The sequence below is a fragment of the Lonchura striata genome, chromosome 12 (genome assembly GCF_046129695.1).
Source record: "Lonchura striata isolate bLonStr1 chromosome 12, bLonStr1.mat, whole genome shotgun sequence".
NCBI lineage: Eukaryota > Metazoa > Chordata > Aves > Passeriformes > Estrildidae > Lonchura > Lonchura striata.
In genome coordinates, this window is record NC_134614.1 from 4297225 (window position 1) to 4368278 (window position 71054).

The 71054-nt window shown below is 51.3% G+C and overlaps 1 protein-coding gene across 1 annotated transcript; it reads right to left on the reverse strand.

The window, feature by feature from the left end:
* Positions 1-17509: 17509 nt before the first annotated feature.
* Positions 17510-28942, reverse strand: LOC144246994 (EF-hand and coiled-coil domain-containing protein 1-like). Its single transcript, XM_077786045.1, is given in 5 exon segments — positions 17510-17581; positions 26681-27087; positions 28357-28427; positions 28430-28873; positions 28876-28942. Coding segments are annotated over 5 exon segments (1002 nt in total). The 3' UTR covers positions 17510-17568.
* Between the last annotated feature and the right edge of the window lie 42112 nt (positions 28943-71054).

The following is a 71054-nucleotide window of genomic DNA, read 5'->3' on the forward strand; positions in this document are numbered from 1 at the left end:
AGCTGCAAAGAAAGGCAGGACAGAACAGCTCCTGTGACACTGTAGGAGATCCTCAGGCTGCACCCAAGGCTCTTCCCCGTGTCAGCACATAGCACACGGAATGACACTCTGGCATTGCACATGCCAGATGGGCAGCCAAATGCTCCTTCCTCTTACTGACAGTGATCCTGTGAGATAACTCAGGGCTTGAGAAAGGAGCAGAGCAAATTTTCCTGAACCCATCAACTTTTAGGGGAACGTATTGGTAGAAGGGAGCTGTTGCCACATTGACACTGATTATTCTGTCAGGCAAGGTACATTGAGAACTTGCCTTCAGCATCTGCCAAGGTCATCAAATCATCATTCACCAGCATTTCCAAATCATCCAAGTCACGATCCCAATCTAGAAAGGAACCCAGATCAGAGCCATTTCAATGTTGTGCTGGGATCCCCTTCTGCCTCAGGGAACTGGGCACTGCAAGGGGATCAGTAAAGCTGTGGGATCCAGGTGGCAATGGACAAGGCCAAAGCCGGACAGGGGCTTGTGAGGCTCTGGGCTGGCACCTGGTCACTGCCCACCCTCTTTGCAGTCCCTGTGCAACATCCCTGGGTGGGCAGATGGAGCTGCCTGGGGCCCATGGTGGCTCTCTCCCTCCCACAGAGGAAACCCTCCCTAAAGCCCATGGGAAATCCATGCCCAGCTCTTCCCGGGGAGCAGGGAGCGCTGTCCCGGGAAAGGGCAGCCAGGCTGCCGGCTCACCTGCTCCCTGCGCTTGCAGTGGAGCAGCCTGGGCATCTCTGGCAGGCAGGGCCACGGCCAGGAGCAGAAGGAGGAGGGGGTGCAGAGCAAGGGCCATGGTGCCTCGCCCTGTGCCAGTCTTGCCACTCTCGCTGCCACCGCTGTTCCAATGTCGGCACTACTGCTGCCACCGCTGCTGCTGCCACAGCAGTTGTGCTCAAGCACTGCCTGCTCGGGCGTGGTGGTGCTCTGGAACCACGGGGCTCTGGGACATCTGTGACCTCAGAGCCTGCTCAGACCTCAGCCTGCTGTGACCCCAGAGCCTGCTGTGAGCTCATGGCCTTAGCTGTAGCCCCAGATTGTACCCCCTTCTATAAAAATGGAGTGATCTGATTGTAAATGTTTTGCTTTATCCGAGGACCACTATTCAGCAAAACCTTTGTTTTGCCTGCTGATATTCCTGGTCAGGCTGTGTCCCTGCAGATGCTCTTAAACGCTTCCCTCTTTTCCCGGGCATGCCACTGGAAGAGGTCCAGGCCCAGATGATCCCACTGAAGGATATGTGCCCTCAGCCCAGGGATGCTCAGCATGGGCTCCCCCAGCCCCTTGGGGCCCCGCCGCCGGTCACAGCATCCCCTCGAGGCCCCGGCGAGCAGGGGACGGCTCTGGGCAGCTCCCTGGCCAGGAGCGGGCCCCCGAGCGCCTCTGCCTTTCAGGGGCAATCTCGTCCCCGCTCTTTCTCCTGCCCACCTTGCTGTGCCTCTGCCCTGTGCCCCTGGGGCTGCTCCTGGCCAGGCAGCCTCAGGGGGAGCCAGCACTGGCTGCAGCCCCAGCGGCCCCCCAGGACAAGGCCCAGCAATGGAGAGGCCAAGGAAAGCACTGGGCAGCAGCAGAACCCTCAGCAGAGTGTTTTGGACAGCCATGGACTGGCCACAGCTCTACTGGATACTCACTGGAAATGTTTCCCATCTACATTAGACTTTTTAAAGAAGCTGTTTGAGAGAAAGATGATCAAAACACTCACCATTTTATCTTCCAGTAACACCAGATTACAACGCAGCATAAAATAAAGAGAAGCACAAGAAGAAGCATGCCTGCCATTAACCCTAGCCACCAGCCTGTTCCCTGACAGAATCCAATTCCGATGTCCTTCGGGGAATTGGGAACAGGTGCTGTGGGGCCGGCTGCATCTGTGGGAGCAATGGGGAGCGTGAGCCCGCGCTGTGCTGCACTGCTGAGCTGGCAGCACGGCGCATACGCCCAGGACGTTCTCTGTTTGCCCAGAGCTGGGGGCTGCAGGCACCTTGCCGCCCCTTGGCACAGTCTGTGCCCCCCAACAAAGCCCAGCAGGCCGGCAGGAGAGCCTGGGGCCAGTGCAGCTGCTTGGGCCGTCGTTCCTTGGAGTTACAGGGGCCAAACCCATCCCTGAGCAGCCCCTGCCAGCCCTGGCCCTCCCTGCCCCGTGACAGCTCCCCCAGCCCCAGGGGATATAGTCAGGCCCTCAGAAATTGATAGATTTAAAAGATTTGATCAGAGTACATGTCTGTCTGGTTCCTTGGCAGTGTTTTCAGATCTTCAGACCATCCAAGTGAGTTTGTAAAATCTTTCAGTAATTCTCTCCCCTTTAGTTTCATATTCTAGTTGAAACATGATCAGCACCTGGTGTTTTGTTATTTATTGCATGTATTTTGATTGCCTCTAAAATCTCTTGAAATTCTTCCACAAAAGGCTCAGCTTCTTAGGGAACAACCATTTATTGTTTGACGATTTCCATTTGTGTTCTTTCTCAGACTTACTCAGGTGTACTCGATATGTCTGTAAAATCACCTCCGATTCCTGGCGTGTGTATCCTGCTCCCATTCTCCAGCACACCGGGTAACCCTGAGAGGAGGTGTTTGCACTGTCTGTCCTGGCAGGAGGGCTGTGCTGACTCCTATGGATCTCACAGCAGCGCAGAAAGGAAAAGGGGAGCAGTGCAGCAACGCTGCTGAGTCAGCCCCTGATGTTTTAGTGACTCCTTCCTACCCCTGAGGCGGGGACTCCTCAGAGCACACACTGACTGCACTGGCTGCCTCCCAGCTCAGCCTCCTCTGGCCAAAAGAAATGCTAACCCATTGCTGCAATGCATGACTTACAATTCAAGGGAGCACACAATTCACTTGGTAATTTTACCATATAATGGAAGCTGTAGATTTGCTCATCAATGTCCCCTGCCTTACTCTGTTCTTAAAACCGCCAGGTATGCACTGAAAGATGTGTTGGATGTTTACTTGCAATACTTCACTGTCATGTTTCATCAATAAGCTTTAAGGTCCCAACTGCACCTTGCTGACCTTATGAAAATAACTCAAGTCTAAGAAGTATTTGTTACTGGAAAATTATTGTTCTCACATTGAATACTCATCACCACCGCTGCTGATGAGAGAAAGGAAATAAATTCTGAGATTGCACACTCTGCTTTTAAAGCTAGGAAGTATTAGGATACAGACCTCATTCACAACACAGGATGCAAAATACTCATTATCTACCTCTTATTTACTCAGTTTGAATTGTACTAACTGTAAACACATTGTACTCTTTAGTCATGGGCAATTTTATACATTCCTCCCTAATATCTCAGCCTTTACTGAACTTATCTTCTTAACATGTCTACAAAGAAAGCTTCCAACTTCACTGAGAGAAATAGTAAAGAAGATAAGCAACCCTCAGTATTTTGGGGAGCGATTTAAAGCGCAAGAGCTTGATTTGCCAACACCTTTAATATCACACATCTTTCTAGGCCCAGCTCCTATTAACTTAAATTGCAGCTGCATAGTTCAGCTCTTCTCTAAATCAGACCATACAATTTCATGATAGTTAATCAGAAAATGAGTAATACACGCACAGAAGCTGCAGGGAGAACTGAACTGTCCAGCAGCACACATTCCTCTGGGATAGAAAGTGGAACAGCATTGCTGAGGTACTGATAAATAAAACACGAGCTGAATAAATAGTGCAAAAAGTGCTCCTATGGTAAAGAGAACGTCCTGTAAAAGTTTACTCGCTTAGAATAAATGAGAACTGGCTAACTTTGGAAATACCACCTAAATTAAAGCTGGGTAAACTTTTAGCCCATGTCCCTGGCTGGACAGCAAACTGATCTTCTGATAAGGATTTAAGGATCTTTTAAGGATCTCCAACATGCATGTGACCTTCCTGAAACCCATTCTCCTCATGCATACGTGTACCACGCTTCTGTCATAGGTAAGGACAAGCAGATCCTTCACACATGGAGCATCACTCATACAAGGAAAGGCTGGGACAATTGAGTTTGTTCAGCCTGGAGAAGCTTTAGGGTGACTTAATTGTGGCCTTCCAGTACCTTAAGGAATTGACAAAAACCATGGGGAGAGGCTATTTGCAAGGGCCTGGGGTTACAAGAAAAGGGAGGGTGGCTTCAAACTGAAAGAGAGGGGTTTGAGATTAGATGTTAAGAAGAAATTCCTCCCTGTGAGGGTGGAGAGGCCCTGGCACAGGTGCCCAGAGCAGCTGTGGCTGCCCCTGGATCCCTGGCAGTGCCCAAGGCCAGCGTGGACACTGGGGCTGGGAGCAGCCTGGGACTCTGGAAGGTGCCCAGGGCGGGGACGGGAGTCGGTGATTTAAGGCCCCTTCTGACGGAAACCATTCTGAGATGCTGTGGTAATGAATGAACAGTTTCTCAGCGTAGCTGCTAGCACCAGTGTGTCCGGGGAACAGGAAGGGGGCCAGGAAGGCCAATGGCACCTGGCTTGTTCCAGCACTGCTGCGGCAGCAGGACCAGGGCAGTGACCGTCCCTCCGTGCTGGGCTCAGCTGAAGCCACGCTTCGAGCCCTGTGTTCAGCTTTGAAACCACGACATAACAGACATTGAGGTGCTGGAGCCTGGCCGGGGAAGGGGAAGGCTCTGGAGCACGACTCCTACGAGACACTTGGGGTCAGGCCCGGAGAAAAGGACATTTTTCAAACAGCCGGCGCCCAGCCATGGGCGCCACGTGAGTTCCCCCGAGGGAGGGCGGCGTGGCCCCGGGGGTGGAGGGCAGGGGAGACCGTGCCCAGCCCCCGAGCCATCCTGCCCGGCCCCCGAGCCATCCTGCCCTGCCCGGCCCAGCCCAGCCCTGCCCTGCCCTGCCCGGCCCCACCGGTGGCAGCATGGCTCCCCCCGCGCCCGGGGCGCTGCCTCTCCTCCTCCTGAAGCGATGCGTGGAATAAATAAATAGACTCCACAACTCAATGTAGTTATGAAGTGGGTATGTATGACAACGCCCGGCACAAGTGAGATAGCTCTCCAAAATCTTGTGCCCCGAGCTGGAGTTTGTCTCACAATTTTATTCACAAAGGTGTTCCATACGCAATACATTACACAACTTTTCTATGCATATTCAACCCCTGGCCCCGCCTGTCTTCGCCTCTCATGCTAAATAGGTCCACGCCCTTCTGGGCATGCGTGGTTTTCTCTGGTGGACTTTATGGGGATTTCTGGTGGTCTTCTGAGGCTGAAACCATAGTCTTCCTCTGCATTGAACTTTTGAACTCTTCTCCTCTGCGCATGAGCTTTTGGTCTTCTGCTCTGTTATCTGGATAAGTCCATCATCCTTGACAGAGGGCCTCCTTATCTGAGTTCTTTGCATTCCTGGTCTTCTCTGGTATTTGTCTTTTTGCAAGAAGCTTTAAAGAATTTTTTCCTATGTCTTTTGCGCCATGGCAGAGGTTTTTTAAAATTCGACACATGATTCTACAAACATGATACATTCACTTTTGATACATTCATTTTGTTAGCTCAAGTGATCTCTGGAAGATCTCTTATTTCACTCCTCCTCCTGCACCTCGCCGCCTCCTCCAAGCTCAACACCCCAAGGTGCTGCTCCCTTTCACCTGCGGCGCCCGCGTCAACTTCACGCTAGAGGCCAGCGAGGGTTGCTACCCTTGGTGAGTGCGGGTGCCGCCGCCCTTGTCCGTTCTCCCCCGCCGGCACCTGCGGCGGCTCCCGGCCCGCGGCGGGGCCTGACGGCTCCCAGGCAGCCGGGCCCTCTCCCAGCGCTCCCACCTCGCTGCCGGCGGGTTTGGGCGGCCCGGCAGTGCGGGAGCAGGCATGGAGATCACCCCGAAGGGGAAAGGTTGTTTGTTGTCTGCAGCAGGGGTTCAACCCGCTGGAGTGGGGCAGTGTCTGCAGGCCGGGCCCTGAGCAGGAGGTCCCTGCTTGTAAAGGAAGCTTCCCGCCATGGCTCCGTGCCCGACATGTGCCTCTCACTGCTGTGCACCCACCCACACACCCACACATATTCACCTGCCTCTCTCTGTACCTCACACACCCATCTCCTGCTCTCTGTACCCCACACACACACTGCCCCTGCTGCTCCAGGTACCGTGCCCACTGTGCCTCCACACCCGCACTGCTCACCCTGCCGCCCCGCACTCCCGCAGTGCCACCACACACATGGCCACAGTCCCAGCTGTGCGGGGACAGCGCCCAAAGTGCTGCTGCTCTGGAAATACCCCTTCCCTTGCTGTGCTCAGTCATGAAATACCCCTTCTCTTGCTGTGCTCAGTCATGAAATACACCTTTTCTTGCTGTGCTCAGTCATGAAATACCCCTTCTCTCACTGTGCTTAATCATGAAATACCTTCTCTCACTGTGCTCAGTCGTGAAATACCCCTTCTCTTGCTGTGCTCAGTCATGAAATACACCTTTTCTTGCTCTGCTCAGTCATGAAATACCCCTTCTCTTGCTGTGCTTGGTAATGAAATACCCCTTCTCTTGCTGTGCTCAGTAATGAAGGTCCTGCCAGCTTTGAGCTCAGGCTGTGGACATAAAGGAGTCATAGCTCAGTCGGGAGCCTCTCACCACTGCTGCAGGTGTAGGTAACAGCACCCTTAAGACTCCACCTGGGAACAGTGAAGTGGAGTTTCAAAAGTGAAAGCTGTCCCAGTTTTCTCAGTGTTGAGCACGTGGGATGTATTCCAGGAACTTCTGCCTGGGAACCCCCTTCCTGGCTGGCACAGGGGGGAGGACTGGGTAGTGTTGAGTCTGAGGCTGAAGCCAAATCCCACAGCATGGGCAAATTTAGAAAGCTCATGGTAGTCTTCATGTTAAGTGTTGCCAACTTGTTGTCCTTTCTTTCTGGGACTTGTTGTCCCAGAGCCCCGTGGTTCCAGAGCACCACCATGCCCGGGCAGGCAGTCCTGGAGCACAACTGCTGCGGCAGCAGTGGCAGTGGCAGCAGTGCTGCTCACAGTGGGACAGTGGTGGCAGCGAGAGCGGCGGGACTGGCACAGGGCGAGGCACCATGGCCCTTGCTCTGCACCTCCTCCTCCTGCTGCTCCTGGCCGCGGCCCTGCCTGCCAGGGATGCCAGGGCTGCTCCACTGCAAGCGCGGGGAGCAGGTGAGCCGGCAGCCTGGCTGCCCTTTCCCGGGACAGCGCTCCCTGCTCCCTGGGAAGCGCTGGGGATGGTTTTCCCATGGGCTTTAGGGAGGGTTTCCTCTGTGGGAGGGAGAGAGCCACCACGGGCTCTGGCTGCCCTAGTTTCCGCTCCAGGGATGTTGCACAGGGCAAGGAAATTGTGTGGAGAGTGGCCAGGAGCCAGCCCAGAGCTCCCCAGGCTCCTGTGCAGCTTTGGCCTTGTCCATTGCCACCTGGCTCCCACAGCCTTGCAGTGCCCACCTCCCTGAGGCAGAAGAGGATCCCAGCAAAACATTGAAATTGGTCTGATCTGGGTTCCTTTCTAGATTGGGATCATTACTTGGATGATTGGGAAATGTTTGTGAATGATGGTTTGGTGACCTTGCCAGATGCTGAACACAAATTCTCAAAGTACCTTGTGTGACAGTGTAATCACTGTCAATCTGGCAAGAGCTCTCTTCTACCATTTCCCATAAGTTCTTCTAAAGGTTGATGGATTCAGGAAAATATGCTATGCTCCTTTCTCAAGTCCTGAATGATCCCACAGGATCACTGTCAGTGGGAGGAAGGAGAATTTAGCTGTCCATCTTCCTCCCATGTGCAATGCCAGAGTGTCCTTCCATGTGCTCTGTGCAGCCCCAGAGAAGAGCAGAGAGGGAAGGGGCTTGGGCCCAGGGCTGTGCCCCGGGGCTGAGCCTTGGATGCAGCCTGAGGATCTCCTACAGTGTCACAGGAGCTGTTCTGTCCTGCCTTTCTTTGAAGATAACCCTGCTGGTAAAAGTGATCTGGCTTCCCAACCCACGTTCAGGATTGAGCCTTTGGGAGATGCTGAGGGTAGGTCAAGGCCTTTCCCCCTGCGAGAGCTGCCAGCTCAGAGCCCAAAGCTCGGCCAGGGGGGCATCGCTGCAGGTGCCAGGACAGAACCATGCACGTGTGTGCCCTTGCCCTGGGCCATCCCCTCACTGCTCCTGTGGCTCAGTGCTGCCCGTGCAGATCTGCAGAGATGGCAGAAGCTTCTGTGGCTCTTGAGTTACAGGTGTGGCTGCAGAGAGGATATTTCCTGCTCATCTGCTGATTCCTACACTGAAGCGTGGCTCCCATTGCAGGGGTGAGTAGTGTGTTCCTGCTGCCCCTCAGGTTGAACCATGGTTTTGTGGGATTCATTCCTGGGAAATGGAATTACATTTATCTAAGGTCCTCCAATGGGAAAGTACAAAGCTACAAGAAACCCTGTGAGCCATCTGAACACATGAGGCAAATGCTGAAGGAAATGGAAGAGGCCGGACAAGGTGGGTGCATTTCCCTCAGCCTTCCCCTGGGACTCAGCAGCAGGGGCCTTTCCCTGCACATCTGGACAGGCCGTGCCCGGCACAGCGGGAAGGGATCCATGGCAGCCTCGCTGCCCCGCTGCTGGTCTCACGGCTGCAGGGCTGTTTCCCATCCTGGCCTGGCTGCAGCTTCTCCCCAGCCTCTGCAGGAAGGCATTTGGCACAGGCTGACAGGGAGCCCCAACTGCACCACGAGCCATGCACACCCTGATGTCCCCTGCAATTTCCCAGTCTCCAGGAAGATCAGGAGGAGTGGTGGCTTGGAAAAGAGAGAGCCCTGTCACAGCCCCAAGAGCCTGGGCCTTTTCGTGATCCTTATCCATGTCTTTGACAAGTATTGCCTCGTGAAGTTTCCACCTCCCCAGTGTGTAATGCTTTCATCTGATTCAGCTGTGCTTCTTCCTTTCTCAAGGGATGGAAAGAGACGCTCCATGGAGGGCAGCATTTCCTGAAGGAAGGGAGGCAATTCCAGGTATGGGCACAGGAACAGGAGGTAATTGCTGTGCTGGCCTCAGCCCTTGGTGAAGCTGTGTGGCAGAAGCTCATCTCCAAGGGCCTGACCTGTGTGAGAGGTTCTGACTGTTCCTTGGCCTGTCTGAGCTGACCGAGCAGAGATAGGCAAGAAGGAATAGTTGTGGCACTGCCTGCTGCACATTTCCTCAGGAAATTAGTGAGGGTTTCCTCTGTGCGAGTCAGAGAACCACCATGGGCCCCGGGCAGGTTCGGCAACCCCTCCAGGGATGTTGCGCAGGACCTGCAAAGAGGGTGGAGAGTGACCAGGAGCCAGTCCAGGGCTCTCAAGGCCCCTGTGCAGCTTTGGCCGTGGCCTTTCACATCTGGCTCCCACTGCCTTACCTGACCCCCTTGCAGTGCCCAGTTCCCAAAGGCAGAGGGAGACCCCAGAACACCATGGAAATGCTTCTCATCTGTGCTTCTGTCTAGATTGGGATCATGACATGGCTTATCTGGGAGGCCTAGCACAAGACAGTTTGAAATCTTAGGAGAATTTTGGAGGCAAGTCCTCAATGTCCCTTTTCCTGACAGAACAATCAATGTCCATGTTGGAAGACCTCAATCATGTGCCATTTTCTTAAGAGTCTGAAGGTTGTTGAGATTGGGAAACCCTGCCCTGCTCCCTTCACAAACTCTGAGTGATCCCACAGGATCACTGTCAGTGGGAGGAAGGAGCATTTAGCTGTCTGTTTTCTTCCTGTGTGCAATGCCAGTGTGTCCTTCCGTGTGCTCTGTGCAGCCACAGAGAAGAGCAGAGAGGGAAGGGGCTGGGCCCAGGGCTGTGCCCCAGGGCTGAGCCTTGGGTGCAGCCTGAGGATCTCCTACAATGTCACAGGAGTTGTTCTGTCCTGCCTTTCTTTGCAGATAACCCTGCTAGCAAAAGGGATCTGGCTTCACAGCCCACGTTCAGGATTAAGCCTCTGGGAGATGCTGAGGGTAGGTCAAGGCCTTTCCCCCTGCGAGAGCTGCCAGCTCAGAGCCCAAAGCTCGGCCAGGGGGGCATCGCTGCAGGTGCCAGGACAGAACCATGCACGTGTGTGCCCTCGCCCTGGGCCATCCTCTCACAACTTCTGCGGAGGCCTGGCAGGTGTTGGAAGAAGGCAGGGCCCTGGCCCAGTCTCAAAACCCAGCTAATTTTCTGATCCTTAACCATGACTTTGAAAAGCATTGCCTCCTGAAGGTGCCACCTCCCTGAATGGTGGATGGTTCCATCTGATCCAGATGTCTCTCTTCCTTTCCCAAGTAGTGCAACAAACATCTCTGCAGAAGGAGGCACGTCCCGGAGGAAGCAGTGGCTCAGTGCCAACCTCTGCTGCAGGAGGGAAGGCGATGCCAGGCATGGGCACAGGCACAGGAGGTGATTGCTGGGCCCGAGCGGGCAGGGGCTGCTCAAGGATGGGTTTGGCCCCTGTCCCTCCAAGCAGCGACGGCCCAAGCAGCTGCGCTGGCCCCGGGCTCTCCTGCCGGGCTGCTGGGCTTTGTTGGGGGGCACAGCCTGTGCCAAGGGGCGGCAAGGTGCCTGCAGGCCCCAGCTCTGGGCAAACAGAGAACGTCCTGGCCGTATGCACCGTGCTGCCAGCTCAGCAGTGCAGCACAGCGCGGGCTCACGCTCCCCATTGCTCCCACAGACGCAGCCGGGCACACAACACCTGTTCCCGATGCCCAGAACAGCCTCATAAGTGGTTGCCATTGGGAAACACGTTGTTTTGTACAGTTAATGACAGGTCTTCTTTTTTTGGAGCTTTCCTTCATGTTCACCTGTGTTGGAGTCTTGTATTACTGGATGAGAATATGGTGAGTGTTTTGATATTCTCTCCTTCAAACAGCTTCTTTTAAAAGTCTAATGTAGATAGGAAGGATTTCAAGTGAGGCTGCAGTGGAGCTGTGGGCAGTCCATGGCTGTCCAAAGCACTCTGCTGAGGGTTCTGCTGCTGCCCAGTGCTTTCCTTGGCCTCTCCATTGCTGCGCCTTGTCCTGGGGGGCCGCTGGGGCTGCAGCCAGTGCTGGCTCCCCCTGAGGCTGCCTGGCCAGGAGCAGCCCCAGGGGCACAGGGCAGAGGCACAGCAAGTTCTCAACAGTGTTTGGGCAACACAGTTCAGGACAGGACACTGCTTTTTTACTAGTTCATGTAAAGCTTCATGGTAACAGTGACAAGCAAATTTAGTCCACTGCAGTGTTTAAAGAAATCCAACCAATGAAGGTTTGGCTTTGGCCCTGAGGCCTTGCACATTATGTGAGCTCTGCTCTGAATTGATTCCCACTCAGTCTTGGAGCCAGTTTTGGGTGAAGGCTCATCCCAGCATTGACCCTTGGCAATTCTGGGCTCAAAGGGACCACCGAGGCTGCATTGCACATCACAGGGGTTCAGGGCTCTATTATCAAAGGGCTTTGAGACGTTTAAATAACTGCATTCTTTCTACATGATTTTCTTCATGGACTTCCTTCCCTTTTTTAAAACTTAGTTTTAACAATCTTAGTTTTAAAAAAAACTGCTTTTCCAGAGGTTTTTCCTGTTATTTGATATAGTGAATGATGGCCTCATTACCCCATGGCTGAATTAGAAAGCAGTAGGTACAATAATATGAAATAATATTTACACTCTTATGTCTTTCACAGAGTCATGAAACGTATGTTGGTTTCATGTGACCAACAGAAGAGTTTTGCTCTGCTTTTAGTTCAAACAAGAAACAGCCCTAGAACCTGTTGAGAGGAGTCTCTTCACTTCATAGCTAAAGCAACCTGCCAGCATTCTTTTTTTCCAGCCCTGGGCAGGAAGATAAAAACCTATCAGCAGACAATACTCAAGTGAAGTGACTGATAGGAATTCGGGATTTGGTCTGTTTGCTCCCTAACCCCGGAGTTCCTCAGAGCTGCAGCTCCCTGCTCTCTTTGCAGACAGAGGCTGGCTGTGGCTGACGGCCACGTGCCTGGCCTGGTGCACACCAGGTGCACACACGAGCTGAGGGATCCTCCCTGCACACCCCATCCTGGGAGAACCGAGTTCATTGAGGACTCTGGCACGGTGTTATGGCACGGCAGCAAAAGAAGGCAAAAGAAAGGCTAGAACTGGCACCATTCCAAACACTTTACATTTTGCCGTGTGTAATGGAGACAGGAACTACAAGGTTCCTGTTCATGCACAATTTGCTGTCTGAGAGCACTCAGTTCTCCAATCACAGGGGCTTGCAGGTCTGTGTCTGAGATAATTTTTAAAAACATAAACAACCTTTACGTGCAATACCTGTGTATCAAAACTTCACCATACAAACCACAAGGGTCATTTCTACTGTTAAGGTTGATGAAAAAAACCCCAAAAAGCAAAAAACAAAAGCAAAACTGTGACCAAATAAAACAGGCAAACAAAACAAGCGCCAAGAAAAAAACCAAAACCAACAGAAACATCCCTACAACTGCAGAAAAAGATAAAAATAGGTGAAGGAGGCAGAGATACAAGAGCAACCAATGGGCAGAGGAACTACCTGAAGGACAGCTAATGAAAAAGGAGATAATAAGTGGCTACGGCATCAAACTAGCTGGGGACCTGAGATACTGTTCTCACCCTTCTGAAAACAATCTGACATAAAAATGAACAGCAAATAAATGATGATGATTGTGATAACGGGAGTCTGCATGTTTAGCTTTAATATATCCATTGTGTGTGAGTTGTGTTTTCCTTGTTAAGTCACATCATCTGGCAAGGGTTTTTTTCTGTGCAAAGAAAAATACTGCAGTGGAAAAGGAGGCCGGCTTGGAAAACATTGAAAGCAAGAGCTAAAAAGGAAGTACCTGGTTTTAATATGTTGTTTGGTTGGTTTGCTGTTTGTTCATGGGTTTTTGGTCTGCCTTGGAAAGCAGCCCCTCAGATGTTAATGCACACAACATATTGTTTGTAAACGGCTGTCTTTGCAAAAAACCTGGCAGTTTTGTGATGCAAGACAGAAACAGCTTCCCTTGGGCTGCAGATGGAAGGCTTGGAAATGTGTTCCAGAAACTCCTGATAGGACAGAGTCGGATTAACACAATATAATGTGACAAAGTGCAAGATGTAAGTTATCCAATCAAATAATCAGAGTATTTAAATGCCAAGCAGCGGGAAAGGGCCCAGCACTGGAATGATAGGAAACAGACACAGAAGCTTAATGGACAAATTTCTCAGCCAAACCAGACCAGAAGCACTGGGAGCACAAAGGGAGACACCCAGGATGGTATAAATAAATTCACTTTCATAGGAGGAGTTATTGATGGTTAATTATATGCCGTTATGGAATGTTAATTAATATAATGAGTTGACATATAATTAATATGGTACGTTATTGAGTTGAATGTACAGTTGTTTAAGTGTATGCATATGGCTACTAAACAGAGAAAGGGGGGTGTCAAGAAGGGGCAAGTGTAAGAATTTTCTAGAAAAGTCACATCCTAGGGTGATGACAGCAACTGGAACTACGACTGGGAAACGAGCCACCCAGTAAGATTGCTGTGTTCCAAAATGATTGGTCAGGACTGCACCATCTTACAGAGCTGCCAGCGACCCAGAAAAGGGCCAGTGGGCCAGAGGATCCAAAGCTCACCAATCAAGCACCCCCAGGAGACTTTAAAAATCCCTGGGTGCGGAGCACCCGGGCTCTTTCGAGGGCACCTCGTGTCCGCAGGAACACCTTGTTACACAGCACTGTTAGAGCTACCTCTGGCTTGGTGCGCAGGCCCTCGGCTTACCCTGAGACCTCGTCCTCTGTTGTTCTAAGCTTTAATAAACAGGCACATGTTTTTTTAACAGCCATCAGCCTCCTTTTAATTTCATTTTGCCTGTTTACCACAAGGAGGCCGAGCAGTATTTTGATGAAGGCCCATGTCATCCAAGAACTGGCACTCCAAATATTAAATCAATTCAAAATGAAAGGGTAGGGGGAGGCGGCAGTGAGCTGGCCCCAAAGGTTCAACTCGGGTTTTGTCACGGACATTAGCAAAGTTCCTGTGCTTGTTTTCCCGGACAAATTGTAGTCAAAGAGCTTCAGTGCCTTTGATCAAATCAGTCCTAAGAGCAGCTTGGGTCTGGGTCAGCCATTTAGACCTGAGCAGGGACTGGGGTCTAGCCAACAAAAGAATATTAGCTGCAGGCCACCCATAGAGCTTTTCCTATTAATGAGCACAAAGCCTTGATTTTTGTAAACAGAGGGATGTTGGGAGGATTTTTGCACCATCAGGCCGAGGCACAAGGCTCTGTGCTCAGGGACAGTGGGCCCAAAGGTTTATAAGGTATTTTATCTCAGCTTTGAATAAACTTGGCCAAGTGTCCCTTTGCTGTGCTCAGAAGAGGAAAAAACCCCCCCTGCTGCTGCACAGCTCATGAGGGATCGCTGCACACCTTAGGAGAGGCCATAAATACTCCTGTGTGCCTCATGAGGGATCCCTGCACAGCTCAGCAGAGACCCCAGAATATCCCTGTGTTCCTCATGAAGCCCAGGCCCAGATGATCCCACTGAAGGAAATGTGTCCTCAGCCCAGGGACGCCCCATGGGCTCCCCCAGCCCCTCGGGGCCCCGCCGCCGGTCACAGCAGCCCCTGCCTGGCTCCTGCCTGCCCACACCGTGGGCATCCACGGCTGCTCCTGCCCATGGAGCTCAGCCAGTGCTGCTGCTGGGCGGGCTTTGCTGGTGGAACCACCTGGACATATCGCTGACAACTCAATTTCTTTATTTGAACATAAAACGTGGGCCAAGCCCTGCCCTGGCAGATGGGGCCTGCCCACCTTCAGTCATAGCAGGGGAGCAGGGCCAGGGGGCTCAGGGGCAGAGGGTCTCGTTGTGGAGGGGTGGGTTTTGGGAAGGGCTCAGGATGGTCCAGCAGCTCTGGAACACGGGTCAAGTTCTCTCTGCCTGAGTGGTTAGGCTCCTCTTCTGGAGATGCACTGGTGCTCCTCTGGAAAAGAGCAGTGGCTGAGGCCCCAGCTGCCAGTGGCACACAGGGACCCTCCTGCACAGCAGGGCCCAGAGCTGGCAAGGCTCCCCAGTGTGGTGGTGCGTGTTTTGGAAGTTGCTACAACGATTTATTATATCAGTTAGAAGTTCAATGTTAGGAAATATTGGTTGGTATATTCCTGGTACCCCCTATTTTTTGCCATCATAATGGTTTCTTCCAGGTTGTTCACTCCTAAATTTCCCCTACACTTAGCTGTCATTCAGAGTGTCAATCTTCCTGTTCCTCCCCTTTCAGCCTTAAATAGATGTGTCAATCCAAGTTGTGCTACCCACCTCCCCTGTCTGTCATTGTAGACACCCCCATTTGGTTCTTGAAAATTCTCTGTCAATCATCTCTGTTCTTTTAGTTGGTTGGTCTTCTGAGGCTTCTCCCCGCCCCTTTCTCTTCCCCATTGGTTATAACCCATGATGTAATCACCCTGTACTCTGTCTCCATTGGTTATTCCATGTTGCCACCCTTTCACTCCCACACCCTTTATAAGTTGTAGCCAGCTCCCATTTGCCTCGGCACTTGTTCTTGACTTATTTCGGTAATGCAGCCTCCTTGGACTGCATACAAGCGTCCTCTCCTTTATCCTTTTGTCTTGGCTCCTCATAGCACCACAGTGCAAGCGTGACCATAGTGGAAGCGTGACCCCTGCCGCTGCACACACTGCTACCTGGCAATCTCAGTAGAGACCCAGGGGCAGCCACTCTCCTAACACCCACCGGCCGCTCCGGGGGATTGTTAGCCGGCACTCTAATACCCAGGGGCTGCCAGAAGGTGTTACACCCCAGCACGGCTGGAGCGGCTGGCACACCTTGGCCCAGCTGCACAGCTGCCCCTCGAGGCCCCGGCGAGCAGGGGACGGCTCTGGGCAGCTCCCTGGCCAGGAGCGGCCCCCGAGCGTCTCTGCCTTTCAGGGGCAATCTCGTCCCCGCTCTTTCTCCTGCCCACCTTGCTGTGCCTCTGCCCTGTGCCCCTGGGGCTGCTCCTGGCCAGGCAGCCTCAGGGGGAGCCAGCACTGGCTGCAGCCCCAGCGGCCCCCCAGGACAAGGCCCAGCAATGGAGAGGCCAAGGAAAGCACTGGGCAGCAGCAGAACCCTCAGCAGAGTTCTTTGGAGAGCCATGGACTGGCCACAGCTCCACTGCAGCCTCTCTGGGAATCTTCCCTGTCTACCAGCATCCTCCACTGCAGCCTCACTGGGAATCTTCCCTGACTACCAGCAACCTTTAAAGGAAGTTTTTTGAGGTGGAGACCAGCAAAACAGTCTCCATTTTCTCTTCCAGCAATACCAGAATCGGGCAGAGCACATCATCAGGCAGAGTGCTGCTCCAGCCACAATGGCTGTAATCTTAATCAAAAAAGGTGTTCCCCAACAAAAATCTCTTTTCATGCTTTTCCAGATATTCTCAGCATATGTTGAGGTGCCAGCTGCATTTGTGGGAGCAATGGGGAGTGTGAGCCATCACTATTTTCCACTGCTGAGCTGGCAGTAGGGTGGATAGGGCCAGGATGTTCTCACTCTCTGTTTCCCCCAGAGCTGGGGCCTGCAGGCACCTTGCTGTCCCTTGGCACAGGACTGCTCAGTACCCAAAGCCCTGAGCCTGCATGCCGTAATTGTTCTGTGCTGTGCTGCTCTGCTCCCAGCAATGTGTGACAAAGAGGTGGATAATATCCTGTCAGCTGGTGCCAAATGCCTTCCTGCAGAGGCTGGGGAGAAGCTGCAGCCAGGCCAGGCTGGGAAACAGCCCTGCAGCCGTGAGAGCAGCAGCGGGGCAGCCGTGGATCCCTCTCCGCTGTGCCGGGCACGGCCTGTCCAGATGTGCAGGGAAAGGCCCCGGCTGCTGAGTCCCAGGGGAAGGGGGAGGGAAATGCACCCACCACGGTGTCTCTCCAGATCACTCAGCATCTGGTCCAGATGTCTGGCTGCCTCCAGGGATTTCTTGTCTCCTATGTCTTGCTTCATCTCTCTAGGACCTTAACAGAAAGGTGTTGCACATCTCCTTCAGGCCGCAGTGTCAGTGAGTGCCCCTGGGTGATTGGTGCCCTCCATAGCACTCCCTCAGCTCTGCCTTCCACCCTGGAGCAGGGGCAGGGGGACCACGAGCCTGTGGTGGCCCCACACTGGGATGGAAGGAGCCCCTTGCGGGGCAGTCGGGGCAGAAAGAACTCCCTGGAGCTGCCAGCAGCTCTAAACCCAGCCCCAGCCAGGGCTGGGGCTTAGCAGCAGGAGCAGCTCAGGCTCCCTGGGGCTGGCAAAGGAGCTGTGAAAGGCTCAGCCTAGGGGCACAGACAGCCCTGGGCCCGGCCCCTTCCCTTTCTGCTCTTCTCTGGGGCTGCACAGAGCACGGAATGACACTCCAGCATTGCACATGGATGGAAGATGGACAGCTAAATACTCCTTCCTCCCACTGACAGCAATGCTGTGGGATCACTCAGGGCTTGAGAAAAGAGCGGGACAAATTTTCCTGAATCCATCAACCTTCAGAAGAACTTAAGGGAAATTGTAGAAGAGAGCTCTTGCCACATTGACACTGATTATTCTGTCAGGAAAGGTACATTGAGAACTTGCCTTCAGCATCTGGCAAAATCTTCAGGCCATCATTCAGCAGCATTTCCAAACATCCAAGTCAGGATCCCAATCTAGAAGGGAGCAAAAACCAGAACCAGTTATTGGTGTGCTGGTATCCCCTCTTTCTGTGGGAACTGGGTGCTGCAAGGGGGTCGGGTAAGGCCGTGGGATCCAGATGTGGAAGGACAAGGCCAAAGCTGCACAGGGGCCTGGAGAGCAGGGAGTTTTGTGGGGAATGGGATCTGCCCTCTTTGGGAGGGAGCACACCCTGCCCAGCAGTTCTGTCCAAGGGCTGTGACACAGTCCCAGCCCAGCTGATCTCACAACTCGGGGCATGAAGGGATTGGAGAGCAGCCCAGCCAAGAAGGACTTGGGGCTGCTGCCTGATGAGAGGCTGGACATGAGCCAGCCATGTGCATCCAAAGGACAGTGCCCAGCAGGTTGAAGGAGGTGATTGCACCACACTGCTCTGGTGAGACTCCACCTGGAATACTGTGGAAGATGTTTCATATTGCTGGCCGGGGATCTATGTACAAATCAGGAATGGGATAGGACTGCTGAGGAACACAAATCGACCTGTTTCTTTTCTAGCATCAGTCTCATTACATGGTTGTGACAATGGGCAGATGCCAGCAGCTCACATCCCTGGCAGCAGACAAAGAACTTAATGTTACAACGTACTTTGAAAGTTTTTTGACCTGTCATACAAAGCAAAAGTATAGTGACAATAGATTTATCCAACCACTATAAGCAGCACGTACCTTTTCTCTAAAAAATGCTTGCTTCTTTCCAATACAATACCTACTTGCATTTTAAGCCTTAAAACCCAATGTACAGAACTCCATTAGTAAGCTTAGAACTTCCTACTATCTTGCTAGATATACTTTTCTGTAGCTTAGGGAGTTATTCTAGCCAAGTGTTAATACACAGAGCATTGTTCTATTTGTCCTTACTTTTCTATTTCTTATTTAATTTTTCTGCTGTTCTGTGGTTCTGTGACTCAAAACACACTCAAGCTAAGAAAGCCTCTGCAGATTTCATGACATGGGAAGGTTTGAATGATTCCACATGCTCATGGATAGCCAGGTTTGTCTTCCGCAAGTGAATTGTCCATGTGGCAGCTATGTCTTTTCCTTTGGGGGATTTATCAGAAATGCACAGAAAACTAACAAGCTAAGCATAAGCTTGAGGGATGCAATGAGTGCAACATATCACTAAAGGCATTGGTTCTGTTTTTGTAGTGTGTGTTGCAGGTGACCATAGTTTTTGCAGTTGGCAAGTAAAAATTTTCAGCTAAAGAACTAGCTGTGTGTCAGTGCTGTGAGCAAGCAAGGTGGCAGCTTGATCCTGGCCTGGATTCCTTCATGGGACTGTCTTAATGCTTCTTTTCTGTGGTTGTACTAGTCATGGAGTGACATGAGGAGTATACACAGTAACATCTGACTGTAGTTCAATACAAAAATTGAATACAGTTTGTCTTGCTCCAGTCTTTTGAGAAGACTCTTTTCCCTCCAGTCTTGAAAGTAACAGTTCTTGGTGCAGAACTGTTTTTTGATGACTTTTGTAGTCTTTGGCCATGGTCTGAAGAGCCGCTAGCCTTAAGTGACATGCTGGGCATTAAACCTGAGGCTTTGTGCAGGACACAGCATGGGGGCAGTTTCTCTGTGAAGGCTTTGGGGTTTATTTTTAAAGTCTTTAAAGGAGAAGGAAAATCTTTTCAGAGGCTTTGTACCAGGCATTAGATTTGGATTGGCATTATAGGCAGTGTCTTTGAGGTAGAGTAATTGTAAATTGACTTCACTCTTCACTGCTTCACTGTGAGAAGAGTGGTAACAGGAGAAGTTACTCTGGGGGATGTTTGGGATAAAGCATAAGAAGACAGGTGTGGAAGGACAAGAGATTTCCTAATAAGTTGTTGGTGTCTTTGGTACCAGGGCAAAAACACAAAAACAATGTGGAAACCCAATATAGAGAGAAAGGCACCCCCATACAAAATGTTCAGTACCCCATTTTATACACAAGTGGGTATCACAGAACAGAATGACAAAAGCAGTGCTGAAGTTTCATGCTTGTTATCCTCCTAACCTGAAAAGGCCTTGCAAGGATGTCTTTGGATTTTCAGATGCATTTTTTGATGGAGAATAGAGCCTTAGCTCCAGGCTTGAGCATTTGATTTGACTTTTATTTTTGCAATTGTTAGTAGGGGCTGTTTTTGTCTAAAGTAGTATCATTCCTGACACTGGTAACAGGGCATACAGTAGTTCCACTGTTGGGTGGGTATGCTGCCAGGGTTGTGCCCAGCATGGCTGGAGGACCTCCATGGAATCAGTTCTTTGTCACCTGTGGTTCAGTCAAATCAACCTGGCGTCTCTGCTGATGGTGCTCACGCCACTCCAAGGAGGTTGAGATGTCACATTCCCTCCTTAGATTCTCCCGCAGTGTTTAGAACTGTGTGCTGCGGGACCTCCCCCGGGATTGGCTCCTTGTCATCTGTGGTTCGATGAAAGAAGCTTGGCGTCCTTGCTGAAGGTGTTCACTCCTCCTTGGGGAGGCATGGATGCCCTGTTCAGTCTGTCTGTCATAGCATTCCATCCTCCTTGGATTCTCCATCAGGAGCAGCGTGCTGCAGAACCTCCGTGGGGTTCGGCTCCTTGTCATCTGTGGTTCTCTGTAAGAAAGCTGGCGCCTCTGCTGTTGGTGCCTGCTCCTCCCTGAAGAGGCACGGATGTACCAGTAATGCCTTAGAGCTCGTCCCTCATCGCGTTCCATCTCCCTTAGATACTCCGTCAATTTTTGGCTGGAAGATCTGTGTGACCTCTGCCGGGATCGTCTCCTTATTGCCCTCGGTTCTATGAAAGAAACCTGGTATTCTTGCTGACGGCGCTTACGCCGCCTTGAGGGGGCACGGACTTGCCGTTGGGTCCTTTGGCCCTTGTCACGAGCAGTGTTCTGAGCCCTGCTCTGCCGCTGTCTCCTGCTGCTTGAGTGGCTGTAGCCCTGGGCCTGCTGGACCCTGGTGCGGCCATTGTGATGCCTCCTTGGATACCTGCTTTGGCTCTTCTCTTGGGCCCTACCACGGCAGCTGCCACTGCGGCTGCCACCATGGCTACCACTACAGCTTCTGCTGCAAGACTTGTGGTGCTGTCGTCCTGGAGAATGATGCTGACATCCTTCTGTAGAGCGGGACCCAGCTCGCTCTCCTTGAATATGGCTGGCAGAGCTGACGGACTCCTCCGTAGAGTGCACCTCAGAGTTACTGTCTCTCACCTTGTGGAATGTATGTGGGAAAGGTGACTGGCGTATCAGGCCTTCCACTCTTCTGTGGAACCACTCTACCACGCAGTAATAACAGAAAGGGCGCCAATGCCAGCTCACGGAGGCTCAGTCATTAATGCCAGCTCAGCAGATTGAGCACCTTTGGTTCTCAGAAGCACCTGGACGTGCAGCCCGGGACACCTGGATGGTGCTGGCAGCAGGGAAGAGGTGCTGCTTTCTGCCAGGTCTTCCTCTGAGGCTATTTTGCCCTGCAAACCAAAGAGATAAGCTGGTGTGGTTCCTGGTGCTGATGACACAGTCTGCAGCCAGCAGCAAAGCTACTGAAGTTGAGCATTAAAGAACTGCCCACTCTGCCTCAGCACAGCACTTGGGCTGCCACCAATGCCAGGGACCATCCTGGGTCAGATGAGAAACACTTGAGTGTCTTGGCATGTTCTAGCTCTTGAGGCAAGATGGTAACTGACCTCTCTGATATGTGCAGGCAGGAGCTGGGACACTGGGAGAGGAATTCCTGGCCTCTCAGCAGCTGCAGACAGAGCCTGAGTGCATGGCAGATTGGGACCAGCACCCTAGACCCTGTCAGGATCCTTGTCCAGCAAATCTTCTCTGTGCCTTCAGAAAGCAGACAATGGGATGGAGGCCCTTTTTCTTCCCCCACATTCAGATGTCTGTACCCAGTGGAGGAGGCCAGACACTGTGGCCTTTTGGGGCTTCCCCAAGCATCCAGAAGGCTTGTTGTCACAGGTGTCACAATGACTCCCCAGTGACTACGTGGGGCTTTCAGGTTCCACACCCAGAAGACACAAACTCCAGCCCTAAGAAATGAAAACTTCTAAGGCAGCTCATCTCACATGGCTGCTCCACTCAAGCAACATCCTAATGCCATATTTTTAATATAAATTCACAGGTTACACTGATGATACTCAGCCCTATGTTCTGTTTTAGAAATAAACCAACGCAAGGCATTTCTTACTTCTCAGTCTACTTTGCAGGTCAAAAGAGGTGACACTCCACTGGAGCAGTCTGTTCAGTGTGCAGCTCCCCACATAAGTAAAGATGGACATTCTGGAGTGTCCAGTAAGGGTTCAGAAGATGATGAAGGGTCCACGAAGACAGGCTAGGAGTGCTGCCTCCAGGCTGCTCAATCTGGAGAAGACTCTATAGGGGATCTTTTCCAATGTATACCAATAACTGAAGGGAAGGTGCAAAGAAGCCAGACTCTTTTCAGGGGTGTCCAGAACACAGAACGTCTCTCAGAATATTGGGGAACTTTTTTTTACTGTGAGGGTGACCAAGCACTGTCAGGGTGCTTGTGAACTCTCCCTCCTTGGAGATGATACTCAAAAGCTGTCTGGCTATGGTCACGGGCTAGTCAGAAGTGCTTCCTGGCAGAAACCTGATGGCCCCAGTGTCCCTGCTGCCTTCTTCTGTGGTTCTGGGCTCACAGCTGGGCTCTCCTCACGATTCCTTCTCATTTGCTTTTCTCTCTGTGTTTGACCTTAAGTGCTGTGGGACCTCCCCTGAAATGGGCTCTCTGTTGCCTTTCATTCCCTGGAGGAAACTCAGTTCTCCATTACTGTTTCTTGTGCCTCCCATAATAAGCTGGGACTGGCTCTTCTGGGTTTAGAGTTCAGCCCTCATCATGGAGTGAAACCAATTAAAGTGCCACAGCTTGTCTCAGTCTTGGTAGATAAACAAACTGTTGTTCACATAAGTCTGATAAGCCCAGCTGAAGTAGTCTTTCATTAGCTTCAGCAAAGACGCTACTTTCATTCCGCAACTTCCGTGTACTCTCAGTCGAAAACAAAGCACGAGACTGGCACTGGTTGCACAGCATGGTAGACGATTCAAAGCATAGCATTGTTGTAGTAGATAGGGACAGGCGAACGGAAGATTTCGGGATGTGACGGAAAGAAAGACCCCCATCCCCCTCTCACCCTGCAACATGTTATCCATTACCCCAAAGAATGTAACCACACCTAACCCAGTAGTCTTCCACTCCTGACTAACCCTAGAGACCCTGCCAACCCCCCCCTGACATAGCAGAGTCCCCAAGACTATTTAAACCCATGAGATAATAAAGGCTTTCGACCATCCACCACATTGGTGTCCTGCGTGTGTCGTTAGCCCGAGTGGCCCAGGGGAGACTGGGCTGCCGTGCTGTTCCTTGCAACCAGGTCGCTGTTGTCTTCCATGAAGGCAACAGTATTTTATGACCTCCTTCACTGATCTATTTAATTACTGTGCTGCTGATTAATGCAGCAACATAAACCTTCTGTCAACATCTCTATTATGAAGTTTATTTCGATTCTAAATGACCTCACTTTTTATTTCTTACACTGGGATCAGAAATATGGTTGTTAAATTGTTCTATTCCCTCCAAGGCTTTTAAAGAGAAAAAGAATATGGACACTTGATTAAGTAATCCATTTCTAAGCCACCTTCAATGTAGTATAGAATACAGAACGAAGTCATATCTGGCAAGAACAATTCTTGTCAAATCAATCCAATTTCCTTTTCTGACACGGCAAATGGCTCAATGGGTGAAAAAAGCAATAGATGTGACATTTTCACTGTAGTAATATCTCAATGTAAGGTGTTTTTATAAACAATACTTAGAAATCATGGGATTCTATTAGAATACATGGATGGTGTCACCTTGTGCTGCAGCAGAATTAGTGGGGGGGGGGGGGGAAGGGAGACTAGGGAATAGTGGTTAATGATTTGCCCTCTGGGAATAATTCCTGGGCATTGCATAAAAATGGGACTTGCCTGACTTCCTAAACTGTCCTGTCATCAGGCACTGGCAATTACACACTTTTTATACAATACCAATGGTAAATATGCAATTTCTTGTGTCGTCTTTTTCCTCTGAAATGAATTGAGCTCAAGCTTTTCAGGAAGGAATTTACTGAAATTTACCTTTAAAGTTGAGCTGACTCACTAACTTGACCGGGAGTTAAAAAATAAAAGCTGAAAGACAGTCCAGACAGAAACCTGACACATGGATCAGAGCAGGAAGATCAGGATGGGCACCTGAAGAAAAGAACGATGAACTATTTGATCAACCAGGCTGGTTTAGGAACCCAATGATGTGACAGGGCCAGTTCAAACCCTGGCACAGGAACCTGTGCACTCAGAAAAAGTTCATGTTTAAGTCATACACATTTGCAGGAATATGAATCTGGAATATGAAATCAAGAATAGCTGATTTTAATTACACACTCCAATTTAGGACAATGTTTAATCACTTGCAGGTATTTAAACACCTTCTTGCCTGAATGCAAACTGTTGTTTCCTGCATTAGGGATTATAACTTAAGGTCATGGTTGGGATTTCAGATCTAAATGATAGCAAACAGGTCTCAGATGAAGGTCTAGAAGAGAGATTTAGATGCTAAAAGAGCTTTGAACATCTAAGCCTAAAGGAAGAAAGCATTTCCTTTATAAATATGAAACTATAAACAGGAGCAGTGTGTAAAGCTCATAGACTGGACTCATTCTTGAATATGATTCTCTCTGGACGAAACTGGACTTTAGCTGGAGGAAACCTGTGGCTCACCAAGCCAGTAAAGGTGAATTCTCAGGAGAGATACCTGCAATTGTCAATGCTTTCTGCAGGACACCCAAATCCCCCCCGTTCCTCTCCAGCACTACCTTGCAGCATTAGCTCTTGCCAAATCCAGACCCTGCTCACAAACTCTGTGTGGCACCTGGCAAGGGAGAAAACTGCTCACCGGAGTGGTGACTGAAACCCAGCCAGACTTTAACAGTACACATAAGAGCAACTGAAACACAAGCTGACTTAAACCAACAGGATGAGCGACACTCTGGCCAAGGGACAGGCAGAGCCTGTGGGCTCCCAGCTGTCCCTCCCTCTCCACACCTCAGCCAGCCCATCTCTTCCCCTCACCAAGCGCTCCCAGCAGCTCACCCGAGCCACAGCCATGGATGTCAGCTCCTGCACATCAGGAGAAAGGGATTGTCTCTGAGCAGGAGGCCTTTGGGCTGCCTGAGCAGCAGGGTGGGCAAGCAGAGGGAGTGGGACAAGCTGGGACAGCCAGGGCTGTGTGGGGCAGAGCTGCTGCTGAACCCTTTCCCCACCCTAACACACAGCTCTGCACTGCTCATTCACCATTTTCTGCCACTTGGGACACCTCTGTGCCACGCTGGGAACACGTGGAGCGATGGGATTCCATGTGTTATGGAATATGAGCACAGGCATGCAAGACACAATTATCATCATGCATCTCTAAGTTAAATTGTTTACACCAAGAGCTGTTTCACTGGATGGGGAGGTGCAGCTGCTTTGTGCCAACAGAGAATCTCAAAGGCTGGAAGCTGGCCTGGGCCTCTGCTGAATGTGCTACAGGGCTAAAAAAGGGGTGTACTTCCTAAATGGTCAGTCCAGCACCACTCCTGAGCTTGACAATCACTTTAAACGAGCATGCCATTTAAAACTTAAGTATTATAAATGAAGGTTATTGTACAAGGAGCATATCATTTACATTTCTAAACTCACACTCTTTGTTTTGATGTAACCCACAAAGTTCCTGCTCTGCAAGGCCAGTGGACATAGTTTATTGCCTTTAAACCTGATCCAAGGTGATCTTTTTTATCCTTCACTGTACTTTGGAAAAGCAATTCCACGGGACAAGAACTCATCTTAAATCTTTGGTGCTCATGCCAAGGAGAACGTGACAGCCCTGACAAGCTGTGTGACCCCTTGTAGCACCAGGAGTTGTGTCATTCGTCCTTGACAGCCATCTTGAACATCACGTGTCCTCGCAATGGCTTTTAAATCCTACAGATGTTTAAAGAAATACTTATATTTTCTTTGATCTTCTCCAACCATGCAAGTATTAACATACACAATGCTGACAGAAAGACACTGGATAAAATGGTTATTTTTAGAATTTCCTCACTTCATTAAACAATACAATAGCTATGATGCCACAAATAACACACTATGAATTCTTCTTATCAGCAAACAGAGGAAGTGTGTGTTTAGGAAAAGGCAAGGACTTCAGAAGATGCAATTCATTAAACTACTAGATTTAGTACTGTAAGTAAAAATATATCTATAAATATGGTTTTGCTTTGGGTTAGTGAGAAGATAAACTAGATTTTATTCCATAGGTCAGTCTGAAACTTGGGCAGAAATGTCTTAACACTTAATAACCATCAGTGAGTCCGAGTTTTGTCGGAGATAAAAAGCAACAAAAGCACGTGACTATTAAATTAATGACCAACTTTCTGACTTCTGGAAGGATTTGTTGATGCTATTACAAAAGTGGGGTTTAGTTGGCTCTAGTGTTTTTCCTTTGAGATTCCCACTCTGTTAATTTTATGGGTTTAGGAACCTTTCAGCTCCTCTATTGCCTATTCTGTCAGCAAAGAAGCAATGAAGTCACAGCAAGTTTCAAAACACTGGCCAGAAGTTGTCCTTGTGTGCTTTTCCCCAATTCCGAGGACAAGTGGAAGAGCTTTCTATGAAATGGAGGGTCAGCCATCTGATTACAGCTGGCTTGGGATGGGACCTAAGGACCAGGAAATGCAGTGAAAAAAGGAAGTGTGTTGGAAATGGTTTCTGAAGAACTGTCAGCAATTTGCTTTGGGGCTTTCTTGAAGCATTACCATGTTGAGTTCTTGTGCTGTGTGTCTTGAGGAGTAACTTCAGCTCTCTGTAGATCAGTACCCTGACTTTGGCCTGGAAGACTCCCAGGTCTCCTGAAGACTCCTACCAAGAAAATGGATGAGCAGCTTCTAATTTCCCCCAGGCTAGATTTTACAAGGTGATTTGGAGACATCTAATAAGCCCCAACCAGTGATTCTCAAACTCACTTGTGTCCCAGCACAGTGATTTTATAGGCACTTTGTCAGACTCCAACCTACCTGTAGTGCTGCAGTTGTGATTCCAGCTGCTGGATGTATATTTGCAGATGTGGCACCTCGTTAGCTCTCACTTCCAGCTCCTTCACTTTGCCAAGACTGTTCAGGACAGCGTGTCTGGCCTCTTCCACCTTCCTCCTCATCTCTGCCTGCTCCCTCTTCAGGTTACGGTTGCAGTCTTCCAGGCTGACCAGAGCTTCCTGAGAGCTCTTCAGCTCCTTCTCCAGCTCCTGATTGGACCTGATGGCTTCTTCAATCTGCCCATCCCTGGAGCTCTGGATGAGCTCCATCTCTTCCAGGACACTTTGGAGGCACTTGGTCTGGGAGTGCTTCTGTGTTAATGGTCTCTTACCCCCTATGAAGCAGGATCCTTCTTCTGTATGGCTGGCATGGCTCTTCCGCAGCCCCACCTGCAATGACCAGGAGCACAAAGCAGGGAGAAAATGATAGGTTTTAATTAAGACTGAAAGTAGCTAGATTGGGCTTTGTTGGCTTTTTTTTTTTTAATCACATAGAGTTGATCAGCAACTAAAGCTACTTGACCTTTTGCCAAATACAAAAACAAGGAAACAATCTCTGGAAAGTAGTTTTTAATACCTAGCTATACATTCAATTCTCAAATTACTCACTATCATGTTATTGCACAAGTTTCTGTATAGCTTTAATGTCATCACTATGGTCTGTACTCAGGAGTCAAGAAGTCTGCTGAAAAAGATTTCCAATGAAGTTGTGTTCAGAAGAAGAGAGCAGGGAGCAGCTGGGGGTGTTCTGGAGCTCTCCTCTGTTGTTTTCATTTTTCCTGGAACCTCAGACTGGTGACTTCATGGCTGCTGCTGATTTCCTTTCCCTTTTTTAAAAACAAATGGTGGAAGTGTCTTTGACCTGCCTTGCTGGACATTGTGAAGAGAACTGTCATCTACTGCAAGTGGAAGTGTCACAGGTGGGAGCAGGATTCTGTGAGTGCTGTGTGAGTATCAAATCAGAGCTGGTCAGAGCTGCCAGAACAATCGGTCCACGCTGCCCTTCCCTGCTCTGCCTGTTCCACGCTGTTTCATGCCAGAGTAATGGAACTGCTGTTAAGTGTGTCACTCGAGCCAGGACAGCAGAACCAGCAGAAGCCAGCCCCGGAATTAATGGTGCTCTGCAGAGGAGCCCCAGAATATTCATCAGCCTGCCTGCAGAACTGGCTCCAACTCTGAACTCTTGTGACCACACTCTGAAGAAAACATCCTTCTGATATTTCTTGTAGGCACTTCTGACTCAGACACTGCATCTGCTTGTGCACGTAAGAATCCGAAAGTTCTTACTTTAGGAAAAACCCTGCGGTGGTGCACATCCAGCATATGCTATCAGCACATCCTGACGGCACATGCAGTAGAAGAAGCAGCAGCATTGTACACGTGGGTTTGTTTAGCTGAGCTCCCCTACACTTTAAACAGAGTGCTCACCACAACTATAGCTAATGGCACACCGGTGCAATACCTTGCTCCTTAAAGCCTCCCAGTAACTCAACTTTGCAAAGCAAAGTTAATGCCGAGGCTGAACAGGCAACCGCGGTCTCGGTGCGGCAGTGGAGGGGCTATAAGCACCGACTTTCCGAGAGCAGCATCTCTCCCGAAGCACTCGGGCCCGGCCGAGCCGCCCCCGGGAGGCCGGTGCAGAAGCCGGCCCGGACTCACCTGCAGCGCCAGGCACCGCGCCCCGCTGCTCTGCAGGGCGGCGCGCAGGTCCTCCCGCAGCTCCCGCAGGTGCCGCTCTCCTCCCGCAGCCTGGCGATGCGCTCCTCGGCCGCTCCAGCGCCACCATCTCCTCGCAGCGCTCTGGGCAGCGGGGCCCCGGCGGCCGCCGCTCGGCGGGGGCTGCGCAGGCCGATCGGGGTCTCGATGTGCTCGCTCTCCCGGCCCGGCGGCAGCCGCGGCCCCGCGCGGGTGCTGAAGTGGCCGCAGAGCCGCGCGTGGAACTGGCGGAAGGGGAGCTCGGCCGAGAGCCCGTCCCACAGCCCCGCGCACTCCTCGGGCTCCGCCGCCTCCTCCAGCCCCAGCACCCGGCACAGCGTGCGGCAGTCCTCGCCGGGGATGCGGCCCGCCCCGGCGCGGTCCAGGCGGTGGGAGATCTCCTGCGGGTGCTGGTCCAGGCCGGTGGCCAGCACGGCGATCTCGTTCTCCACGCCGCGCTCCAGCCCGTAGTGGTAGGCAGGGCGCTGCCCAGCCACTGCGTGCGCCGGGCCGGCCGCCCGTAGGGGTCCCAGCCCTCCGGCGGCTCCATCGCCCCGCCCGGCCCGCGGCGCTGCCCGAGCATCCCGAGCGCCCGCCCGGCCGAGCGCTCGGCCCCGGCCCGCGGCGGGGCGGGACGGGCGGGGCGGGGCCGCCGCCGCTCCAGCGCCGCTCGCCGAGCGAGCGCCCGGCTCGCCCCGCAGCGGAGCCGCGTCCGCCTTTGTCCGGCACGGAAAGGGATTCCGGCAAAGCGGCCCGGTGCCGCCCCGCTCCGTTTGTCTGCCAGGCCCGCGCCCCAGGTGCCTCTCTCATTTCTTAACTCCTTCCTCCCTTCTGCTTTCTCTTTAACGCAAGCAAGACAGCAGCATCACACAATCCACTTGGACAAGTAAAGCTCGTGAACGAGTCAGTGCTTCCACTAAATTAAAAACCCAATGTGCTTGAAAGCCGACCTTCTGTGCGCTCAGACCTCCTCAGCTCTGTCGATGAGGTGACTTTATGGTGCTGCTGTGTGGCTTTTCTGAGGTCTGGGATAGAGAAGAGTAAGCGTTAAACTCGCTCAAAGGAGCTGCCCAAAGCAGTGACTTTAGTCTCTCTTTGGCTGGGGAGTACGATCGGCCTTGTGGAACGCAGGCAGCAGCACAAGCAGGGATCCTCCACCAGCACGGACATGCCACAAGCCAGGACAGAGGGGGACAGAGGGGACCATGGCCCCAGAGGGGACCGTGGCCCCAGAGGGGACTGTGGCACCAGCCATGCCCCGCTACCATGAACAGGGTGGCAAAGCCAGGTGCTGCTAACAGGCGGCATTAACAATCCAGGAAAGGCATCATGAGGAGCCAAGTTTGGGGACCATCCAAGGAGTCCTATCAAGAGGAAATAGTCTAATATTTTCTGTAGGCCAAAAAAGGAGCAAACCAAACCAGATGATATGTGACAAAAGTGAATTCAAGTTCATTTAAAGTGCTGCTCAATTCAGGGCTGGGTTTCTTTTGAGTGAACTGATGCTAAGAAATATTTTCTTTCATATGGTGGGGTTTCTCTGCAAACAGTCTTTGATGAGACATTTATGACCCCATTTGGTATTGCTCTTTTAAGATAAATCGAGAACCTGAGTAGCTTTGTTGAGGAATGAAGAATTGTTTGTAGCTCAGTTTTTTCTCAGGAAGAGCCTTACATTTTAGCACAGGAGGAAGGTAAGGTGAAGGTTTAAAAGCTTTCCCCTCCTGGAGTGAGACATTCTCAAGAGGAGTCTGTGAGGAGAAGTCCCCTCAAGAGAGGCCAGGGCTGTTTGCCTCCTCTGCAGGCTCAGTATTCTGGGAGTTCCACAAGCCTCAGCTGCCACTGTATTTTCCTCTGAATATTTCTTGTTGTGCAGTACACAGGGAGAATATTTTGTGCTAGATTCCCCTCTGGAATGGCTTTGAGGGAAATCTCAGTAATTCTGGTGATTTTTATGTCCAGATGAACATTTTATGACCAGTAAGGTAAAGGGAAGAAGTACTATGGAAAATTATTGCTAAAAATGTTAGTGGCAAAAGCACACTAAAAACAAAGTTTAAAATGAAGAATTTATTTTTTTTTTCCTGAAAAGTGGGGTAAAACATGCATTGCCAATAAAGTCTTTAAGAGATGTAGCCAGCAGCCAACTGTATGAAAACTGAAGTGGTAAAGGATGAGACAGGACAGGGAAGAAGCTTCAGCCCTTCCTGTTGAAGGTAGAACAGTATGAAAAGTGATTCTGCCTGATGTCTTAGGTAAGGCGTGTTATTTGTAAAGAAGAGCAGGTGCCCCAAGCTGTTGGTAGCCCATGCCCTGCCGTGGCTGGCCCAATTCCGGTCCTAGCTGGACCAGGGTGGTGGGCTCGGTGGGGGGAGGAGGTGGGGGGATCTCGGGAAGCTTCTGCATCACAGCCGGACTGGGGGACCGTGGGGCAGGCACGGAGTGCTAAGGCTCTGCTTTCTTGGGCAACTGCTGCTGCTCAGGCCATGTCTGAGAGCTGCCAAACCTGATGCTCTCTGGGCTCCCTGGGGATGACGGGGAGTCACTCATTCTCGGCCAGGATGCTGGAGCTGCAGCAGCGCTGCTGTGGAGAGAGCAGTGGCTGAGGCCCCAGCTGCCAGTGGCACACAGGGACCCTCCTGCACAGCAGGGCCCAGAGCTGGCAAGGCTCCCCAGCACGGCTGGAGCGGCTGGCACACCTTGGCCCAGCTGCACAGCTGCCCCTCGAGGCCCCGGCGAGCAGGGGACGGCTCTGGGCAGCTCCCTGGCCAGGAGCGGGCCCCAGAGCGCCTCTGCCTTTCAGGGGCAATCTCGTCCCCGCTCTTTCTCCTGCCCACCTTGCTGTGCCTCTGCCCTGTGCCCCTGGGGCTGCTCCTGGCCAGGCAGCCTCAGGGGGAGCCAGCACTGGCTGCAGCCCCAGCGGCCCCCAGGACAAGGCCAGCAATGGAGAGGCCAAGGAAAGCACTGGGCAGCAGCAGAACCCTCAGCAGAGTTCTTTGGAGAGCCATGGACTGGCCACAGCTCCACTGCAGCCTCTCTGGGAATCTTCCCTGTCTACCAGCATCCTCCACTGCAGCCTCACTGGGAATCTTCCCTGACTACCAGCAACCTTTAAAGGAAGTTTTTTGAGGTGGAGACCAGCAAAACAGTCTCCATTTTCTCTTCCAGCAATACCAGAATCGGGCAGAGCACATCATCAGGCAGAGTGCTGCTCCAGCCACAATGGCTGTAATCTTAATCAAGAAAGGTGTTCCCCAACAAAAATCTCTTTTCATGCTTTTCCAGATATTCTCAGCATATGTTGAGGTGCCAGCCGCATTTGTGGGAGCAATGGGGAGTGTGAGCCATCACTATTTTCCACTGCTGAGCTGGCAGTAGGGTGGATAGGGCCAGGATGTTCTCACTCTCTGTTTCCCCCAGAGCTGGGGCCTGCAGGCACCTTGCTGTCCCTTGGCACAGGACTGCTCAGTACCCAAAGCCCTGAGCCTGCATGCCGTAATTGTTCTGTGCTGTGCTGCTCTGCTCCCAGCAATGTGTGACAAAGAGGTGGATAATGTCCTGTCACCTGGTGCCAAATGCCTTCCTGCAGAGGCTGGGGAGAAGCTGCAGCCAGGCCAGGCTGGGAAACAGCCCTGCAGGCCGTGAGAGCAGCAGCGGGGCAGCGAGGCTGCCATGGATCCCTTCCCGCTGTGCCGGGCACGGCCTGTCCAGATGTGCAGGGAAAGGCCCCGGCTGCTGAGTCCCAGGGGAAGGCTGAGGGAAATGCACCCACCACGGCGTCTCTCCAGATCACTCAGCATCTGGTCTAGATGTCTGGCTGCCTCCAGGGATTTCTTGTCTCCTATGTCTTGGTTCATCTCTCTAGGAGGACCTTAACAGAAAGGTTTTGCATGTCTCCTTCAGGCCGCAGTGGCAGTGAGTGCCCCTGGGTGATTGGTGCCCTCCAAGGCACTCCCTCAGCTCTGCCTTCCACCCTGGAGCAGGGGCAGGGGGACCACGAGCCTGTGGTGGCCCCACACTGGGATGGAAGGAGCCCCTTGCGGGGCAGTCGGGGCAGAAAGGACTCCCTGGAGCTGCCAGCAGCTCTAAACCCAGCCCCAGCCAGGGCCAGGGCTTGGCAGCAGCAGCAGGAGCAGCTCAGGCTCCCTGGGGCTGGCAAAGGAGCTGTGAAAGGCTCAGCCCCGGGGCACAGCCCTGGGCCCAGTCCCTTCCCTCTCTGCTCTTCTCTGGGGCTGCACAGAGCACACGGAATGACACTCCGGAATTGCACATGGATGGAAGATGGACAGCTAAATACTCCTTCCTCCCACTGACAGCAATCCTGTGGGGTCACTCAGGGCTTGAGAAAAGAGTAGGGCAAATTTTCCTGAATCCATCAACCTTCAGAGGAACTTAAGGGAAATGGTAGAAGAGAGCTCTTGCCACATTGACACTGATTATTCTGTCAGGAAAGGTACATTGAGAACTTGCCTTCAGCATCTGGCAAAATCTTCAGGCCATCATTCAGCAGCATTTCCAAACATCCAAGTCAGGATCCCAATCTAGAAGGGAGCAAAAACCAGAACCAGTTATTGGTGTGCTGGTATCCCCTCTTTCTGTGGGAACTGGGTGCTGCAAGGGGGTTGGGTAAGGCCGTGGGATCCAGATGTGGAAGGACAAGGCCAAAGCTGCACAGGGGCCTGGAGAGCAGGGAGTTTTGTGGGGAATGGGATCTGCCCTCTTTGGGAGGGAGCTCACCCTGCCCAGCAGCTCTGTCCAAGGGCTGTGACACAGTCCCAGCCCAGCTGATCTCACAGCTCGGGGCATGAAGGGATGGAGAGCAGCCCGGCTAAGAAGGACTTGGGGCTGCTGCCTGATGAGAGGCTGGACATGAGCCAGCCATGTGCATCCAAAGGACAGTGCCCAGCAGGTTGAGGGAGGTGATTGCACCGCTCTGCTCTGGTGAGACTCCACCTGGAATACTGTGGAAGATGTTTCATATTGCTGGCCGGGGATCTATGTACAAATCAGGAATGGGATAGGACTGCTGAGGAACACAAATCGACCTGTTTCTTTTCTAGCATCAGTCTCATTACATGGTTGTGACAATGGGCAGATGCCAGCAGCTCACATCCCTGGCAGCAGACAAAGAACTTAATGTTACAACGTACTTTGAAAGTTTTTTGACCTGTCATACAAAGCAAAAGTATAGTGACAATAGATTTATCCAACCACTAAAAGCACCACGTACCTTTTCTCTAAAAAAGGCTTGCTTCTTTCCAATACAATACCTACTTGCATTTTAAGCCTTAAAACCCAATGTACAGAGCTCCATTAGTAAGCTTAGAACGTCCTACTATCTTGCTAGATATACTATTCTATAGCTTAGGGAGTTATTCTAGCCAAGTGTTAATACACAGAGCATTGTTCTATTTGTCCTTACTTTTCTATTTCTTCTTTAATTTTTCTGCTGCAAAATCTTAATGCGTAGCTTTAGTCTGTTGTCTGTTGTTTCTGAGGCCTGCTTTTTGCAACTTTCCCAAAACCCTCTAATTTTAATGATTCCCACAATTTACAGTGACTTCGGCGAGACAGAGAGGAGTTTGATAAAAGGATCCGTGTCTACCCCAAAAGAATTTTCTACCAAGGGCGTTGACATACAAACCAAGAAAGAAAGAAGGATGAATAAGAGAAACCTGCAACTGCCTTATTCCAATAAGTACTTTGCTTGTCTCTTGTGACCAGTGAGCCAAGTGTAAACTTATGTGCTTTGTCAGAATGTAGAAAAAGCATGCATGCTAGAATAAAAACAGGCTCTGAAGCCTTCTGGAAATGGAGCGTGTTGCTTTGCATTGTCTCTGTCTCCACCACAGCCGAGTACTGCATGCAGCTCTGGGTCCCCAACTCAGGAAGGACATGGTTCTGTTGGGTCTAGTCCAGAGGAGGGACAAAATGTTGTGAGGCTGGAGCCCTTCTGCTTTGGAGATAGGCTGGGAGAGCTGGGGCTGGTCAGCCTGGAAGAGAGAAGACTCCAGGGACACCTGATTGCTGCCTTTCAGTACCTTAAGGAGGCTTGCAAAACTGATGGGACAGAATTTTTAGTAAGGACTTTTGTGACCTGAGCGAGGGGGATTGGTTTTAATCTAAAAGAGGGTCAATTCAGACTAGACAAAAGAAACCCATTCTTTGCATGTAGGTTTTGAAACCCTGGCACAGGTTGCCCAGAGAGGTGGACATCTGCCCTGCAGACATTCAAGCTCATGCTCTGAGCAGCCTGACCTAGTTAAAGTTGTCCTTGCTCACTGCAGGGCATGGGACAAGATGGCCTTTAAATGTCCCTTCCAACCCCAGCCATTCCGTGCTCCTGTGCACCATCAAAGCAGTGCTGGATTAGTGCTGGGCTGATTATGCTGACACCTGTATTTTGGTAGTTGTGCCATTTAGCACATGGCCAAGAGAGGATTGATAAGCTGGGCACTGAAGTCTGCAAATAACACACAGTGTGCTCTAGGCGAAACAAGAGAGGAGCATGGCTTCCAGTTCAGATAAATGCCAACATTTTTCTGCCCATTCCATGTTAAGAAATAAGAGGAATGTCCTGAACATTGCTTTGTTGTGTGGGTGTACTATTGGCTGTATCAGTACTTGTGTTCTGTAAACAGGTAAGTTGATTCTTGCCCCATTTTATCACTGGATAAAACCCAAATACTGCATTGCTCCATGTCTACTTTCTTCCAAGTCAAGGCAAATTTTGCTCGTTATTGAGAGGGACATGTTCAGCTGTTCACAAGCAAATTCTTCTTGCCATTCACACAACATTGATTTGCTCTAATCAGACTGCTGCAGCAAAACCCCAAAGTTCTAAAGCCACAACAGAGACCCCTGCCACGCCTGTGTGCTGGCGTGTCCCTCCGTGGGAGCATGGGATCCTACCTCCAGTCTCCTGGCCGGACCCCTCCCCGTCAGTACCAAGACTTGCCGCCGCCGTTCTTTAGATAACACCCTGCAGCAGCGGTTCCTGACTCCCGCAGACAGTCTCCCGGGTGTTATGAAGGTGCCGCCCGCATCCGCAAACACCATGCTGGACAGAAATTGGCGTCTCTGTCTCCACGGTGACAGTCCTGCCAGGCTGCATGGAAGGGCGAGTGCCCACACCACCAGCGTGGTCCGCAAGCTTCTCCCTGTGGAGCTGACATCCTGCGTGGTGATTTTTCGCACAGCTCACCACTCTGTCACTGGCGGTGACACTGATCGCAAAGCGTCCGGAAAAGCTCCTAACTGGCGAACTGCCGACGGCGGCCTCAGCTCGCTCGCTCAAAACGGTGCAAATCCCCACGTTGGGCACCACTTGTGGCTCTCGGCGGTCACTTGCGGCTGTCCCCCGTCCCTCCCCGGGACCCCTCCGGCTGGCTTTCCCCTCAGGGGACCGGGGTTTTGCTGTGGTCCCGCTGCACTGGGCTTACCAGGCAGCGGCTGGGTTAGCACGGTCCGAGCGGCAGCGCGCCTAGGTCGCCACAAGGGATCGAGATAAAAGAGATGAAGAGAGGTCAATGGGAAGCAGTCCAGAGAGATTGTATTGCCTGAACGGTTGCAGGGACCAAAGACCCTGGGCTACTGCCCAGATACAGTTTTATATAGCAAAATTAAGAGATAAGGTCTAAACAATAGAGACAGTGTCCAGCCTGGGCACATCAGAACCACCCCAGGGGTCAGGTCCAATGGGAGCTGCTCAGGGGTGGGGAGAAGGGGGTTTACAGAGAAATGCTGAAGTGAAACTTTCCTGAAACAATGGGGCATACATAAATGTATCTTTTCCTCAGTTTCCCATTCCCAAGGGCTTTCTAAAACCCTTCCTCCACACTACCATGCCAGCATGATAGCAACAGCCTGCCTCTCACTAGAATTAATGTTAATGCATTGTGAGGCAAAGTGACAAGTAATTTGTCCTGGTGTCTGGCACTGTAGACAGTTTTGATGTAGCTAACTGATATTTGAAGACAGGTGTTGTCTACCATAATTATAGCATCCTAGGATTGAAGAAACAGTCTTTGAAACAGGATTTTATCCTTTCTTCCTCCTCCTCCTCCTCCCAGGAATTTTAATCTCTGAGGCCTAAGCTCTTCAGCTGCCTCACAAACATTGTTTTAATTCAGACAGGCATCCAGGCACTGAGCCACAAATCAGGACTGCCGCTGTGAAGCTTGAAGCAATGCAGGATTATAGCACTAAACATAATAATCCATTAGCCAGGTTAAGTCAAGCACTTCCCAAATAACTCTACCAATCCTCAGGGATGTTTTCAAAAGGATTGCTGTAAAACTTAGGAGTGGGTGTTTGAAAAAGGATCACTCCCTTGTAAAAGCTGGGAGCGGAGAGAGAGAGTGTCATGAAAATTAAAAATACAGCTTTCTGAGATCTTTACATTCCTAGAAAAAGAGACTTAGAATTGTTCATGTATGGAACATTAACTAAGAAGTGAATGACAGATTGCCAAAATAATTGCTTGGGGAACAAAGAAAACATAAATAAAAATAAGTTTACATGTAGATAAGAAGCAAACCATCATGCTAAGAGAAAAATCAGACCTGGCAAAACCAAAACCAATAAGGCTTTTTTATTTGTCTTAGTAAAATAACATGACTGAATAGAATCAGAGATCCTCAAGGCCATTGCTAGATACAGGAACTTCCAGGTATTGGGAAAAACTGAAGAAAACTCAAGTGTGCAATTCACAGCGGTAACCGGGAATTTATTAGTCGACTTGTTGGAAAATTTTGGAGAGCACACTGGAAAATCATACGGACTGATCAGACCATGTGTGGGCATTTGCAGCAGTGTGAGGGATGTTTCTGGGACCAGCAGCAGGGAAGAAAAGCAGCACACAATTACAGGGATGATCTCTTTGCTGGCTGTAGACTTTATGATGGTCTGTCCCCGTGGGGCTGGGGGAGCTGTCATGGGGCAGGGAGGGCCAGGGCTGGCAGGGGCTGCTCAGGGATGGGTTTGGCCCCTGTCCCTCCAAGCAGCGACGGCCCAAGCAGCTGCGCTGGCCCCGGGCTCTCCTGCCGGGCTGCTGGGCTTTGTTGGGGGGCACAGCCTGTGCCAAGGGGCGGCAAGGTGCCTGCAGGCCCCAGCTCTGGGCAAACAGAGAACGTCCTGGCCGTATGCACCGTGCTGCCAGCTCAGCAGTGCAGCACAGCGCGGGCTCACGCTCCCCATTGCTCCCACAGATGCAGCCGGCCACACAAGACCTGTTTTCAGTGCCCAGAAGGGAATTGGTTTCTGTCAGGGAACACACTGCTGGCTAGAGTTAATGGCAGGCCTGGCTTTTCTACGGCATGCAGGTGATGGGGGACCCCGTGTAAGGCTGGCAGATGACCGGCGTCTGTCATGAGGCACACGAGGTGGCGGGGAGGTGTTGTGGGTGCAGGGTTTTACAGTAGGACATGCGGGGCTTTGGGTCCTGTGTAAGCAGTGCATGTGGCTGGGGTTCCTCATAAGGTTCTTAGGGGATTTGGGATCTCTTCTGTGGCGTACAGGTGACTGGGAAAATCTGTAAGGCTGGCAGGGGCTTGAGTTCCTCGTGATTAATGTGGCCATTTAGTGCTTGGTGTCAAGGCCTGGAGAGGAGCCGAGTCCTTCCGAAGGTGGGCAGGAGGCGGGATTCTTTTGTGAGGCACACAGGACTATTTTGGGGTCTCTGCTTTGGTGTGTATGGATTCCTCCTGAGGCACACAGGGCTATTTTGGGGTGTCTGCTGAGGGGTGCAGGGATCCCTCCTGAGGCACAAAGGAGTATCGATAGTCTCTGCTATGTGATGCAGGGATCCCTCATGAGGTGTGCACCGGGGTTAAACTCGAGGGGATTTTTCAGTTTCCTCAGCACAGCAAAGGGCACTCTCGGTCCAGCTGGTGCAAAGTTGGCAGGAGCTTCCTGCAAAGCCTTGAGCCCGGCCTGGGGCCAGGCGGGCGGGCAGAGCCCATCCTTGGGGGCCAGGCAGGGCCCCTGGAGCCGCCACGCCCTTGTCGGGGCAGCTCTGGCTCTGGTGGGGAAGGGTCGCGGCCCCGGGGTGCCATGGGGCTACTCGGCAATGCCGGAGGCACAACAAGGGCCTCGCTACGCCCTGACCCTGTGCTGCAGCCCAAAACCTTTACAGCCACAGCCGTTCCCTGGGGCACAGGAGGCACCCGGAGCTACAACTCAGGCCGTGCCTTCCCGCACTGAGGAAGGAGCTCCCTGCATTGCCCAGTTCCCTAAAGCACCTGGGGACCCAGCACAGCATGAAAACGCTTCTGGACTGCGCTCCCGCCTACACTGCGATCGAGATACGGCTTGCCTGAAAGTGCTGGCAGGTAACAGTGTGAAGATCATGGTGCATGCTGGAGGCAACTTCTCCATGTCCCTTTCCTAACAGAACAGTCATGGATTATAATTCTGGCCAAGAGCAGCCCCAGGGGCACAGGGCAGAGGCACAGCAAGGTGGGCAGGAGAAAGAGCGGGGACGAGATGGCCCCTGAAAGGCAGAGGCGCTCGGGGCCCGCTCCTGGCCAGGGAGCTGCCCAGAGCCGTCCCCTGCTCGCCGGGGCCTCGAGGGGCAGCTGTGCAGCTGGGCCAAGGTGTGCCAGCCGCTCCAGCCGTGCTGGGGAGCCTTGCCAGCTCTGGGCCCTGCTGTGCAGGAGGGTCCCTGTGTGCCACTGGCAGCTGGGGCCTCAGCCACTGCTCTCTCCACAGCAGCGCCTCTGCAGCTTCACAAGGTCCATCAAAACCTTCTTGCATGGAGATCTGGACCCGTCATCTTCCATATTCCAGCATGTCTCCATTGTCCCTGCCACGGCCGCATTTTTATTGCTGAGGGTGTTAGCGTTCATGAACACACATAATCATGGGTTATGATTATATGATGGTGCTTTTATTGAGAGCTTTGGCAATCAGTGGTACAGACCCAAATCTGACTCCAACATGGCTTTTGAGCTGAACGTAATTTATACTCTTTCGTTATATCACTTATATATTAATTATGAAACTTATATTGTTCTATTTTATACATTGACATGAGTTTCACGTGATCTTTCTTAGGTCCCTGACCACAGTTTCTCATGATTATTCTTATGATTAAACAGTAATTACATTTAATTACTAAGTAATCATCATATCTAACGATTATATCATTTATCATGTACTAGCTACACAGGTGCAGTTCTAGCAAGGTATGAAGTCTTCCTGTACTTAGGGTATTTATTTTCTTTTCAGGGCCTACTAAGCTTAATTTTCCTTTTAACCCTAAATCCCCATGATTTAAAACCCTTTTACTATCAGGGATATGCTACCACCACCCAGAACAGGACCCTCTGTCCCCAAAGGCGCTGGCCCTGTTGTCCAACCATGACAAGAGGTGCAGCCCTCCTGCCAGGCTAGGGCCTGGCTCCAGCCACATCTTTGGGCTTTAGCTCAGGTGTCTGTGCACTGCCACCTGCACTGGCTGCTCTTGGCATGACTGGGGTGGGCAGGCAGCAGCCACACGTGGGGCTCCTGAGAAAAGTGACCCCATTTTGTCTTCGTTTTTCTTTTTTACACATTAGAAATTTTTGTTGGAAAAAATCCTCAAATATTTCTTCCCTTTTCACACAAAAGCTCAGTATATTTCAAAGTAGATTTAGAATTCAGATCAATTCAGAACCCTTTTAAACTTCTAGAGTAAAAACTAAAATTGCATTTAATTGGTAATCTTTACTCTAAGAAGAACTAATTCATCACAAGACACCCAGCATACTGGAGAGGCTCTTTTCCCACTGAAGATTTGTACCTCGTGACATCTAACTTAAAACCTTTTCCCAGACATTTTCCAGGATTTTTGAAAAGCTCACCTCTTAGTCTTCAGAGATAAACTTTGAGCACAGTGGGAATCTCCTCCTATGCAGGAGGGTGCCTGTGTGCCAGCTGCAGCTGGGGCCTCAGCCTCCTCCTCTCTCAAGAGGTGTCCCTCTGCAGCTTCACAGGAACGGCCAAACAACTCAGTCTGGGGCACCTGTGCCAGACATTTCCCATCTCCATGTCCATGTGTGAAGGCCCTCTGACAGCTGCTTTACCAGCTTGCTGTCTGCAGATGCTGCCACCACCCAAACAAGGTCCTCTCCCCCTGAAGGAGCTTCTGCAAATGTTTTGCATCTCCAAGGGTCAAGTAAAAGCCATTATTGGTGCTTGCCCACTTCTACACCTCCTGTTTCTACGGGAGCTGTTAGCCCTCAAGGACTGCAAAATTTGCAACTATGGCAAACCATAGATAGTACCAAATACCCATCTTTTGGAAAGTTCAAAACTATTAATGCATCTGTTGATGCTTTTTCAAGTGCAGTTTTTGCTTCTGCACACACAGGGGAAACAGCCAGTCATGCTTGCCCACATTTTCTTCAATCTTTTGCTTCATCAGATGTACCCCAATGTTGGAACTCAAAATGTCTCTCAGACATTTTTAGAGGTTCCAGGCCTTGGTCAGAAGCATTTTAGACCCTGGCAGGCAGCTGGAAACAGCTGTGATTTTGAGTTTGAGCCATGGAATGAGTTACCAACTTTAGAAGTAGAACAAGCAGTCACAAAAAGGTTAGATAATATGGTAAAAGTAGTTACAAAACAGAGGGGAAATTTTTTTAGAATTGTACAGGGGGGTTTTAATACTTAGACAAGGGAGTTTGTACATGGGGGTCAGAAGTTCTAAGATGAAGGAAAGTGGGCTGATCCTGTTCTTCCTCCTTCTTTTTCCTTACCTCCATGTTCTTGGTGATGTTAGCAGTCACAGATTGGTTTAGAGTAGAAAAGCACTTTGTAATATAAGTAGTAGGTATTGGGGGAAAACTATAAACATGTAATACGTAATATATCATATAAAAGATAGCAACAGCCCTGGGTGAGGAGAGAGAAGAAGAAGACAGCAGACAGAGAGGATGTCAGGGTGTGTGTGTGCCTCTGCCTGGGCCGCTGACCAAGCAGCCGCAGCCCAAGAAGACAATCTTTTAGGTAACTAACAATAAACTGCCTTGAGACCAAACAGCAAGAGCCTACGCAGATTTCTTTGGAATCATGGGTTTGAAGAGAAATTTCACCACCACATGGGACCCCAGGGCAAGGCTGGGGTTCTCACACCCCAAGAAGTAAAAACTGACAATGGCCCCACATAGACAGCTCAGAAATTGGCCACATTTTTGATGGATTAGGGTGTTCACCACACTTTTAGAATTCCCTATTCCCCCACAAGTCAGGCAATCATTAAAAAGACACACCACACTCTAAAACGCATTCTAGATCAAGAGAAGGAGGAAGTGGTCCAAGCAAAACTTCAGATGAGGTTTGAGCGAAGCTTTATATGCCTTCCATTTTTTGAATCACTCATTTGCAGAACCTAATTCTCCAATTTTTGGGCACTTTTCAAATAGCACACAGGCAAAATTGAAGAAAATCCTCCAGTTTTAATCAGAAACTCTGAGACAGGACTGATTGAAGGACCATTTCTACTAGTAACCTGGGGCAAAGGGTATGCCTGTGTTTCTACAGGTGCCGGACCTAAGTGGGTCCAAGCAAGAAACGTGAAACCATATCACACACAAGAGTGCACCGCCAATTCCACAAGCAGGGAAATGAGCACACAGACGTGAGCTGCACAGAGACTATGGTTCATGCCAGACATTCCCTGTTCAAGCCACAAAAACTACAAATCTTGAGTCTTATGTTGATGTTTGGACTGTGGAAATTGTTAATATCATAGAGCTTTTCTGGCAAGAGCATGTTGCCCATCGTGTTAAAAAGAATCCTAAGATATCCAAATTTGTAAAAATTGAATGTTAGAGGGACAGTTTAGTGCCTTATAGTTAGCCAGTGCCTAAACAGATGCTAAAAGATTTTCTTGAGAACTATATGAGAAAGCTTTTACCAAAAAGCAGCTGAACAAGAACATAGAGTTTGATCAAATTATATACTGGCGCTTACTCGTTTTACTTACTTAGTTTTACAGTGCAGATATGTCTGTAGATCAACTAAAATGAATGTTTAGGTTGCTTTAGCCAAGTCAGCAGGCTCAGACACCACATTTGACCAATTTGAAGCCAGACAAACCCTTTGCGACCTGTTCACTCAGTGTACCAATACCAGTTAAGAGTGGCCAATACCTAATTGTAACAAATATTAATGTGAAGCTACCAACAAGACAAATCACATCATCAATTAATATCATTAGGCCCCTGATCTTCTTAAAGCACCTTCTGAACCTCAAGAATTAGAAATTTTTGGTTCTTTAGCAACAGAGTGTCGTGCTGAGTTTCAGTACCAGGGAGATCCACAATAAAATGTTACGCGTCATCATCCTGTATACAGCAACTCCAGTTTGTGGTGCAATTGTACTACCCCAGTGGCCTCTAAGGGTGAAATTGCTGGCCTAGATGAATCCCCACAGCAACTGCCTAAAAGATATCAGCTCATTTACAGAAATAGAGCCTAACAGGGCATTCCCTCAAAAATTAAAAGTAGCCCATGTAGCCATGTAGCATCAGACAGCTCACTGAAATAGCACCTACCTAATGTTAAAAAACCTATCAAGAGAAAACATAGGGAAAAAAACAGATTTACCCATCCTTATAAAGAAAACTGTAATAACAATTTCAATCTCTGGGGCCCTGCAAAACAAATTACAGCAGCTTTATTTCTACCTCAAATTACCTCAAGCAAAGCATTAAAACAATTATACCAATTAGGGTGTTAGCTGAGTAAAAAGGTCAATATTACTTCCATTACAATTAGTGACATAATGACAGACATTAGTGCTGTCAAACATTCAACCTTACAAAACAGAACTACCATCAATTTTCTTTTACTAGCATATAGACGGTTGTGAAGATTTTGAAAGACTGTGTTACATAAACTTATCTGACCATTCAGTGTCCATCCACAAACAACTTCAAAACCTGAGAGATCTGACAAATCCAATTAAAGCAAATGATAGATCCTGTAGGGTTGCCTGCTGAACTGGCGACATCTCCACCCCAGGCCCAACAAACAGCTCCCCCAGCGGACCAGACGCCCATGCCTGGAAGTTGAAATTCTTCTTCACCAGCAAAAGACGGGAGCGCACTCCGTATGGTAATCCAGCTGGGTTTATTGTAGGGTAAGGTTGAGGGTCCAGAGGGGTATGAGGAAGGCAGGGAGGCTGGGAGGCCGGTAGGTGAAGCAGGCGAGGAAACAACCACAGTCGAAGGGAACCAGCAACGGAGAGCAGGCAGAAAAGAAAGTGTCCCCCCAGGGGGTGGGTTCAGGGTATGTAAACTGGGGGAAGGTAGGAGGGGACAGGGTACAATGAACCAATGGGGATACGGGGTAGAAGGAGGAGTTGAGGTGGGGTGACACACAATCAACCAATAGCAGAACAGCAGGGGAGTGACTACAACGTGTGAGCCACTGGAAGAAATGGGGACAGAACTTTCTGGAGTGTGGGAGTGAGCCCTGGGAGACAGGCAGTCAACCATTTACATGCAGGACCTTGGGAAATTGGCTGAGGACACCCATAAGATGTGCAGTGGGTTTGGGTGTCCCCAAAAGCATGCAGCTACCGTGATGGCTTGTGTTGCAATATTTTTCTAAGCTATGGCATCAAGTCCTTCACTTTTTAAATACAGACCAAAGGTCAGGAGAGCACACAACATGGTCTCGGTGTCTGTGGCAGGGCTGCTACTGCCTGTAATAGTGGGAATCACCAACATGAGTTGAACTTTGGACTTGACATTGCTGTTGCATGTAGAACCATGAAATGTCTTATTTGTCCAATGCCAAATAATGCAATTCTTGTGAAAAAAACTATATTGCACAGAGATGACTGCAGGGACATAGTCTCCTCACTGGAAGGGCAGCTCTTGAGATCCATTCTCACAAAATCCAGCCCAGCCCTGAGGTCACAGCAGGCTCTGGGGTCACAGCAGGCTGAGGTCACAGCAGGCTCTGAGGTCACAGAGGTCCCAGAGCCCCGTGGTTCCAGAGCACCACCACGCCCGAGCAGGCAGTCCTTGAGCACAACTGCTGCGGCAGCAGTGGCGGTGGCAGCAGTGGTGCTGAGATTGGAACAGCGGTGTCAGGAGAGTGGTGGCAGTGAGAGCGGTGGGACTGGCACAGGGCAAGGCACCATGGCCCTTGCTCTGCACCCCCTCCTCCTGCTGCTCCTGGCCGTGGCCCTGCCTGCCAGGGATGCCAGGGCTGCTCCACTGGAAGTGCGGGGAGCAGGTGAGCCGGCAGCCTGGCTGCCCTTTCCCGGGACAGCGCTCCCTGCTCCCTGGGAAATGCCGGGGATGGTTTTCCCATGGGCTTTAGGGAGGGTTTCCTCTGTGGGAGGGAGAGAGCCCCCGTGGGTCCTGGGCAGCCCCTCTTTCCTCTCCAGGGATGTTACACAGGGCAAGGAAAGAGTGTGGAGAATGACCAGGAAACAGCCCAGAGATACCCAGGCCTCTGTGCATCTTTGGTCTTGCCCATTGCCACCTGGCTTCCACAGCCTTATTGATCCCCTTGAAGTGCCCAGTTCCCTGAGGCCGAAGGGGATCCCAGCACAATGGAAATGGGTCTGGTCTCTGCTTCCCTCTAGATTTGGATCGTGACTTGAATTATTTGCAAGTGCTAGTGAATGACACTTTAAATATCTTGGAGAATGCTGGAGGCAAGTTCTGCATTTCCCTTTTTCCTGACAGAATAATCACTATCAGTGTGGCAAGGCGTTACTCATCTTCCATTTTTATTAAGGTTAAGTCAAGGTTGAAGGATTCTGAAAACCTTGCACTGCTCCCTTTCCGGAGCCCTGAGTGATCCCACAGGATCACTGTCAGTGGGAGGAAGGAGCATTTAACAGTCCATCTTCCTCCCATGTCCAGTGCCAGAGTGTCCTTCCCTGTGCTCTGTGCAGCCGCAGAGAAGAGCAGAGAGGGAAGGGGCCGGGCCCAGGGCTGTGCCCCGGGGCTGAGCCTTGGGTGCAGCCTAAGGATCTCCTACAGTGTCACAGGAGCTGTTCTGTCCTGCCTTTCTTTGCAGCTGAACCTGTTGGTGAAGGTGGTGCAGCTTCCCAACCCATCCCCATCACTGAGCCTCTGGGAGATGCTGAGGGTAGGTCAAGGCCTTTCCCCCTGCGAGAGCTGCCAGCTCAGAGCCCAAAGCTCGGCCAGGGGGGCATCGCTGCAGGTGCCAGCACAGAACCATGCACGTGTGTGCCCTGGCCCTGGGCCATCCCCTCACCGCTCCTGCGGCTCAGTGCTGCCCGTGCAGATCTGCAGAGATGGCAGAAGCTTCTGTGGCTGTTGGGTTACAGGTGTGGCTGCAGGGAGGACTTCTCCAGCTCCTTTGCTGGTTACTGCTCGCAAGCCCGGCTCCCACCGCAGGGGTGAGTAACGTGTCCCTGCTGGCCCCACAGGCTGGGAACTGGTTTTGTGGGATCCGTTCCTGGGAAGTGGCATTGTTTTGCTCTAAGGTCCTCCAAAAGGAAAGGACAAGGCTACAGGGCACAAGAAACCCCATGAGCCATCTGAAAACATGAGGCAAATGCTGAAGGAAATGGAGCAGGCAAGACAAGGTGGGTGTATCTCCTCAGCCTTCCCCTGGGACTCAGCAGCCGGGGCCTTTCCCTGCACATCTGGACAGGCCGTGCCCGGCACAGCGGGAAGGGATCCATGGCAGCCTCACTGCCCCGCTGCTGCTCTCACGGCTGCAGGGCTGTTTCCCAGCCTGGCCTGGCTGCAGCTTCTCCCCAGCCTCTGCAGGAAGGCATTTGGCACAGGCTGGCAGGGAGCCCCAGCTGCACCACGGGTCTGAGCTCCTCTGCAATTTCTCCAGGCACATCCTGTGGGATGGCAGCTTGGAAAAGGGAGGGCCCTGGACTACCCAAATAGTTTATATGAGTTCCTGATCCATAGAAAAGATTTTCACAAGCACTGCCTCCTGAACATGCGCCCTCCCATCTGTGTAATGGTACCATGTGATCCAGTTGTGCTATTTCCATGCTCCAGAGGACCAAAAAGCTGTGCAGAAGGCTGAGTTTCCCAGAGGAAGCAGTGGCTCGTTGGCAGCCTCTGCTGCAGGAAGGGAGGCGCTGCCAGGCACAGTCACAGGAGGAAATTGCTGTGCCTCTGGGCCTGAGCCCTGCTGAGCCTTGAGCTGCCCTCTCTGCTGCTTGGCAGTGCGGGCACAGCCGGACAAGGCCGGCACAGCCCAGAGGAATTGTTATGCTCAGGGCACTCGGGTACTGAGCAGTCCTGCTGGGGTCCCTCTGTGGGAGACATGTCCCAAAACCTGGGAGCGACTGCACAGGGTGCCCGTGGTGGGGAAAGGGCAGAAGGGGGAGAGCAAGGCTCCAGGGTGTCCTGCGAGGGCCTGGCTATGTGCCCTTGGGCTGGGGTGTTTGTCCCAGGGGAAAGAGGGATGGAGAGATAGAAGACGGTAGGAAGGAAGTGAGAAAGGGCAGGAGGGACAGAGGGCAAGAGGGAAAGTTGTGGCACTGCCTGCTGCAGTTTTCCCCTGTGCTTGAACAAGAATTTCAGGTGTGGAAGTGAGAGAGCCCCTAGGGCCCTAGGATTTCCAGCCTCCCCTCCAGGGATGTGGCACAGGGCAGAGATAGAATGTGGAGGGTGACCAGGAGCCACAGGAGCCACAGCCCAGAGCTCCTCCGGCCCCTGTGCACCTTTGGCCGTGTCCATTCACATCTGGCTCCCATGGCCTTACCCAGCCGCCTTGCAGTGCCCATTTCTCAGAGGCAGAAGGGGATCCCAGCACACCATGGAAAATGTTCTCATCTGTGCTCTGATCTAGATGAGGTTGCTGGGAAGGCTTCTCCACTAGATTGGCTGCATAAAGTCTTGAAGCCATTAGAGCCTCCTGCAGGTATGTTCTCACTGTCCCACCAAGGAATAATTGCTGACAACCTGGCAGGAACCATGTGACAGAAGCTTCTGTGGCTGTTGAGTTACAGGTGTGGCTGCAGAGAGGATTTTTCCTGCTCCTTTGTTGATTCCTACGCACAAGGCCGGCTCCCATCACAGGGGTGAGTAGTGTGTCCCTGCTGACCCCATGGGCTGAGCTACAGTTTTGTGGGATCCACTCCTTGGAAATGGAACTACTTCCTGTTAAGGTCCTCCGAGAGGGAAGAACAAAGGCACAGGAAAGAAAAAACCCCATGAGGCAAACAACATCCTGAAACCAATGGAGCTGCAGAAAGGGCATGGTGAGAGCATTTCCCTCCCCCTTCCCCTGGGACTCAGCAGCCGGGGCCTTTCCCTGCACATCTGGACAGGCCGTGCCCGGCACAGCGGGAAGGGATCCATGGCAGCCTCGCTGCCCCGCTGCTGCTCTCACGGCTGCAGGGCTGTTTCCCAGCCTGGCCTGGCTGCAGCTTCTCCCCAGCCTCTGCAGGAAGGCATTTGGCACCAGCTGACAGGGAGCCCCAGCTGCACCACGAGCCATGCACACCCTGATGTCCCCTGCAATTTCCCAGTCCCCAGGAAGATCAGGAGGGGTGGTGGCTTGGAAAAGAGAGATCCCTGTCATAGCCCCAAGAGCCTGGGCCTTTTCGTGATCCATATCCATGTCTTTGGCAAGTATTGCCTCCTGAAGTTTCCACCTCCCCAGTGTGTAATGGTTCCATCTGATCCAGCTGTGCCTCTTCCTTTCTCAAGGGATGGACAGAGAGGCTTTATGGAAAGCAGCATTTCCTGAAGGAAGGGAGGCAATGCCAGGCACAGTCACAGGAGGAAATTGCTGTGCCTCTGGGCCTGAGCCCTGCTGAGCCTTGAGCTGCCCTCTCTGCTGCTTGGCAGTGCGGGCACAGCCAGACAATGACAGCACAGCCCGGATGAATTATTATGCTCAGGGCACTCGGGTACTGACCAGCCCTGCTGGGGTCCCTCTGTGGGACCGACTGCACGGGGTGCCCGTGGTGAGGAAAGGGCAAAAGGGGAGAGCAAGACTCCAGGGTGTCCTGAGGGGGCCTGGCTATGTGTCCTTGGGCTTGGGGAGCAATTCCAGGGGTGATAGGAATAGAGACAGAGAGGAGGTAAGGAAGGGAGGGTGAGTGCACGAGGGAGGGACAGATGATTGTGGTGCTACCTGCTGCATTTTTTCGCTAGTTTTTTGGCAAGACTATAAACTGTGGGAGTGAGAGAGCCCCTGTGCACCATGGTCTAGTCCAGCCACCTCTGCAGGGATGTGGCACTGGGCTGCAAGAAGGATGGAGAGTGGCCAGGAGCCAGCCCAGAGCTCCCCGGACCCCTGTGCAGCTTTGGCCTTGTCCTTTCACATCTGGCTCCCATGGCCTTACCTGACCCCCATGCAGTACCCAGTTCCCGAAGGCTGAAGGGGATCCCAGCACACCAGGAAATGATTCTCACTTGTTCCTGAGTGGAAGGCAGAGCTGAGGGAGTGCCTTGGAGGGCACCAATCACCCAGGGGCACTCACTGCCACTGCGGCCTGAAGGACAATCTTCAGCAGTGCCACAGGAGCTGTTCTGCCCTGCCTTTCTTTGCAGAAAACCTTGTTGATAAAAAGGATCTGGCTTCCCAACCCACGTTCAGGATTGAGCCCCTGGGAGATGCTGAGGGTAGGTCAAGGCCTTTCCCGTTGTAAGAGCTGCCAGCTCAGAGCCCAAAGCTCGGCCAGGGAGCATCGCTGCAGGTGCCAGGACAGAACCATGCACGTGTGTGCCCTCACCCTGGGCCATCCCCTCACCGCTCCTGCGGCTCAGTGCTGCCCGTGCAGATCTGCAGAGATGGCAGAAGCTTCTGTGGCTCTTGAGTTACAGGTGTGGCTGCACGGAGAACTTTCCCAGGTCCTTTGGTGGATGTTGCTCGCAAGCCCATCATCCATCGCAGGGGTGAGTAGTGTGTCTCTGCTGATCCTGCAGGCTGAGCCCTGCTTTTGTGGGATCCATTCCATGGAAATGGAAATATTTCTCATAAGGTTCCCTGAGAAGGAAGAACAAACTTAGAGGAGACATGTTCCTGGAGGCATCCAAACACATGGGCAAGACCCTGAGTTATCTGGAGAGACGCAGTGGTGGGAGCATTTCCCTCAGCCTTCCCCTGGGACTCAGCAGCCGGGGCCTTTCCCTGCACATCTGGACAGGCCGTGCCCGGCACAGCGGGAAGGGATCCACGGCAGCCTCGCTGCCCCACTGCTGCTCTCACTGCTGCAGGGCTGTTTCCCAGCCTGGCCTGGCTGCAGCTTCTCCCCAGCCTCTGCAGGAAGGCATTTGGCACCAGCTGACAGGGAGCCCCAGCTGCACCATGAGCCATGCACACTCTGACATCCCCTGCAATTTCCCAGTCCCCAGGCACATCCTGTGAGGCTGCAGCTTGGAGAAGGGAGGGCCCTGGACTACCCAAATAGTTTATATGAGTTCCTGATCCATAGCAAAGAGTTTCACAAGCCATGTCTCCTGAACATGTGCCCTCCTGTCTGTGTAATGGTTCCATGCGATCCAGTTGTGCTATTTCCGTGCTCCAGAGGACCAAAATGCTGTGCTGAAGGCTGACTCTCCCAGAGGAAGCAGTGGCTCGTTGGCAGCCTCTGCTGCAGGAAGGGAGGCGCTGCCAGGCACAGTCACAGGAGGAAATTGCTGTGCCTCTGGGCCTGAGCCCTGCTGAGCCTTGAGCTGCCCTCTCTGCTGCTTGGCAGTGCGGGCACAGCCGGACAAGGCCGGCACAGCCCAGAGGAATTGTTATGCTCAGGGTACTCGGGTACTGAGCAGCCCTGCTGGGGTCCCTCTGTGGGAGACACATCCCGAAACCTGGGAGCGACTGCACGGGGTGCCCGTGGTGGGGAAAGGGCAGAGGGGGAGAGCAAGGCTCCAGGGTGTCCTGAGAGGGCCTGGGTATGAGCCCTGGGGCTGGGGGAGCAGTTCCAACAGAGGGGGGCAGAGAGGGAGTGCAGGAGGGAAGGAATGGTTCCGGCACTACATGCTGCACTTCTCCCCAGGACTTTATGGACATTTCTCTGTGGGAGGGAGAGGGCCCCAGGGCCCTTGGGGTACTCCTGCCACCCCTCCAGGGAGGTTGCACAGGGCCTGCTAAGAGGGTGGAGAGTGGCCAGGAGCCAGCCCAGCGCTCCCCAGTCCCCTGTGCAGCTTTGGCCGTGTCCATTGACATCTGGCACCCATGGCCTTACCGAAGCCCCTTGCAGTGGCCAGTTCCCAAAGGCAAAAGGAGATCCCAGCACGCCATGGAAGCAGTTCAGTTTTATGGTCCCTTTCTAGAATGGAATCATAACATGGATTCCCTGCTCATCCTTCTGGATCACAGTTTGAAGTCCTTGGAACATGCTTTAGCCAAGTACTCAAAGTCCATTTTTACTTAGAGTATAATCAGTGTGGCAAGAGCTCACGCATGTGCCATTTTCCTTAGGAGTAGGAAGGTTGTTAATTTCTGGAAATCCTTCCCTACTATGTTCTGGAGCCCTGAGTGATCCCATAGGATCCGGGTCAGTGGGAGGAAGGAGCATTTAGCTGTCCATCTTCCACCCATGTGCAATGCCAGTGTGTCCTTCCGTGTGCTCTGTGCAGCCCCAGAGAAGAGCAGAGAGGGAAGGGACTGGGCCCAGGGCTGTGCCCCGGGGCTGAGCCTTTCACAGCTCCTTTGCCAGCCCCAGGGAGCCTGAGCTGCTCCTGCTGCTGCTGCCAAGCCCTGGCCCTGGCTGGGGCTGGGTTTAGAGCTGCTGGCAGCTCCAGGAAGTCCTTTCTGCCCTGACTGCCCTACAAGGAGCTCCTTCCATCCCAGTGTGGGGCCACCACAGGCTCTTGGTGCCCCTGCCCCTGCTCCTGGGTGGAAGGCAGAGCTGAGGGTGTGCCTTGGAGGGCACCAATCACCCAGGGGCACTCACTGCCACTGCGGCCTGAAGGACAATCTTCAGCAGTGCCACAGGAGCTGTTCTGTCCTGCCTTTCTTTGCAGGTAACCCTGTTGGTAAAAGTGATCTGGCTTCCCAACCCACATTCAGGATTGAGCCTCTGGGAGATGCTGAGGGTAGGTCAAGGCCTTTCCCCCTGCGAGAGCTGCCAGCTCAGAGCCCAAAGCTCGGCCAGGGGGGCATCGCTGCAGGTGCCAGCACAGAACCATGCACGTGTGTGCCCTCGCCCTGGGCCATCCCCTCACCACTCCTGCGGCTCAGTGCTGTCCATGCAGATCTGCAGAGATGGCAGAAGCTTCTGTGGCTCTTGAGTTACAGGTGTGGCTGCACGGAGAACTTTCCCAGGTCCTTTGGTGGATGTTGCTCGCAAGCCCATCATCCATCACAGGGGTGAGTAGTGTGTCCCTGCTGATCCCACAGGCTGAGCCCGGGTTTTGTGGGATCCATTCCTGGTAAATGGAAATTTTTCCTTTAAGGTCCCCTGCAAAGAAAGAACAAACATACAGGTGGGAATAACTCCAGGGAGAAATCCAAATATCAGGACCAGTTGCTGGGTGATCTGGAGAGGCGCAGTGGTGGGTGCATTTCCCTCAGCCTTCCCCTGGGACTCAGCAGCCGGGGCCTTTCCCTGCACATCTGGACAGGCCGTGCCCGGCACAGCAGGAAGGGATCCATGGCAGCCTCGCTGCACCGCTGCTGCTCTCACGGCTGCAGGGCTGTTTCCCAGCCTGGCCTGGCTGCAGCTTCTCCCCAGCCTCTGCAGGAAGGCATTTGGCACAGGCTGACAGGGAGCCCCAGCTGCACCACAGGCTTGCAGTCCCCTGCAATTTCCCGGTCCCTAGGCAGATCCGGAAGGGCAGCTCTTTGTTAAACGGAGGGCCCTGTGGCAGCCTCAACAGCCTTGGCCTTTTCCTGATCCTTATCCATGTCTTTGACAAATATTACATCCTGAAGATGCCACTTCCCCAGTGGGGAATGGTTCCACCTCATCCAGCTGTTTTCCTTTCTCCAGAGATGGACCACAGGGCTTTGCTGAAGGCAGCACTTCCTGGAGGAAGCAGCGGCTCCATTCCAACCCCTGATACACAAAGGGAGGAGATGCCAGACAGCGCCACAGAAGGTGATTGCTGTGCCAGGCTCAGCCAGGCTGAGCAGTCCCCGTCCTGAAACCTGGGGTGCCCAGGATGGGGAAAGGCAACAGGGGGAGAGCAAGGCTCCAGTGTGTCCTGACAGGGCCTGGCTCTGTCCCCTGGGGCTGGGGGAGCTGTCACGGGGCAGGGAGGGCCAGGGCTGGCAGGGGCTGCTCAGGGATGGGTTTGGCCCCTGTCCCTCCAAGCAGCGACGGCCCAAGCAGCTGCGCTGGCCCCGGGCTCTCCTGCCGGCCTGCTGGGCTTTGTTGGGGGGCACAGCCTGTGCCAAGGGGCGGCAAGGTGCCTGCAGGCACCAGCTCTGGGCAAACAGAGAACGTCCTGGCCGTATGCACCGTGCTGCCAGCTCAGCAATGCAGCACAGTGCGGGCTCACGCTCCCCATTGCTCCCACAGACGTCATCACTGGAACAGGAATATATGCCCCAGATCCAGTGCGCCTCCCAAGAATTGTCTGCCCCCGGGATGTGCGCCGGTCCTGCATGATAGGCACGGTGGTGATACTGATCACTGTGCCACTTGTGCTGATCGGCTGCTATCTTGGCATCAGGAAGCTGTATGAGATCAGACGGTCAGTTGTGGAATTTTTCTCCCCAATTTTGTTGTATCTCTGCTCATAGCATGGGTAGCTTGACTCGTAGTCATGCTGCAGGGGAGCTGTGGGCAGTCCATGGCTGTCCAAAGAACTCTGCTGAGGGTTCTGCTGCTGCCCAGTGCTTTCCTTGGCCTCTCCATTGCTGGGCCTTGTCCTGGGGGGCCGCTGGGGCTGCAGCCAGTGCTGGCTCCCCCTGAGGCTGCCTGGCCAGGAGCAGCCCCAGGGACACAGGGCAGAGGCACCGCAAGCTCTCAACAGTATTTGGGCAACACAGTTCAGGACAGGACACTGCTTATTTAGTACCTCCTGAAAAGTTTAATGGTAACAGTAATGCTACCGGACAAGCAAATTTGCTCCAATTCAGTGTTTAAAGAAATCCAACCAATTAAGCTTTGGCTTTGGCCTTGAGGCTTTGCTCTTTGTGTGAGCCCTGTTCTGAATTGATTCCCATTCAGTCTTGGAGCCAGTTTTGGGTGAAGGCTCATCCCATCCATGACCATTGGCAGTTCTGGGCTCAAAGGGACCACCAAGGCTGCACTTCACATGATTGGGGTTCAGGGCTCCATTATCAACGGGCTCTGAGAAGTTTAAATTGCTGTATTTTTGTACATGGTCTTCTTTATGGAATTCATTCCCTTTTTAAAAATTGTGTTTTAAAAAAAAAAACTTATTTTCCAGTGCTTATTCCACCTATTTGATATAGTGAATGATGGCCTTATTACCCCAATGGCGAATTAGAAAACAGTAAGTTCAATAATATGAAATAATATTTACACTCTTATGTCTTTCACAGACTCATGAAACCTATGTTGGTTTGATGTGACCAACAGAAGAGTTTTGCTTTGCTTTTATTTGAAACAAGAAGCAGCCCGAGAACCTGTGGAGAGTAGTCTCTTCACTTCATACCTAAAGCAAACTGTCAGGGCTCTTTATTGAGAAATATAAAATCTGTATTTTCTTTATATACTCCTGACAAGTAACTGATGGAAATTAGGGATTTGGGCTCTTTGGGAAGTGCTGACCAGTTGGACATTGGCTCTCTGAAGCTCAGTCTGTAATAATCAGTCTTTTTCAGAAGGGAATGTTCAGTTTCTTCTTGGCACTCCCACTTACATTTGTATTCAAAAACACTTCTTGAAAGAAATTTACAACAGCTCTTTACGGTGCCTTAGTTGACTTTTATCTCTTTCTCCATAGATGCTGATGAAAACCTGGATGACTCCATTAAAAAAGCTGCAAAGCAGATCCTGGAGAAGAGGGCATACATCTGCTCCCACCCTCTGGACAGGACCTTCTGATCCCTCCCTGACAGCAGGCACTCATGAAAGGAAATCAGGGAGGAATTTGCTGAAGTTCCAGTATTGGACACCTTAAAAGCATCTGTTATTTAATGTCTTTAGTAAATGTATCTGTATAAAATAAAACTTCTTTCTAAACACAACTTCACAGGAAAAGGATAAGTGAAGAGATTTTATTTAAAGCTGAAGTTACTTGATTAGATATAGACATGTCTGTTCCCCTTGGAGCTGGATAAAGACAGGTGAGGTTTGGTTGTGGAGATGTTTCTTCCCAGGGAAGGGATTTTGTGGTTTCTCAGTATCTTTGCACTTCAACCAGCTGCTCGTTCACTGAGCAAGCCTGAAAGACTTGGGGATCAGAACAGTTCTGTTTGTGAGGCACCTTGGGGTCTCTTGTCCAGCAGCACCATCAGGACATTGAGTTCCCAGTGTCCAGGGATGGTTTTGCTGTCTCCCTGAGGGACACCACTGCTCACTGACATCCACTGGGCCTCTGAGCCATTGACCACAACCCCCCTGGATGTGAGCACCCAGCCAATTCCTCCTTCTCCGAACTGTGCCTCCATCAGATCCACAGCTCACCAAACGAGGGACAAGGATGCTGGGCAGGGCTGATGTGTCCAGGGCATTACAGAAGCCCAGAGTGGAGGCATCTGTAGCTCTTCCCTTGTGCACTGAGGTGTTGCGCTGTGTTTTATTGTGCTTTCAATTGCAATTCTGTTTCAATGCTCGGTTCTATAAACCTCCCACTTTTGTGTTGTATTAGCATATTTTATCCTTAATGGATTGTTCCTTTCCCCATGTATTCTTGGTTCTGCTCTGGTTGTCCAACTCATTTCCCTTGAGTGGTGTAACATCCCTTAAAAAACCCATTAGAATTCCTTTCCCCAAAGCAAAGGCAAACCAAGCCTGACTAGAGAAATTTTACAAAATTGAACTTGGTATATTATCCAACACACATGTGCAGAGCAAGGCCCTGGCTGCTGAGTCTCAGGAGAAGGCTGAGGGAAATGCACCCACTACGTTCCCTCTGCGACTCACTCGGCATCTGGTGCAGAAGTTTGGATGCCTGCAGGGGTTGCTTGTCTCCTCTGGGTGTGTTTTTCCTTCCCTCTGGGAAGGCCTTAATGGAAATTAGTTCCATTTCTCCTGCACACCAGAGTGGCAGCGAGTCAGAGTATCTCCACTGCAGGCTGGTGATGCTGAGATACAAGGAAACAGGCGTGCATACAAACCACACTGTGAAAAGCCAGTGTCCATAAAGGAGCCAGAGGAGCCCTGCATCTTTATTTGAATACAGGGAGAGAGTCCATGGGGACATCTGCTGGTGGGGGTTCCTCTCTCAAAGTTTTGGAGGACACAGCCTCCTTTTAAACTCCTGGCCACATGCTGCCCTCTTCCTTTCCCCACTGGCTGAGGTACTAGGCCAGGGGACTGCAGGGACATTTGTACCCTCTTTTCCTTTTGCAAGGTGTTAGTTCTGGTTGCCATCCAAACTGTAATAGATAGATAATGAGATGATTGGCTCTCACAATTAAGGGATGAATATAGTGTGTATATTAAGAGAAGCTTTATTGATGTAGAGTTATGTTATTGTGATTTGTTGTTTAGATGTTCTCTGTTCTCCACAGAGTCCCCTTCCCCCCCACTCCCTATTGTTCCCACCAGACAGCCTGGGCTGTCTAGGACAGGTAGAAAGAAGGCGTGTGTGGTATTCACATATCCTTTGAACAGTGAGTGACACAGGCTTTCGCAGGAAAATTCTGCGAAGGCTGTGAGAAAGCTCAGAGAAAGAAGAAAAACAATTATCTTCATTTGCTGCATCTGTTGTTTGGCACATGTGGAATGTGTTACATTGTGACATCCCAAAGATGTCTGTGTGACATCACAGACAGCCGTGTGACCTCACAGAGATGTCTCTGTGACATCACAGAGAGCTGTGTGATGTCACAGTGATGTCACACAGACATCTCTGTGATGTCACTTCGATCCCATGAGGTCACAAAGATTTTTGTGGTGTCACACAGACATTTCTGTGACGTCACACAGCTATCTGTGATGTCACACAGACATTTCTGTGATGTCACAATGACATCACTGTGATGTCACACAGCTGTCTGTGACGTCACACAGCTGTCTTTGATGTAACACTGACATCTCTCTGATGTCACAGTGAGAACACTGTGATGTCACGTAGCACTCTGTGATATCACACAGACATCTCTGGGATGTCACACTGACATCTCTGTGTTATGGAGATTGTTTACCAAAGAGGAATTTCTTAATTGGACTCTGGTGATGGTTTTTTGATTTCATTTGACCAACTGGAGCTACTCTGTGTTGGACTGTCTCTAAGGGTCATGGGTTTTTCTTCAGTATAGCAGTAGTATAGTTTTTAGTATAGAGTAATATAGGACAGCTTAATAAAGCTTTTGTTCAGCCTTCTGCAAACGCGGAGTCAATGCACGTCATTCCCTGCGGTGGGGGTCCACCACCATAGGTGTCGACATATACCCCTTGCATGGGAGAGTTAGGAATGGAAAAGCTTGTTGTTGGGAGGATGCGGCGTGACTACACCTGACCTTCAAATGCAGCTGCAAGAAATAAATTCCACCAATAAAGGGCAAAGAAGGGTTGACTGACAGACTTTGGGAGGGGCCAGGGGTGGCTGATGCACCCTCCAGGAATGTAAAAGGTGAAGCATCAATCTTGAAGATGGGGCAGCCACCTGGCAGGCAGCCATGGGGCAGGGGGCCTTCCCAGGCCTGTTCTTCCTTAGTAGTCCTTCTCTTATGTTTTTGTAAATGTTTAATAAACATTTTAATTTTTTAAAGTGAGCAGTTGTTTCTCACAAAACCCATTCCTAAGGTGGGATGGTCATGTTACTCCTGACAGGAATGGGCTCCCTGCAGTTCGAGCTGTTCTGCAGCCTGTGCTTTTCCGTACCCTGCTTTGTCTTCAGGTGGCAGCTGCCTTGGGCAGGTTACTCCAGACACACGAGAGTGCCAGGGTAGCCCCAATCCCTAAAGCTCTCACAGAGCTGGGCTTGACTCCAAATTAGGTAAGCATGAAACGGATTGTAAAGACTGTAGCACATCTGCAGTTTCAAGGGATAGTAAAGCCAGTGTTGCACTCTGAGAAGAAAGTCCACAGTCTGAGTTGTTGATGTCATTAAACTAATTTGTAGCTCATTGTGATGATGATGATATCATTGTGATGATGATAGTATCATAGAACATTTCCTTTTTTTTTTTCCTCCCCCAAATAAAATGGTGCCATTCAGCTTCTGGAGAAAAGAACTCTCAAAGGTGCAGTTTAGCAGTCATGGAGGCAGAGGTGGGGGAGAGACAGATATGCCCTGGAGGGATGCTCTGGTGGGCTCCAGCATTTAAACAAGCTACTTTGATACACAGACTGGGCCATTTTCAATACTAAATTGTTACAGTGAGCTCATGGGCATTCTATTTCCCCTTTCTGGGGACCCTGTGACTCTGATCAAGATAACCCTGGACCCCTCCTTCCTGCCCCAAGGGGGTTGGTGGAGAGCCAGGGAACCCCACCCTGTCCAAAGTCTGTATAGACCCCTGACATTTCCTGTTTGTTCTCTTTTGCCTCGCTCTCCCCTTGGACACCACAGAATAAAGAGAGCTAAACCAATGTATTTTGGGGTAAGAGCCTCTTTTGGAAATCTTTGCCATCTCCTTATATTCTTCCCCTCACAGCTTCAGACCTCTGGGCTAGCCTGATATTCGGGGGCTGTGCGAGGGGGGAACGTCACTAAATGGCTGCATTAAATGCTTTTCCAAGCCTTATGCTGGGCAGAAAGCTTTTAAAGCCCATGGGAGTTTAGCCTCCATGAGAAAGGCAGCATCAGTTTCTGTGCCAGGTGAGCCATAGCATTCAAAAGCTCAGCTTGTGTTTAGAGAAGCCACCAGCCTAATGTAAGCAAGGCCAGAAAGCTTCTCCAGTCCTGCTGAGCGGGTGTGGCAGAGCTGTTGTGTTTTACAGCAGCTCCATGGCAGCGCAGCAGCTGCAGCAGAGGGCTCAGGACAGCCCTGGGGGGAGCAGGGCGGATGGAAGCTGAGCAAAGCCCCTGCTCTATGACTGAGACACTTTGTGCAGAAGCCAACAAAGATGGTGATTTGAAGAGATTCCTGCTGTGCTCAAAGTTTGCCTCTGAAGACTGAGAGGTGATCTTGTCAGGAATCCCAGAAAACATCAGGGAAAAGGGTTTAGGTTAGTTGTTGTGATTAGGCACAAGTCGCCGGTGGAAAAAGAGCCTCTGAAGCAGGCTGTGAATCATAGGGTGTCTTAGTTCTTAGTAGAGTATAGATTACCAATTAAATGCAATTTTAATTTTTATTCTAGAAGTGTAAAAATATTCTAAGTTTTTCTGAATTCTAAAACTACTTTGAAAATTATAGAACTGTTGTGGGAAAAGGGACAAAATATTTGAAGAATTTTCTATGAAAAATAATCCTAAATCTTGCAAAATGAAAACTAAGCACAGTAGCTGCTGGTCTCAGGAGCCCGATGCCCAGCTGCTGCCTGCCCAGCACTGGCTGTGCCCACACAAGCACCCAGGGGCCAGAGCTGAAGGCCAAAGATGCTGCTGGAGTCAGATCATCCACTGGCAGGAGGGCTGCACCTCCTGTCCTGGCTGGACACCAGGGTCAGCACCTTTGGGGACAGAGGGTTCTATTATTGGTGGTGGCAGGATGTCCCCATCAGTAAGTAGGTAATACAGCTCTGGAAGGGATGCTGGAAACTGGCTTGGGGATGGCTGATGACAGGCACCGGTCTCCCTGGCTGAAGTGTTTGGTTGGTCTCGTGAAGCTGCAGAGGCGCTGCTGTGGAGAGAGCAGTGGCTGAGGCCCCAGCTGCCAGTGGCACACGGGGACCCTCCTGCACAGCAGGGCCCAGAGCTGGCAAGGCTGCCCAGCACGGCTGGAGCGGCTGGCACACCTTGGCCCAGCTGCACAGCTGCCCCTCGAGGCCCCGGCGAGCAGGGGACGGCTCTGGGCAGCTCCCTGGCCAGGAGCGGCCCCCGAGCGCCTCTGCCTTTCAGGGGCAATCTCGTCCCCGCTCTTTCTCCTGCCCACCTTGCTGTGCCTCTGCCCTGTGCCCCTGGGGCTGCTCCTGGCCAGGCAGCCTCAGGGGGAGCCAGCACTGGCTGCAGCCCCAGCGGCCCCCCAGGACAAGGCCCAGCAATGGAGAGGCCAAGGAAAGCACTGGGCAGCAGCAGAACCCTCAGCAGAGTGCTTTGGACAGCCATGGACTGCCCACAGCTCCACTGCAGCCTCTCTGGACGTGTTTGCCCCTCAGGCACCCCTGCCCAGCCGGGAGCCAGGGCTGGCTCTGGCCCTGGGCTGGCAGCAGGGCTCCCGCTCGGGGCTGCTCCTGTGCCTGGGGCCTCTGGGCACTCAGGGCGGCTGCGGGAGCAGCTGCAGCGGGAGGGACGTTGGTGCAGAGTCCCGATTCCCCGGGGCTGCCAACGAGCTCCAGAGCCCTGGAAGCCGAGGCGCCTCCAGCTTTGGCTGCTGCCGGGCCGTGCAAGGGCAGGGCCTGGGGGAAGAGCTGCTTCCACACAGCCCCGCCGAGGGCTGAGCCCGGCTGAGCCCAGCACTGCAATCACCTCCTGTGCCTGTGCCCGTGCCTGGCATCGCCTTGCTTCCTGCAGCAGAGGCTGCCAACGAGACGCCGCTTGCTCCGGGAAATGCCACCTTCAGTACAGCTTCTTGCTCCATCCCTTGATAAAGAAAAATGGACAGCTGCATCAGGTGGAGCTATTCCCTCTTGGCGAGCTGGTATCTACTAGAGGCAATGTTCGTGAAAGTGCTGGGATCATGAGAATGGACAGACTCCCCATGCTGAGCTATGGCCCTCCCTTCTCCAAAAAGCTTCCCCGCCCCTGCCTGTTGTCCTTAGAGACCACAAAATTGCAGGGGATTGCAAGCCTGTGGTGCAGCTGCGGCTCCCTGTCAGCCTGTGCCAAATGCCTTCCTGCAGAGGCTGGGGAGAAGCTGCAGCCAGGCCAGGCTGGGAAACAGCCCTGCATGCAGTGAGAGCAGCAGCGGGGCAGCGAGGCTGCCATGGATCCCTTCCCGCTGTGCCAGACACGGCCTGTCCAGATGTGCAGGGAAAGGCCCCGGCTGCTGAGTCCCAGGGGAAGGGGGAGGGAAATGCTCCCACCACGGCGTCTCTCCAGATCACCCAGCAACTGGTCCTGATATTTGGATTCCTCCATGGACTTATTCCCTCCTATAGGTTTGTTCTTTCTTCTCAGGGGACCTTAAGAGAAGCATTTCCATTTCCCAGGAATGGATCCCACAAAACCCGGGCTCAGCCTGTGGGATCAGCAGGGACACACTACTCACCCCTGTGATGGATGATGGGCTTGCGAGCAACATCCACCAAAGGACCTGGGAAAGTTCTCCGTGCAGCCACACCTGTAACTCAAGAGCCACAGAAGCTTCTGCCATCTCTGCAGATCTGCACGGGCAGCACTGAGCCACAGGAGCGGTGAGGGGATGGCCCAGGGCGAGGGCACACACGTGCATGGTTCTGTCCTGGCACCTGCAGCAATGCCCCCCTGGCCGAGCTTTGGGCTCTGAGCTGGCAGCTCTCGCAGGGGGAAAGGCCTTGACCTACCCTCAGCATCTCCCAGAGGCTCAATCCTGAACGTGGGTTGGGAAGCCAGATCACTTTTACCAACAGGGTTACCTGCAAAGAAAGGCAGGACAGAACAGCTCCTGTGACTCTGCTGAAGATTCTCCTTCAGGCTGCAGTGGCATTGAGTGCCCCTGGGTGATTGGTGCCCTCCAAGGCACTCCCTCAGCTCTGCCTTCCACCCTGGAGCAGGGGCAGGGGGACCACGAGCCTGTGGTGGTCCCACACTGGGATGGAAGGAGCCCCTTGCGGGGCAGTCGGGGCAGAAAGGACTCCCTGGAGCTGCCAGCAGCTCTAAACCCAGCCCCAGCCAGGGCCAGGGCTTGGCAGCAGCAGCAGGAGCAGCTCAGGCTCCCTGGGGCTGGCAAAGGAGCTGTGAAAGGCTCAGCCCCGGGACACAGCCCTGGGCCCGGCCCCTTCCCTCTCTGCTCTTCTCTGGGGTTGCACAGAGCACACGGAAGGACACACTGGCATTTCACATGGGTAAAAGGTGGATAGCTAAATGCTCCTTCCTCTCCGACAGTGATCCTATTGGATCATTCAGGGTTTGAGAAAAGAGCGGGTCAAATTTTCCTGAATCCATCAACCTTTAGAGGAACTTAAGGGAAATGGTAGAAGAGAGCTCTTGCCAGATTGACAGTGATTATACTGTCACAGAAGGCATATTGAGAACTTGCCTTCAGCATCTGGGAAGGTCATCAAACCATCATTCACATGCATTTCCCAATCATCCAAGTCACCATCCCTGTCTAGAAAGGAACCCTGATCAGACCCATTTCAATGTTGTGCTGGGATCCCCTTCGGCCTCAGGGAACTGGGCACTGCAAGGGTCTCAGGCAAGGCTGTGGGAGCCAGGTGGCAATGGACAAGGCCAAAGCTGCACAGGGGCCTGGCGAGCTCTGGGCTGGCTCCTGGCCACTCTCCACACAATTTCCTTGCCCTGTGCAACATCCCTGGAGTGGAAACTGGGGCAGGCAAGGCCCATGGGGGCTCTCTCCCTCCCACAGAGGAAACCCTCCCTAAAGCCCACGGGAAATCCATCCCCAGCTCTTCCCAGGGAGCAGGGAGCACTGTCCCGGGAAAGGGCAGCCAGGCTGCCGGCTCACCTGCTCCCCACGCTTCCAGTGGAGCAGCCCTGGCATCCCTGGCAGGCAGGGCCACGGCCAGGAGCAGCAGGAGGAGGAGGCACAGAGCAAGGGCCATGGTGCCTTGCCCTGTGCCAGTCCCGCCGCTCTCCCTGTCATCACTGTCGTAACTGCACCAGCACTGCTGCCACCGCTCCTGCTGCCACAGCAGTTGTGCTCAAGCACTGCCTGCTCGGGCGTGGTGGTGCTCTGGAACCACGGGGCTCTGGGACCTCTGTGACCTCAGAGCCTGCTCTGACCTCAGCCAGCTGTGACCCCAGAGCCTGCTGTGACCTCAGGCTGGAGATGCCTGGGGGAGTGGGATCTGCCTTCTTTGGAAAGGAGCTCATCCTGCCCAGCAGCTCTGTCCAAGGGCTGTGACACAGTCCCAGGCCAGCTGATCTCACAGCTCGGGGCATGAAGGGATGGAGAGCAGCCCGGCCAAGAAGGACTTGGGGCTGCTGCCTGATGAGAGGCTGGACATGAGCCAGCCATGTGCATCCAAAGAACAGTGCCCAGCAGGTTGAGGGAGGTGATTGCACCGCTCTGCTCTGGTGAGACTCCACCTGGAATACTGTGGAAGATGTTTCATATTGCCGGCTGGGGGTCTGTGTACAAATCAGGAATGGGACAGGACTGCTGAGGAACACAAATCGACCTGTTTCTTTTCTAGCATCAGTCTCATTACATGGTTGTGACAATGGGCAGATGCCAGCAGCTCACAAACCTGGCAGCAGACAAAGAACTTAATGTTACAATGTTCTGTAAAAGTTTTTTGACCAGTCATACAAAGCAAAAGCATAGCGACAATAGATTTATCCAATCAGAATAAGCACATGTACCTTTGCTTAAAAAAATGCTTGCTTCTTTCCAATACAATACCTACTTGTATTTTAAGCCTTAAAACCCAGTGCACAGAACTCCATTAGTAAGCTTAGAACATCCTAATATTTTGCTAGATATACTTTTCTGTAGCTTAGGGAGTTATTCTAGCCAAGTGTTAATACACAGAGCATTGTTCAATTTGTCCTTACTTTTCTACTTCCTATATAATTTTTCTGCTGACAAGTCTTACTGCCTAGCTTTAGTCGCAGTTCTGCTGTCTCTGAGGCCTGCCTTTTGCAACTTTCCCAAAACCCTCTAATTTTAATGATTCCCACAATTTACAGCGACTTCGGTGAGCCACAGAGAAGTTTGATAAGAGAATCCATGTTTACCCCAAAAGAATTTTCTACCAAGGGCGTTGACATACAAACCAAGAAAGAAAGAAGGATGAATAAGAGAAACCTGCAACTGCCTTATTCCAATAAGTACTTTGCTTGTCTCTTGTGACCAGTGAGTCAAGTGTAAACTTATGTGCTTTGTCAGAATGTAGAAAAAGCATGCATGCTAGAATAAAAACAGGCTCTGAAGCCTTCTGGAAATGGAATGTGTTGCTTTGCATTGTCTCCGTCTCCACCACAGCCGAGTACTGCATCCAGCTCTGGGTCCCCAACTCAGGAAGGACATGGTTCTGTTGGGTCTAGTCCAGAGGAGGGACAAAATGTTGTGAGGCTGGAGCCCTTCTGCTTTGGAGATAGGCTGGGAGAGCTGGGGCTGGTCAGCCTGGAAGAGAGAAGACTCCAGGGACACCTGATTGCTGCCTTTCAGTACCTTAAGGAGGCTTGCAAAACTGATGGGACAGAATTTTTAGTAAGGACTTTTGTGACCAGAGCGAGGGGGATTGGTTTTAATCTAAAAGAGGGTCGATTCAGACTAGACAAAAGAAACCCATTCTTTGCACTGTAGGTTTTGAAACCCTGGCACAGGCTCCCCAGAGAGGTGGACATCTGCCCTGCAGACATTCAAGCTCGTGCTCTGAGCAGCCTGACCTAGTTAAAGTTGTCCCTGCTCACTGCAGGTCATGGGACGAGATGGCCTTTAAAAGTCCTTTCCAACCCAAGCCATTCCGTGCTCCTGTGCACCATCAAAGCAGTGCTGGATTAGTGCTGGGCTGATTATGCTGGCACCTGTATTTTGGTAGTTGTGCCACTTAGCACATGGCCAAGAGAGGATTGATGGGCTGGGCACTGAAGTCTGCAAAACACACACAGTGTACTCAAGGAGAAACAGGAGAGGAACACGGCTTCCAGTTCAGATAAATGCCAGCATTTTTCTGCCCATTCCATGTTAAGAAATAAAGGAATGTCCTGAAGATCCCTTTGTGTGGGTGTACTATTGGCTGTATCAGTACTTGTGTTCTGTAAAACAGGGAAGTTGTTAACAGCTTCTTGCCCCATTTATCACTGAATAAAACCCAAATACTGCATTGCTCCATGTCTACTTTCTTCCAAGTCAAGACAAATTTTGCTCATTATTGAGAGGGACATGTTCATCTGTTCACAAGCAAATTCTTCTTGCCATTCACACAACGCTGATTTGCTCTAATCAGACTGCAGCTAAAGCCTACCTCTCACAAGAATTAATGTTGATGCATTGTGAGGCAAAGTGACAAGTAATTTGTCCTGGTGTCTGGCACTGTAGAGGGTTTTTCCTGTAGTTAAATGACATTTGAAGACAGGTGTAGTCTACCATACTTCTGGCATCCTAGGATAGAAGAAACAGCCTTTGAAACAGAATTTTATCCTTTCTTCCTCCTCGTCCTCCCAGGAATTTTAATCTCTGAGGTCTAAGCTCTTCAGCTGCCTCACAAACATTGCTTTAACTCAGACGGGCATCCATGCACTGAGCCACAAATCAGGACTGTGGTCGTAAAGCTTAAAGCAAATCATGTTTATAGCACTAAAAATAATAATGTTACCCTTGTTAAGCCAAGCACTTCCCTGCGGCAACGCTGGACTCTAGGATGGTTTGGGTGGATGGAGATGAGAGATCTCTGAAGGCTGCTCTTAGAATATCTTGTTTATTAGAGAGGGTGAAAGGCCCTGCTTGGAGTCACCAGAGGTGACACGTGGCAGACCCTAGGGAGTGGGGCAAGGGAGAGGCAAGGGGTAGAGGGAGAGAGGATCCCAAGAGGGAGGGGATGTTCCAGGAGAGGGGGAGTTCCAGGAGAAGGGAAGTGCCAAGAGGGCGTCTGGCTCTTCAGGGACTCCTTATCAGGGGGCTTCGAGGTGGGCTGGAACAAGACTTAGGCCAATGGGGTCACAGACACCTGATGCTTCAGAGGAGGGTTACAGATGTGGGATGAAGCACACATTGGGGTGAGATAGATCAGTCCATTTGACCTTTGGACCTACCTGTAGGTAAGGGCAGTGTTCAACCAGAAGGGGGGATTGTCTTCATCCTGGCTGTACTATTGTTTTCTAGTTGTTCAGTAACTAAGCTTTGGTATCTCAAAACTTGTTACCATCTCAATCTCTATTTTCTAAATCTTTTGCTAGGCAATCGTATTTATAAAGGCTTTCCTGTTTCATCTTCCCCAACACTTCCCAAAAAATTCTACCCATCCTCAGGGATGTTTCCAAAATGATGGCTGTAAAACTTGATAGTTGATGTTTCAAAAAGGATCACTCCCTTGTACAAGCTGGGAGTAAGGAGAGAGATTGTCTTCAAAATTAAAAATACAGCTTCCTGAGATCTTTATATTCCTAGAAAAAGAGAGTCAGGATTGTTAATATACAGAACATTAACTAAGAAGTGAATGACAGACTGTCAAAATAACTGCTTGGGGAAGAAAAAAAACCAAACCTAAAAATATGTTTACATGTAGATAAGAAGTAAACCATCATACTAAGGGAAAAACCAGACCTGCCAAAACAAAAAGCAATAAGGCTGCTTCATATGCCTCAGTACAAAAAACTTACTGAAAACAATCAGAGATCCTCAAGGCCATTACTAGATAAAAGACCTTCCAGGTATTGGGAAAAAATGAAGAAAATTGTAGTGTGCAATTCACAGAGGTAACCTGGAATTTATTTGTGCACTTGGTGAAAAATTTCGGAGAGCACACTGGAAAACCATACGGACTGATCAGACCATGTGTGGGCATTTCCAGCAGTGTGAGGGATGTTTCTGGGACCAGCAGCAGAGAAGAAAAGCAGCACACAATTACAGGGACGATCTCTTTACTGGCTATAGACTTTATGATGGTCTGTCCCCTGGGGCTGGGGGAGCTGTCCCGGGGCAGGGAGGGCCAGGGCTGGCAGGGGCTGCTCAGGGATGGGTTTGGCCCCTGTCCCTCCAAGCAGCGACGGCCCAAGCAGCTGCGCTGGCCCCGGGCTCTCCTGCCGGCCTGCTGGGCTTTGTTGGGGGGCACAGCCTGTGCCAAGGGGCGGCAAGGTGCCTGCAGGCCCCAGCTCTGGGCAAACAGAGAACGTCCTGGCCGTATGCACCGTGCTGCCAGCTCAGCAGTGCAGCACAGCGCGGGCTCACGCTCCCCATTGCTCCCACAGATGCAGCCGGGCACACAACACCTGTTCCCGATGCCCAGAACAGCCTCATAAGTGGTTGCCATTGGGAAACACGTTGTTTTGTACAGTTAATGACAGGTCTTCTTTTTTTGGAGCTTTCCTTCATGTTCACCTGTGTTGGAGTCTTGTATTACTGGATGAGAATATGGTGAGTGTTTTGATCATCTTTCCCTCAAACAACTTCTTTTAAAAGTCTAATGTAGATAGGAAGGATTTCAAGTGAGGCTGCAGTGGAGCTGTGGGCAGTCCATGGCTGTCCAAAAACTCTGCTGAGGGTTCTGCTGCTGCCCAGTGCTTTCCTTGGCCTCTCCATTGCTGGCCTTGTCCTGGGGGGCCGCTGGGGCTGCAGCCAGTGCTGGCTCCCCCTGAGGCTGCCTGGCCAGGAGCAGCCCCAGGGGCACAGGGCAGAGGCACAGCAAGGTGGGCAGGAGAAAGAGCGGGGACGAGATTGCCCCTGAAAGGCAGAGACGCTCGGGGGCCGCTCCTGGCCAGGGAGCTGCCCAGAGCCGTCCCCTGCTCGCCGGGGCCTCGAGGGGCAGCTGTGCAGCTGGGCCAAGGTGTGCCAGCCGCTCCAGCCGTGCTGGGGAGCCTTGCCAGCTCTGGGCCCTGCTGTGCAGGAGGGTCCCTGTGTGCCACTGGCAGCTGGGGCCTCAGCCACTGCTCTCTCCACAGCAGCGCCTCTGCAGCTTCACGAGACCAACCAAACACTTCAGCCAGGGAGACCTGTGCCTGTCATCAGCCATCCCCAAGCCAATTTCCAGTATCCCTTCCAGAGCTGTATTACCCACTACTGCTGGGGACATGCTGCCACCACCCATAATAGAACCCTCTGTCCCCAAAGGTGCTGACCCTGGTGTCCAGCCAGGACAGGAGGTGCAGCCCTCCTGCCAGTGGATGATCTGACTCCAGCAGCATCTTTGGCCTTCAGCTCTGGTCCCTGGGTGCTACCACCAGCACTGGCGGAGCTGCTTGTCTGGGCACAGCCAGTGCTGGGCAGGCAGCAGCTGGGCATCGGGCTCCTGAGACCAGCAGCTACTGTGCTTACTTTTCATTTTGCAAGATTTAGGATTATTTTTCATAGTAAATTCTTCAAATATGTTGTCCCTTTTCCCACAACAGTTCTATATTTTTCAAAGTAGTTTTTGAATTCAGAAAATCTTAGAATATTTTTACACTTCTAGAATAAAAATTAAAATTACATTTAATTGGTAGTCTATACTCTACTAAAAACTAAGACACCCTATGATTCACAGCCTGCTTCAGAGGCTCTTTTTCCACTGGACACTTGTGCCTAATCACAAGAACTAACCTAAAACCTTTTCCCTGATGTTTTCTGGGATTCCTAGCAAGCTCACCTCTCAGTCTTCAGAGGCAAACTTTGAGCACAGCAGGAATCTCTTCAAGTCACCATCTTTGTTGGCTTCTGCACAAAGCGCCTCAGTCATAGAGCAGGGGCTTTGCTCAGCTTCCATCCGCCCTGCTCCCCCCAGGGCTGTCCTGAGCCCTCTGCTGCAGCTGCTGCGCTGCCATGGAGCTGCTGTAAAACACAACAGCTCTGCCACACCCGCTCAGCAGGACTGGAGAAGCTTTCTGGCCTTGCTTACATTAGGCTGGTGGCTTCTCTAAACACAAGCTGAGCTTTTGAACACTATGTCTCACCTGGCACAGGAACTGATGCTGCCTTTCTCATGGAGGCTAAACTCCCATGGGCTTTAAAAGCTTTCTGCCCAGCATAATGCTTGCAAAAGCATTTAATGCAGGCATTTAGTATTGAAAATTGCCCAGCCTGTGTATCAAAGTAGCTTGATTAAATGCTGGAGCCCACCAAAGCATCCCTCCTGGGCATATCTTTCTCTCCCCCACCTCTGCCTCCATGACTGCCAAACTGCACCTTTGAGAGTTCTTTTCTCCAGAAGCTGAATGGCACCATTTTATTTGGGGGAGGAAAAAAAAGGAAATGTTCTATGATACTATCATCATCACAGTGATATCATCATCATCACAATGAGCTGCAAATTAGTTTAATGACATCAACAACTCAGACTGTGGACTTTCTTCTCAGAGTGCAGCACTGGCTTTACTATCCCTTGAAACTGCAGATGTGCTACAGTCTTTACAATCCCTTTCATGCTTACCTAATTTGGAATCAAGCAGAGCTCTGTGAGAGCTTTAGGGACTGGGGCTACCCTGGCACTCTCGTGTATCTGGAGTAACCTGCCCAAGGCAGCTGCCACCTGAAGACAAAGCAGGGTACGGAAAAGCACAGGCTGTAGAACAGCTCAAACTGCAGGGAGCCCATTCCTGTCAGGAGTAACATGACCATCCCACCTTAGGAATGGGTTTTGTGAGAAACAACTGCTCACTTTAAAAATTTTAAAATGTTTATTAAACATTTACAAATACGTAAAAGAAGGACTACTAAGGAAGAACAGGCCGGGGAAGGCCCCCTACCCCATGGCTGCCTGCCAGGTGGCTGCCCCATCTTCAAGATTGATGCTTCACCTTTTACATTCCTGGAGGGTGCATCAGCCACCACTGGCCCCTCCCAAAGTCTGTCAGTCAACCCTTCTTTGCCCTTTATTGGTGGAATTTATTTCTTGTAGCTGCATTTGAAGGTCAAGTGTTGTCCCCCCATGCCACCCCAACAACAAGCTTTTCCATTCCTAACTCTCCCATGCAAGGGGTATATGTCGACACCTATTGTGGTGGACCCCCACCGCAGGGAATGACGTGCATTGACTCCATGTTTGTAGAAGGCTGAACAAAAGCTTTATTAAGCTGTCCTATATTACTCTATACTAAAAACTATACTACTGCTATACTGAAGAAAAACCCGTGACCCTTAGAGACAGTCCAACACAGAGTGGCTCCAGTTGGTCAAATGAAATCAAAAAACCATCACCAGAGTCCAATGAAGAAATCCCTCTTGGGTAAACAATCTCCATAACACAGAGATGTCTGTGTGACATCACAGAGATGTCTCTGTAACATCACAGACAGCTCTGTGACATCACAGTGATGTCATTGTGACAGTACAGAGCTGTCCATGTGATGTCACAGTTATGTCATTGTGATATCAAAAAAACTGTGTGACATAAGACAGATGTCAGTGTGACAGCACAAAAAGCTGTGTGATCTCCTAGGGTAGAAGTGACAGCAGAGAAATGTCAGTGTGACATCAGAGACAGCAGTGTGACATCACTGTGATGTCACAGTGACATCACGAAAATCTGTGTGACATCAGACAGATGTCAGTGTGACATCAGAGATCGCTGTGTGACATCACAGAGATGTCAATGTGACATCACAGACAGCTGTGTGGCGTCACAGTGATGTCATTGTGGCATCACAGAGAGCTTTGTGTCATCACAGTGATGTCAGTGTGACATAAGAGAGATGTCAGTGTGACATCACAGGCAGCTGTGTGACATCACAGTGATGTCATTGTGACATCACAAAAATCTGTGTGACATCAGACTGCTGTCAGTGTGACATCAGAGATCGCTGTGTGACATCACAGAGATGTCAATGTGACATCGCAGACAGCTGTGTGGCATCACACTGATGTCATTGTGACATCACAAAGAAGTTGAGTGACATCACAGAGAGCTGTGTGATATCACAGTCAGCAGTGTGACATCACAGTGATGTCATTGTGACATCACAGAAATGTCTCTGTGACATCACAGATACCTCTGTGACATCACAGAGATGTCTGTGTGACACCACAAAAAGCTTAGTGACCTCTTGGGTTCGAAGTCTCATCACAGAGATGTCTGTGTGACATATGCAGATTTAAAAAAGCACCAAGAAACCAACAAACATAAAAACCCCACTGACTTGTACCTCTTGTCTTCCCTTCCTCTCTCCCTCATGCATGTACCACGCACCTATGCCTGGAATGGTTTGGAATTCCAGGAGCATCCTACATGCAAAGATCCACAGCAATCATTAGAGGCTGCACTTTGCTGGCAAGGATGGGAAATATGAATGTGGGAGTGTGAAGTGACTACAAAGAAGGGCATGACAAGATTAATTTGCAGCACTCTGCCAGCCTTGGACATCAGTATTCCTCAGTGGCCACACACCTTGTGCTCCTAATACAAAGTTCCAGGGAGTCAAAGGCCCCAGCTTATTTACAGAAGGGATGATTTCCATATTTACTAGGTGTGTCTTTGCTCCCAAGCTGTCAGTTATTCCTTTTGCTTCATGAAGCAAATGGTTTGTATGCCAGTATCCAGTATCTCCAGTCTAAGTAGGGAAAAGAAAGCTGTGCTTTCTCAGCCCAGACTCTTATCTCAGGCCAGTGATACCCAGACCCTGCACTCAGGTGTTGGATGCACAACTCCTACCTCTCCCTTTTAACATAAAGTAGTGCTCAGTGATGGATCTGTGTTAAGTAAACTATAAGCAAATAGGCAGCAGGACACTTGGTGCCAGGCTCTCCTCCCAGGTAACAAGGGATAGGATGAGAGGAAACATCCTCATGTTTAACTTGGATATTAGACAAAATGTTTTCACAGGAAGAGTTGTCAAGCC